The sequence below is a fragment of the Salarias fasciatus genome, chromosome 15 (genome assembly GCF_902148845.1).
Source record: "Salarias fasciatus chromosome 15, fSalaFa1.1, whole genome shotgun sequence".
Classification (NCBI taxonomy): domain Eukaryota; kingdom Metazoa; phylum Chordata; class Actinopteri; order Blenniiformes; family Blenniidae; genus Salarias; species Salarias fasciatus.
Window position 1 is genome coordinate 15698807 of NC_043759.1, and position 64960 is coordinate 15763766.

The window sequence follows — 64960 nt, forward strand, 5'->3', positions numbered from 1 at the left end:
ACAAAAAACATAACACAACAGAAGTGAATTGTTTCCTAAGTGCAGACAAAATGTATTCATACTATTCAGTATTCAGAAAAAGAAATAGTAAAACACACAGCAGCTGTTGTTTCTCACTGAAAGGTCTGGGAGACTGAGTCAAGCCTAAATGGAGCTTCACTTGATAATAAAGAAAAAAATTGCACATTAAATGCAATCAAGGTTCTTCACAAGTGATTACAAGTGATTGACAAAATGGAAGGGTTGGTGAGCTTTTCACTGGGGAACAAAAGCGGAGCATGATTGAGACCAGACTGCAAAAATAAAACAAGGTGTTGTGAAATGAAATCCCATATAGATCAGCAACACATTTAATTTATCCTTACTTCTTCAAACTCTTTCATAACAGAACATATCATTTTGACATAGTATTGCAAAAACAAAGAAGTAAAATCACATATTTCTAATAAGGAGTGGTAAAAATGGTGCAAGGCAATATAAGATATAACCAAGTGAGGTTATTAAAACTTACTAAGGTCGAAGAATTTAAAAAATGTGAATTCACCAGACCAGACAGTAGAAAATGCTTATTGAAATGATGTTGTCATTCCAAGGAACTTTATCAAAGCACATTTGAACATAATTACATAAAATTACAGTAAATTAATGCGTTATCATATCTAAATCATCATAAAATAAATTAATAAATGATAATGAAAAATTTCTTAGCGATGTAACGATAATAATAATTCACTATGACGTCACAGATCGTTCTTGGCTGCTATTGGTCAAATCATCAGCATGCCAAATTCTGATTGGCTGCGAGTGAAAGTTCAGAGGTCAGCGTGTTTGGTAACTCGAATGCTGTTGTGCTACAAGTTAAAAACAGCTACATCTTCTGTTGTTTTTGTCGCAGCGGCTCCCTTTTCAGTCCACAGTACAGCGGATTTAGTGTACAAACGAGTTCTTTCTTTAAGCGCTTTTGCACGTGCATGTTTCGAAGCGGTTTCCGCCTGGACGTGCTAATGTTAGCCGTGTAGCTTGTGCAGCTGCTGGTTAGCTCGGTGCTGTAAATGTCAAATTGTAAAGAAAACTGACCCCGTCCAGTGGATTCCGCCAACTGACAGACACCTCGGATGTCTTCTGGAGGAATTATGGCGTCGACCAGGCTTCTGCGGTTATTTTACGTGAAAGTGGCTGCAGGCTCGAGCAGGACATTATTAGCCAGAGCAGGCTGCAGGAGGAACTTCAGCTCTTCACCTTCAAGACAGCAGAGCTGCATGTCAGCCTGGGTCATTGATCAGTATGGCACTAATGGAGTTTTGAGATACACAGAGGAAATCAGCATGCCCACTATTAATTCCCCCAGTGACATCTTGATTAAAGTTAATGCTGCCAGCCTGAACCCTCTTGATGTATCTATGAGGGGTAAGTTCCAACTCGTGTCATCCAAAAAAAGTTCCCAAACGGATTTTGTGCTTTATTTTTTTGCTAACACACCCTCTGACTCTGTTTCAGGTGGCTATGGAGCGAAGCTGATGAGGTTACGGAGAAACCCCTTCACCGTGACAGACAGTGAGAGTGAATTTCCTCTCATCCTGGGCCGGGATGTGTCTGGGGTGGTGGTTGACTGTGGGTCAGAGGTCACTTACTTTAATCCAGGGGATGAGGTAGGTGCTTCACTGAAAACACATTTTAAGAGACATACAGACTGCCAGAGGTTGGTGTTGGTAATATGGATGTACAATATGTATTCTCTGTGTAACATGTCAGCTTTTAGGTTTCAACAGAAGCAACAGCATTTACTTTGTGGTATCAGGTCTGATCTGTAAGGGTAACCCTAAGACAAGGCAAAGTAGTTTCAAAAAAACACCAAAGCTCTCTATCTCATCTGTTGACATGACTGTGTCAGGGCTCAGCTGTCATCTGAAAACATCTCAGCATTAACATGAAGAGCTTGAGTGCCAGCACGTTTCAGTCCTTCATACAGCTGTATTCACTCATCACATGTGGGGAAAAAAAGGAATAGAAAAGCCTTCATTAGAATTATACAATGCATAATGATATTAGAGTCATAAAAACAACACAAGGCAGAAAACATTGCCTAAGTAGTATACCATAGTCAGCTCTCCTTAACATTTTAGCATGGTGTTTATTCTGTGATGTAATGTCATTAGATTTTACCTTAACTTTTGGTTTAGGAGTATTTGCACTCTAATTCAGCTTCTGTCAAATCCCAGTTGAACTGCAGGAGGGTGTGAAAATGGAGAAATTTCAGTTCTTTTGTAAACAGTCTTGCTTTGCTTTTCTGATCATAGTTCATCACCAGCTCAGGAAATATCCAACAGTTGAGAGGTCTTTGGCTGTTCCTCATTGGCCCATCAGTGTTTGATGAGGATGCATATATTTACATAATTCATGCTAATGTGTGTGAAATTATCCATCTTATCTTTGTTGAACAATAATTTGGATCACCATTATCAAGCATTACACAAAAAGAAATACAATACAAATTGAGTATTTATCATATATCTATCATTTGTTTAATATTTTGCAAAGATTTCTTGTTATTTGTGAATATTTGGTGAAAAAATTGTTCTGATCTAAAATCCCTGAACTCAATATAGAATATACAAGATGTGTAAAAGCAAATTTTTAAGGATCACAAATATCCATTTAAGAAGTTACTGTTTTGATGGAGCCCAAAATGTTCCAGTATTATAAAAGTCAAGATTGCTGATACAAGCAGGCACATTTTCTTGCTGCGCATTTTTTTTTTAAATGTATTTTGTATAAAACATCAGCCCTTTCACAGTTGAAGATTGTTTTGGATGAAATACACATACACTTTTTGTGGTGAGTCATTATAATCTGTGCACTGTGTCGTCTCCCACGTATCCACATCAGCAGCTCCCTGCAGGAAAAAATGTCATTATACAAAAAATGAAAGCAAACATAATTACATAATGGAACAATACATAAGTGAAAATGTCCACATATTCTATGCTCCTCACTGCATTCCACCAGTTTAAAAATGTCTGTGGAAATGACTAATGAGAGAAAACGACAGGAGCAGCTCTCTGAGAGCTTGATGGCTGATTAGCCAGTCGGAGTCAGCGACGACACGTAGGTGGTTAATTTTAATGCCGTTCAGAATGTTAAATGTCTTGTTTGTCTTCCAGGTGTGGGCTGCAGTTCCCCCATGGAAACAAGGCAGTCTGGCAGAATTTGTGACTTTAACAGAGTACGAGGTGAGCAGCCGTGTCTGCAGTGATTTATGATCGCCGTCCGTTCAATTCGTATTGATTCATACTGTATCATTTAATTGGAATTTCCTTAATCAAACCTTTAGCCATGTTTTTAAACAAATACGAAAGAATTAATTGGGAAGTCTTGTTTGATTTGGAAAGAAAATACACAAACTGAACAAAAACTTGGATGAAGTTCACCCACTTATGTAATCCTGCAGTGTAAGAAGTAATTAGGATTGGGGTTGTCGGGAGCAGTAGCCACTGTGGCAGCAATTATAGTGACCCACAAATTGCTCTGTGTTTTCCTGCAGCATTGCTCTTCATTTATTCAGCAGCTCAAGTTAGCTGCCCTCACAGCGGCTCTGGTGATTAGGCAGCCGCTGCTGCTTTATACAATGGAAGCACTGCCGGCATGCAAATACGTTTCACACCGTTGATGTTATCTTTTCCAATGTCTTCACAGGTCTCCCTCAAACCAAAGTCACTGAGCCACATAGAAGCAGCATCCATCCCTTATGTAGCCAGCACTGCTCTGTCGGCACTTGGTAATGCAGGTGGTCTCTGCAGAGACAGCTCTTCAAATAAAAGGCAAGCATCAGCATGATCCTGGACAGCCTTTCACCCCCTCTGCCGTTTGTACGCTGAACACGAGAGGTGTGAGTCTCTGAGTGCTCCTGTTAACCGCAATCCCCAAATTACCTTTTTCGTGTGTTTGACAGGTGTAAAGTCCTTTTTTTTTTTTTTCCCCAGCCATGCAGACTTGCACTTCCCTTCTGTAGTTGAGCTGCTTGTGGATATCATTCTAATTGGTATCGAACAGAGTTTCAAAGTTGTGTCTCTTTATACCAGAGTAAATTGGAGCTTCCACTCTTTCAGTGGGATAACTTCTACTCCTGGATATACCCTCTTTTTTTTTTTTTTTCTTCCCACCCTCGAGGCGTTTACTTCCCTTTATAGCTTCACTTAAATGAGCCCCGCACTCACTAATTGACCCACCGGTTGCTGGGATTTCTCCTCTTAGAGTTTTGATCACTGGCGGATCTGGAGGCGTTGGAACATTCGCTATTCAGGTAAGGCAAAGCGTTTCCCTGCGTGTGGATTTGAGTCTTTTAAACCCTTCAAAGGCCGCTCACTTTGTGTGTCTGTTCTCGCTTCCTCAGCTGCTAAAGGCTTGGGGCGCCCACGTAACTGTGACCTGCTCTCAGAACGCCGAGGGCCTCGTCAGAGGGCTGGGGGCCGACGAAGTGGTGGACTACACGGCGGAGGACGCCGCCGAGCAGCTGGAGACGATGGAGAAGTACGAGCCGTGGGGCTTTCGCTCGCAATACCTTGTACTTTTGTCACGGAGACAAGGACAGAGCTCACTGATTATCAGGCTTGCATTTTAGAAGCGTCGTCGTGTTTTTTTAAAGGCATCATTGGAGTCAGTGCCGGTCCAGTGAAGGTGTTAATGAAAAACAGCCATCAAGGACGACGAACACTTTGTTCGCTTCACTCCTTTATACACCCCAAACATGGTAAACATCTTCCTGTCAGCGTGGCACACCTGCTCACTGGCTTACTTTCCAGTTTCCATGGAAACCGGGGCTTAAGGTCTGAGTGGATGCCGGTTCACTTATTTCCCTGCTTCCAAAGAGAAATTAGTAAACCTCCTCTTTAGCCTGTGGATCCATGGGGCCTCTGACAATACGTACACGACCGGAGAGTTTAATGAAGCGCGGTGGATTATTCACGTTGGTTTAGTGGGATTTCAGCCTCTCTGTTGAGACTGTTTTTCTCTGCGCCTCCAGGTTTGATGTTGTGCTGGACAACGTGGGCGGCGAGTCTGAGGAGAGTGTGATGGGCCTGCTGAAAACCTGGTCGGGGGCGAAGTACGTCACACTGGTCTCACCGTTGCTGCTCAGCACCGACTCCATGGGCCTTTTAGACGGGGCCGTCCACGCCGGCTTCACCCTCCACAGCAAGGCCGTCCAGGTACGCATGGTTTAGATAAACCTAATCAGGCAAAGCGAATGTGACAGATTCCGCTCCTGTTCGTGTTCTAACGTGGACAGACTCCTTTCTCACGAGCAGAACCCATCCTGCCCTGTTGTTTATTTCACACGAGGCACTGCGCCCTGTGTTTCTCATGAAGTCATTATCCTGGGTGTGGAAGTTACTCCCAACACGACATGCCTCACTCGATCCCTGATGACGGGGAAGGACGGCAATGAGTAATGTGTGTATACGTTCTCCTATAACTGTAAATCCCTGCATAATGTCATTCAGCTATCCAGATGAATGTTTTTAAAAATCGTGCTCTTATTTGACGTTCTGTAATATCTGCCATAGGGTGTAATAAATCTGACTGGGCGTCGGGGGTGGGGGTGGGGGGGGGGGTTAGCAGTATGAGTTTGAGTCTGAGTGCTGAAGTCTCGTGTTTTAGCCTTCAGGCATAGTGTACTTGTTCCACTCCTTCAGTTTCTCTGCTAGATAGATAGATAAATAGATGAAGAAGGCCTGGAGCTGCTGTGCAGACGGAGTCCAGTTGTTCTGCGTAGTGCAAGCGTTGGTGACAGCACAGCTGGCAGCACTGGAATATGCTGCCTCTGTGCGTGTGTGTGTGTGTGTGTGCGTCCACGTGTGAATGTGTTCGCTGCTGAACCAGCAGTATTTGGTGTTTGTTCAGATTGTGGCTGACTATCTCCCCCCGGCAAATACCAGTGTTTGTGTGTTTCTTGCCAAGCCTCCGAGCCCCTTTTGTCCCTGGGAGCAGCCAGCTGGTCAGTTTGGCGGGGCTCAGCTGCAGCAGTCACACCCTCAGCGCCCAGCTCTGGACAGCGTGTCTTTTTTTTTTTTTTTTTTTTTTTTTTTTCCATCCCGAGAGATGACAGCGCAGCTGAGCCCTCTAGCGTTCAGCCTCTTGTCAGCACTCAGCGATTGGGAACATGTTTGTCTTCAAGCCGACCAGGGTCGGTTCTACCAGAGCTGAGGGTTTGGCTCAGCGTCATGACGGAATAGTATTTCACCATCAAGCACCAAGCAGGGTCGCATTTCTCAAATAGTATAATTCTTTTTACAAATATGGCTCAGATCTGTGGTTCTGAAACTATTTCTAAATGGAAATTAAATAAAATGGACAAAATTAATCTAACGATGATGGTAATATAACAGTTTTAGTCTGCGTACTTGCCCTTTTTTAAGCTGTGTGTGTTCTACATTAACACTGTGAATATCTCTGTCCTCACCTCTCCTGAACCTGCGTGATTCTGCTGGATTACAGAATCATGATCTTGAATGTTAAATGACAGAGGTTTTAAAATCCCACATTAAATTAGGACTCATTCATTTTGTGTTGCGTAACACTCCTTGTAGTTGCACTTAAATGAAGCAAACCCAGTCATTTAATTCATATTGTTCCATATTTAATGATCACATTGAGGAGATGAATACGGAGCTAAAAATACAAAGTGTCTCTTTATTATGTCACCTGTTAGTAGGTGGAATATATCAGGCAGCAAGGAAGAGTTTTAGCTGAAGTTGATGCTGTTTTTTTATGGAAATGTGTCAGAATACACAGTGCATCAGGTTATTTGTTGAATTCACAGGGTCTTGAGTTTATGCAGTGGTGCAGAGTGAAATCTTCTCAGAGAAAAATGAATATCACTCTGTTGTGATTCATAGATTACTGTTTCTTTTTTTTCTTTTTCCACTTGATTTGCTGAATATTTCATTAAATTCTCATGAAGCCCAGCTAAACATTTTAAGTGGACTAATGGTATTAGAGTAGTGCGTACAAGAGAATGCCTGTGCAAGTCTTTTCATTTTCTCTTCATATTATTCATGAGAAGTTGTCTCTCTTGTGTTTGCTAGATTGTGTTGTCATACTTGCCTTTTGAATTCAGACTCAAGTGTAGTTTTTCATATCTTAAGTCATTTTCTGACTTGTAAAAGAGATAAATTTTAAACCGTGAGCCATCTGTATGCTGTGATCTGCAGACCCTGTTGCAGCTTTCTCTCTGCTCTCCTCCCAGAACATCCTGTCCGGCGGGATCTTCTACAGGTGGGGGTTTTACGCTCCGGACGGTCCTGCCCTGGACGAGGTCAGCAGGCTGGTGGACGCGGGGAAGGTACTGGTTTCTCTTCTCTTTCGTATGATTCAACCTTCAATTCGATTCAGTTCCACGTTGATGGTATGACAGGTTGAATGTTCTCATTTGCACATCAGTCACAGGCCTCCGGGTGGAACTCAGGCCGGGTTTAGATCATGAATATTAGCATACCAGGGATTCCACACGGGCCCCCGCACTCAAGGCTCCCCTGCAGCTTTGTTAAGGAGCGAGCGCCGCGTTCCCGCAGCGCCGGCCGGTGGGTTGTCGGTGTGTGCGGCACGCCGCTGGCCGATAGAGTCCGGCGCCAGGAGGCGGTGAATGGATTTTTTTAAACAGTGCTGAGCAGCCATTAGCAAAAGCGTGTGGGACCTTTGTCCCTTTGTGCGGGGGGCTTACGGCAAGCGGCCGCATCCAGACCAGTGGCGGGAAGCTACGGACACACACGAGACCCCCCCCCACCCCACCCCCGCCCCACAAAACATCCACGCACGCTCACTCTCTCTCTCTCTCTCTCCACATCCCATTCGTAATCAGAAGCGCGGATGGTTTCCAGTGACGCCACCGCGCTCGCCATTCATTGTCCGCGACAAGAGATGCTGACCAGAATAACAAGCGTGGCTGCTTGTGTTGAGGGACTATCAGAGGATTGTTCAGCCTCATCACATTCTGAACCCCTCCCTCACGTCCTCACATTCACTCCTGTTCAGCACAGACGATGGAGCAGTCCAAGATTGTCCCGTCTGAATATATTAACCCTTTAAAGACTGACTGGTTTTCTCCATTCTTTGACTGTTTTATGTATTAAAAAGAAATGTGCTTATCATAGTCATCGTGCCAAATCCTGCCAGTGGCGACAATATTGGAATAAAAGAGCTTAATCTTGTCGTCTTTTCGCTTTCGGTGGAGAAAATTGTACTTTAAACTTTGTATTGGGGTCTTGGGTTATTAGAAAAAGGACATTGCTCTCACTCATTGTGTATTCTGTTTATTAACTTGTTCTCCAAATATTCTTAATTCCGGTGGAAGCGCCTGGTATCGGATGTGTTTTTACACTCTCCAATGCACTGGGCCCATTAGTGTTACCAGCGTGAGCTTTTACAGGAAACTATTCCCAACTGTGTTCACAGTATCACTCAGCATCAGCGCTCATTAAAGTAAATTGAACCCATTCACTTTTCAAGGCTGATAAAACAAAAGCTAAAATGTATTATTAAAGAGCTCCCCTCTTATGAGGTAAAAGACTCGAATCAGACCTCCTGACATTTCACACATGCTGCACTTTTAATCACACTTTCCTGGCTTTTTTTAAAAAAAATAATTTTTCCCGTTGTCTCGTCACAGATCCTGCCGGTTGTGGAGGCACAGTTTCCGTTCACCCAGGTGCCGCAGGCCTTTCAGAAGCTGGAGCAGGGCCACGCCCGAGGGAAGACGGTAGTCCAGGTGTCCGAGGAGGAGGAGGACGACGACGGCCAGACCGAGGCTGCAGACTCGGAGCAGGAGGCGCAAGAAACAACCAAAGAAAACTGAAGAGGGGCCAAAGCAGGTGTCAAGAGCGTCACTCCTGATCCCCCTCACCTCCTCGAGGCGACATCTAGCTGTGGCGGACTCTGTAATCCACAGAGAGAAGGTTCTGCTGGTGCAGCACGACCTGTGCTTGTAAAGGGAGCTAAAGGTTTCTGGGTCCGGAGTTTTTATATGTCTGATTTATGCTGCTTTCAAATCAAGCTGAAGTTACTGTAAATACCAACGTCTGGATAATAAATACCTTTCGGGTCAGCTTCCAGCTGGTAATGAGATCCAGGTTTGTGGATAACCTTGAGGTTGGAACAGACATTGGTGCCTGCATGCTTTGTTTCTTTTGCGTACTTAAGCCATTGGTCGACTCCCATCACCTTGTATCTTATTTTATGCGGGTGCCAGTTGTGAGTACAAATTAGCCATCTGTACAGTGTGTTTCAGAAGTTTATTGACAAAAATAGTGTTACGGTTCTGAAAGCAAAACACTTTGTGTTGTATACTTTGGAATAAGAAAAATAAAAGCCACAAGAGATGGTGTGTGTTTCTTTCTCCTCATGCATTCAGCGGAAAATAAAGCAATATATAATCAATAACATGACATTGCATAGAGAGATTCAAAGTGTTAACACTGTTTATAATAATTAAGATCAGGTAGAGACAGATTGTTCCATGAAAAGGCAAAATGTAAACTGAAGAAATCTGATAACAATTTCAAGTTAAAGAAGCCTCTGCTTGTTTGTTCAGTGAGTTCGCAGCACGTTCTCATGATCCGAGTCATTTCCCTCCAAATTGACCTCTTCATTGGACGCTTATTACTTCCTCCGCAGCAGCAGCAGCAGCAGCAGCAAAACATTGAGCTGCTCCAGCGACATCCCCGGTTTGCCATCGGATCTCCAAAAAGTCGTACCTCTTGATATCCAGGATCCAGTTCAGCAGCTCGTGTTCACAAAATCTCCACAGCCCACCTTTGTTGAAGTTTATTTGGATCAAGTGTGTTCAGAATCACTTGGTTTTTGTCGTAGTGGTGGCCCCCTGAAACACAAAGTTTTTATAATTACTGGTAGAATAGACTGCAAATCTGTTTCAGTCCATCTATCCATGTTGTATACTGCTTCAGCCAGTTCAGGATCATTGGAGGTTAAAGTTGATATGCAGTTTTCATCACAGGCCAGATGCATATTTCCTTCATCTGAAGTCATAAATTATTGAGATCAAGCTTTATTTTATTATTTTAAGAGAGTACACAGTGCAGAGCTCCAGCGATCCTTTGCGTTTGTTCACTTGCACCACTCAGTCCACAAGGTGTCACTAATTGACAGTGATGAAGCTGAAGTCTGAGCACATGCTGGGCTTTTTTATTTTGCCAGTTCTCTGCTTGTTGTTGGGTGTTTGATACAAAGTGGCATTTTTTGCAGCCTCCTGATAGAAATGTTTCACTTCGGAAAAAAAATAAATAAAAAGAAGCAAATACTGACTGCTGAATTCTCAATTGAGCATATTTACTCCTTCCCACATGGGTGGAAAAACAGTAATGTCTGTTGAAGTAGTGATCTCTGTCCAACCAGTCTGGCCGGCCTTAATAAATGTAATATTTCAGTATATAAACCTGAACCTGGACGTCAGAATCCAAGCTGAAGTGTTGTGTAACTGACATTTGAAGCCTCTGTGGCAAATTCATCCCACATGTTGTGTGTACACAAAGCGCCTGCCTGCACTCACCTTGCCTCGTTCAGCAAGTATTGAGCAAGAGAGGATTATTTTCAGGGGTTCCTGATGTTTGGTGGCCAAAATATTACACACATGCTGTTTTAATAAAATGTAGTTCGACACAAGTAAGTAATCTATTAAAAACTAGAATATAGAGCAGCTCCTGCGATGGCCTGGCGACCCGCCCGGGTTCTACCTTGCCCTTTCCCACAGTAAGCTGGGATTGGCTCCAGCGCCTTGCTGCGCTGCAAAAGGATTAAGTGGTATAGAAGATGAATGTATATTCTGCTCATACACGTTAGATTCACCCAAGCTTATAAGGTCTTTTGGCTCGGAACACTGAGGAGAGATTCTGATGAAAAACCCGCCAGATATCAGCTCTTACCTTTGATTTCCAGGACCAGATCGGAGGTGTGGGTGTAGCGGACGAAGCCCTCGGGGGTGATGCTCCAGCGCTGGGTCTGGTCGGCCGTCTCCGGGCTGAGACCCAGGCGGCTTCCCGCCATCGTGACACTGCCAATCGGACTCAGGCAGCACTCCTCCATCATCTGAAGAACAGAGCGCGAGAGATGGAAAACAAAAAAAAAAAAAACAAAAAAAAAAAAAAACTCAATTTACTTTTTCAATTTCCCTCCAGATGAGGTGGCGATCGGCTCTCGTGCATCAGAGAAAGACACACCGGTTCCAGAAAGGACGCATTCCGAGCCCATTCTCCAGCGTCCTCTCACAATCCGAAGACATCCTTGTTAGATTAATGTGGATGTTATATTTGTAGACGATTGTGTAACTCTGATTAAAACCTAATAAGGACTTGGTGTAACCGGTCTTTTTTTCCAGTACAAGCTTGGATGGGCTTCAGGCCTCATCACTCTAAATTGGATGAAGTGTATTGAAGACGGAGGGCAAAATGGATTTTCCATGTTAAAATCTGTGACCGGATAGATGTTTCACTACTTGAAAACATGTCCTCAATTTACTGCTATGTCAGTGTTAAAAGTTCTAACTTCAGCTTCCGGTCTTAAGACTTAACTCTGATCCACCCTTCCTGATTAGCCTAATTTTAGCTCTAAGGACTGGTTTGCTTGTGTTCGAATTGTGAGAAGAAACAGAAATTCATAAATCCACTGCGAGAACAAGCAAACTCGTCACAAAACATCAGATGACTCAGAATAGAACTGGAGTTTTTCTAACAGTGAGGCTGCAGCGCTGTCCACTACACGTGGCTACATGGACCCTAAGTGATCAAATTAGGTAAAAAAATCAGGTAACCGCGTTGGAACTTTCAGTCAGGTAAAGAGAGAAAGCGCTTTATAGGTATCCCGGCACCTTGCAGTGAAGATGTCCGTTGTGGTAGAACCAGATCTGTTCAAACCCGCCCGTCTCCTCCTCCTCTTGTATCCGCATCAGCTTGACGTCGCCCAGCTCACCGTTCACCGACAGCATCAAGCCCGTCTGCTTGTTTCGCAGGCGGAAGTGAACTTGTTTCTGCGTGGAAAACATATAAAAAAAGGCCACGCTGAAGTTCAAAGCTTAAACGGCAATAGTTTTTCAGTGCAGCACATAAAGGAATATATTCGATGAGTTCTCGTGTTTTTCGCAGCATCGCGTTAGCCTTTACCTGTGTCAGAGGGCGAAGAGATCCAATCTTGTTCCAGCGGCTGAACTCGTGCCAGTTGAGCACCTCACCAGGTTTCAGCAAAATCTGAGCGCCGCGATAGTTGATTCCCTCGTATAAAACCCATCTGAGGCAAAACACACGACGAAAACAGAGTCAGCAACACTTTCTCATCGGATTTAGATAGATACTCTTCCAGACTGTTTCTGTATACATGCATCGTTTCCTGATTTAACAGTCAACAAGTATTAAGTAAGATGTTTGAAACAAAACATCCTTCATTTATAATCTCTCTTTTGTGAGTTTTTCTGTTTCTTTCTCTGAGAGCGGGTCTTTAAAGCAACACCTGGAATCCTCTGAAGCACGCTGAACTTCACCGCCGTCCAATTTAGCTTTTAACTCCGGGCTAAATGCTGCGGCAGGAATGTGTCGCTCCAGAGACAGCTCGAACCCCTCTGCGAGCCTCGTATTTCCTCGGCGTGGAACTCACACCCACAGTCTGAATTTTGCACATCAGCAGCAGATTTCCATCATTCATCCATCTTGTCGGAGCTGCCACGCTGCAGCACCAGATGTGCTGAACCTGCATTCTCTCCCTAAACTTTCAGCAGCGATAAAACATCGTGCCAGAGCTTAGAGGCCCAAAACTGCTTTGCTTAAGGGAACTCCAGGAATCCATCTTTCTGTGTTTAAACAGTTCCGGCAGATCGCTACCGTCAGTTTGGGAAACAAAGACGGCCACTTTCAACCTTGAAGATTTCTTCTACTTCTAATTCAGCAGCCTGTTTTGTCTGCGTGAAATGAAGTGGTAACACTTCGCGGATGAGCAGTCAGAATCGGTGGAAGCTTTACGTCGGCTGAGCGGCGGTTTGTACTCACATGCCGCCCTCCACCAGCACGGACTGAACCCGGGCGCAGCCGCCCGTAAACGGGAGGTTGACTGATCCGTCAGTGAGGACCACCCTCTTCCCCCGCAGGCCGCATCGCTCGAAGAGAGTGATGGACGGCAGCGAGAACTCCTGAGAAGAGAGAGAGAGGATGGATGAGCGCCGACGGGTTGAAGACGGAGGTTATTTTGAAGTTGCCCTGGAAACGGAGCACACTTATACCTTTGTGCTTCCTGCCATTTTGGCATTTGGGTAACTGTCCTAGATGGGTTATTTGTAAAATTGAAACCCATTTCAGGTGACGCGGTGGTAGTTTCTCTGTAAAAACCATGAGAGCCTGCTGATCCTGATACAACGTGAACCCGATCCAGTCATTTTCAGTTCAAATAACGTTAACATACAGTGTCAGTGATATGGAAATAATTGTTTTAGGCTAAATAACAACAATCTTTCACACTAAACTCTTGAAACGCTTATTATTGAGAGAATACTCGAAGCATCAAGCAGAAACCGGATGGGCTGAAAATAGATTATTCTGGCCTGCTGTGTGTGTCATTATAAAAATTAAAAGCATTTAATCACAGAAATGAACATTTTAATTGTGTGGAAATGATTTCTGAGGACTGGGGGAGACATTTGTAATCAGCAGAGACGGTTATGTGCTTCACAGCTGATAGGGAGAATATTTCTAAAGCAACTTCATACAGCTGGCTCATTTCTTGACTTTATTTCCCACTACTCTTCTCCGTTTTTCCTGAACTTTTAGTGTCGCGTGTGTATGAAAGATTAAAAAAAGACTGAAACTGAGGTTGTTAGAATAAATACACTGTTGCATTTCAAAATAACATCCCCACGTTTTTGACAAGCTTGCATTAAATTGCATGCAGATGAGAAACGGAGCACAAAACTCAGCCCACAGGATGTCCTTGCATGGAAAAAAAAGAAAATGAATCCTGGGGGTTTCACTGCTTTAGTCACAGTCAACAAATCACAGCAGTAAAATGCGAAAACCGAACGGTAAACGTCGGGAACGGCCGTATTTATCCAGCGGTGAGAGCTGGGTATCTCCTCACCAGTGAAAATGAATTAGAATGAAAGCCACACTCGGTGGGTGTCGGTGAAAATATACTGAAGGCAGCAGAAATTGAGCATCAAAGGAAGCAACGGGCTGTTTCCCAGGTTTATATTCAGCTTTTTAAACAAAATTAATTCATTTCATTCATTTATGGGTACTTCTATAATTTTGTAATAATTCTCTGGACTGAAACTCACAGAGAAACTACTCAGTTGTCGTTATTTATGGGTTATTGTGGCATTTCTGTGACGCTGAGGCCCTGTGTGGCTGAAACAGGAGCACAGAACGAGTTTGGCACCCCATCTGTTTTCAAAGAACTGAAATGACAATCACCCACCCCCCCTGAAAAAAAAACAACAAGAAAAAACAACAACAGACTTACAAATCCAACAGGCTGCAGCGACAGGATGGAGGCGTTGGCGTTGACGCAGCCCATGGCTCTCAGATCTGGGTAGCTCCCCTCTTCCAACACGTACACTTTACCAGTGAAGTCGCTGCCCTCAAACGCCAGCCAGCTGAAAGACGATCACATTGCATATGAGTAAGGAGGGTAGACAAAACCTGACACATTCTTCTGTGCTGAGAATAATCTGCAATGTGTGCGACATGTGAGATTATTCCTGCATAAAGGGAAGAATTAAACCAATTTGGACGCCGAAGCGATGCACCATCAGCCATATGGAGGCTGGAGCAGCAGCAGACTGAGTCAGAGCCTTGTTTTTTTAAAAAATGAGCAGCAGCAGCCACCTCGGGAAAACTAATCCTGAAGGTTTCTCTGGGAAGGCTGGCACGACGGTGACTCATATGATATCAAACCTTACGAAAACACGCAGTGTGTGTGCCGTATTACTCACCTGCCAGCCAGCACTTTGCAGGAAGCCACGGAGAAACCGTCCTGCGGGGAGGCAATGCTGTCCTCCAGGGTGAGGACGGAGCCTTGAAAGCCTGGATTAGAGAAAAGCTGCACCTGCAGCACACAGCAGGACAATACAGTGAGTCATCCACCGTGAACTTCCCGTGCAGTTTATTAAATAACAAGGACGTCACAGCAGGACCATCACCATTATCGCTTTCGTCCTTTTCAATTCCCTACCTTGAACTTGGCCGTGTTCTCGAAATCATCCTGGAATGAAGCAAACAAATCATTAGTTCATTGATAATTATTATTGATTTATTTATAAATGTACAAATTTGCACATTTTGTCAAATCCCAGTACAAAACATGCTTTTTTTTTTTTTTTCAAATGAATTTGAAAATCTAAGCACAGCAGAAAGAAAATCGCACAAAAACCCAGAAGATGAGACGCGCCGTGTCGTTAGCCTCCTGCTGAGCAAAGCTTTTGTCCGTAAACAAGAAAGGGTATTCTAGTAGGAGTTTGAGGCTTTTCCTTGGGAAATGGAAAACGGGTGGCCAGGTGATTTTAAATATGCTTCAACAGTTCAACACTGTTTCACTTTATCATATTATGACAATTAAATTTACATCACATTCGGTGCAGCTTCTGGTCTATTTTTGATCATTCATAAATTCTCTCACCGCAGTGAGAGAAACAGTCATGTCATTTCTAAATAGTGTTTTACAGTTTAAAACAAACAAGCTGTGTCGTTTGAGCTCAGCTCTTAGAGAGCTGTATTTAAGTTTACATTTGGATTTGCAGCTTTAGTGGGGAAAGCTGGACTCCGACTTCAGAGCCAAGCTGGCGGACTTTCAGTGCAATCCTCAAAAAAGAAACAACTCCGCGATGAGTCACGTTTGTGATTTGAAATGTTTTCCCTCTCAGTCTCATGACAAGCGTTTTCCTCTCCTGACACGGGAAGAGTTTATTCTTGATTTGGCGGCGTCTCACGCTCCCAGAGACAATCTGCTCCCCGCCGCCCCTGAGATTCCTCAGCTCCGTCTTACAGTTAGATTTTGTCACAAGCGTGAGGGGTTGTGACTGGTCACATGAAATGAAATCATTTAAACGGGACTGCCAGAGGAAGCAAAACAGCACACACACACACACACACACGCAAAAAATGACATTAAAATAAATGTGCAGCCCATACAAACACGCCGACTGCTGCAGTGTTTAAATGTCACACAGCATAACCGCACATTTCTTTCCACCCAAACAAAACAGCAAGATTTTTTATGATTTTCTGAGTCGCTGGCTCTTACCAGCAGGACGGGCATCGTGGAGCCCAGTCTGTGCTGCTGCGCCCCCCAGTCCTCCGGGCTTCCATACAGGCCTTTCTCCAGGACGTAAAGCTCGCCGCAGAAGCCCGGCTCTTCAAACACAACCCAGCTGGATGGCGAGCAGGAGCAGAGGAGGAGGACAATCACCATTTCATGTCGCAATTCTCTGTAGTTATTTCATTTTAATTGGTCCGGAAAAAAAGAGTTTCTCATCTCCCAACAAGGAAGCCACAAGAATCTGCTCAAAGAGGCACTGAATTATCACGTTCGTGTGCCCACGAAAAACCAAAGCTCATAATAAGTCTGCATGTGACTGCATCTCAGCACGCTAACAAACATCTCTCGAGTTTTCCAAGTGACAAATAACTGCTAAACTAGAATAAATGATCAATTAATTTTTAGTTTTGTTTGATAAGTTGAAACTGCACTTTCCCCAGTGGAATTTTTTACATGAGTACTTGTACTTCTATTTAAGAAAAGAATGGGGAAATTTTTCACAGTTCTGTTTTTTTTTTCTTTTTCTTTTGACTTTCCCTTGTTGCTAAGAATGTGCCATGACTGTAAAGATACAAACGAACATTTCCCAGCAATGTGAGCATGAAGAAGACTGACAGGGGAAGCAGCGCCACATGGCTGAGCCTCTACTGTCTAATAACAGGCCGGCAGCTCCTCGTTTCAGAGCTGTGTTCCTCAGAGAGAAGAACGAAATGTTCCCCTCGACGCTGTTAACGCTTTATTAGCGTCTCTCTTGGGGGGGGGGGGAGTGATCAGCAATACATGTTCCATCTGTGATTATTCTTATTTGCTTCAGATTTCCTTCTGCGTCCTTTCAGAGAAGCATCAAGAAATTCGAATGTGCGGAGGAAGAACAGCGATCCTCGTTAACAATGTTTGGCATTTGGTCCGCCTCGTTGTGTGAATTTCACTTTCAGGTCAGCGTGCAACGACAGGAAACAACAGACTGAACACGGGAGGGCTGGGCGATCTGTCTTGACTTGTCGATGTGGGTGCAGCAGCCTGAGCACCAAACACCTGCACAGCTAACGACACCGGCAAACCACAGAGGACTTCGCAGAAGCCGGAGCCTCCAAACGATCAGGCCGGAGGCCATAAAGCATCTGAAAGCATGCATGTGGTCGGCGGGGGGCTGGCCAGAGGACGATCAGCTTACTTCACTCAATTTCATTATGTTTATACTAGATTTTACTCAGTTCTGGAGAAAATTAAGTCTTTAGATACTATACACACTGGTTTTCTTTAATTTAGTGCATTTAGTTTTTCAAAATAACAGCTCTTATATATTTTAATATCTATAGGAATATGCAATATGCCTGTCAAAATATTGCTCCAGCAGTTTATATCACTAAGAACTTTACTATTATTGCTATTTATATGTCCTATAATGATGCAAACTTTAAAAAACTGCAACTCGCTGACTGCAATAATCCCCTCCACCAGTGAGAGTGATAAAATTCATGAGCAGTGGCCAGTGTAAGCTTCCCCGCTGTCTTGCAGGCGGTTAGCGACAGGTGTCACTTACACTCCGCTGACGACGTCGATGGACTGTGTCTTCGTGCCGTAGCCCGTGTCGTCCATGTTAATAACAGGCACCGACAGGTCGATGTCCACTCCCAGCTTTCCAAAGTCTCTGTCGCTGAACATCTTCACATGTGGAGTCATAAAATCCTGCAGGAGGAATTAAATCACATTAGGACGATTGCATAAATATTCAAATCTTGTCATTCGAGTATTATGAATTAGTAATACAAATGTAAATCTTTTCACATTCACGGTTGCTGAGGTTGTAAATCAGAGGTGATCTAATCCGTGCTGCTTTTGAAGATGTGAGCTGTGTTTGAGCGGAGTTCGATACTCACAGACAGAATTGGACGCAGCGACAGCAGCTCTGAGCCTCCCCAGTCATTACAGTCCAGATATTCCCCTTCTTCCAGGATGAACTGCTGGCCCTCAAACCCAGGCTGGCTGTAGCCTACCCAGCTAGAGAGTAAAAAACAAAACAAAACTTTTGTTAGTTAAAGTTGTATTTGTAGATTTTTGAAGAGATCGAATAACTTTAAAGTTCTGTTAACTGTGGCAGGACTGTGACCGAACTCGACCCTATGCAAGGTGAAGCAAACAAAAAGGAGGCTCACAATCCTCCGATGATCTTCAGAGATCCCACAGACTTCGGCTTGTTTGTGACAGAGTTAGCTGCGTCTGTGGCCGTGTCTCCTTCGCCCTCGCAGAAACTGAAAACGTCGCTGTCGATTTCCGAGGAGCAGCCTTCAAAGCCTGGCTTCTCATACGCCACAGCCTGGAAACAGAGAGAAAAGAAGGCTTGCATTAATCTGAAAGCATGATTGACTCTGTGTGAGAAACGCTGAAATCCGCTACACCTTCTTCTCTTGAGGTCTTTAATCTTCCCTAGCGATCACTCATCAAAGCCTTTTCACGTATATAAACATGAAGAAGTGAAATTGTGAACAGAGGAAATATGAAGAAATATGAGCACTTCAGTGAGTCTCATCCTGAATGACCAATCTAAAGACTGAAAAAAGCTTTTATTTTTAACTTTGAAAAGGACAGCTCCCAAAGCGAGCCGCTGTCAGACTGGTATTTCCTTGACATCACATCTAATTCTGGCCGAAAACAGAATAAACACACAGCTGACGAAAATAAGTGGGTCATTGAAGGCAACGCACAGCTCTGACAGGCCGGCCGTCACACAGTTCTGCTGATAAACAAAGCTTGGTGGTCACAGTTTATCATTCGGTTACTTATAAACTGACAGACGTGACGTTTTATTGCCTGCGAAAGGTGAACTCAGAATAAAGGAGGCTGTATATACCTTGACTTCGTCGGGATTCTCCACTTTCAAACCACCCTGGAACAGAGAGATTGCCGTCATTAGCAACGTTTTTCTTGTCCACTTACATGCAAAAGGCAAGACTTCCAGTTCTCAGGAGTAAATGAGGAAATTAAAGGTACAGCAATCAGTCTTCCAGACCCAATGATTTTGATTTTGGACCGAAGTGAGGAATCAACTGACTGGCAGCCTGAGAGCGTTGCTCAGAATACTGTAGCAAACAAACTCCTTGTCTGAAGCTGTGGGCATCTGATGCACAGATTTACCATTTTCAGCGGTCTGAGAGATCCCACGAATGGCGACGGAAAGCCCCAGGACTCAGGGACAGGGTACACTCCTCTTTCCAGCACCGCCACCATGCCCTGAAAGCCCGGGTCGCTGCACACAAGCCACCTGCAGGAAGACAGAACGCCCAAAAAGCGCATTAATTACTGCGGCAAACAGTCTTTTCACATTATGCAAACCCCTATAAGTGCTTTTAAAATTGCTATGTGTCAAGACCTTCAAATGCGGTGAAGCGTCAGCGACAAATAAAAAAGAGAATAAACTCACTTTAGGCTTGTTTTCAGCAAATAGAAATCAACAGCAACTGTTTTTTTTTTCACTGAGCAGACAGCGATGATTAATAACGTTCGCTCTATGCATTCAATATTAGGTCAAGACAGCCTTTTATTTGACTTTAATGATATAAGTCTGCCTCAAGCACAAGTCATGCAGCGAGAGCCGAGGACAAAAAACATATTTGTTTTAGCATGAAATATCTTGGGAATGCAACGCTTCGCTTCAAAGCATTTTTCAGCACAGTTCAAACGTGGCGTGGGCAGCCTTTGTTGGAGCGATGCCCCCAGCTCTGGCATTCTGAGCCATTGTGAAGCAGCAACACAATGCCTTTTGCTAATTATTACATTTGAGCCCCTGGCAGGAAAAATAAACCCAGCGTGTCTGAGGAGGTCCTGAAAAGGTAAACGCCATCCTCATCATGTTAAAAGTCAAAGACTCCAAACCACATCTGATCACAGCCGCTTTGGAGGAGCTGCTGCAGCAAAATTCATTCTAATTTTCTGTTCAGCAAAGACGAGCTGGCACCTGAGAGACACCGCTTTTCTTGAAATGCTCCTACAGTACTGACTATGGGAAACGAGAAAAGTTGAACGTCACTCGTTCCGTTAAGGGGCAGGGCACAAAATGTCCTGAATGCCTGCAGCTCTGTGTCACCAGGGGAAACATTCTCCTGTAAGCCAGATTCCCTCCACACCTTTGTCTGTTTCTGAGTCTCCACCTCTCGACACCGCTCACCATTTGCCCCCACACCCTGTCTCTCTCCCTCTCTCTCTACCTCTCTCTCTCTCTCGTCTAACATGCAACAGCAGGACCGACATTCCTGAGCAGGCAGACGAGTGAGACACAAACCGACGACAAAGATAAACACAGAAGAGCCCAGTAATGATTATTATCTCTCAGCTATTTGTCAAAGCCAAACACCGGAGAATGTCCGATTTAAAAAAGAAAAAAAAATCTCGCTCTGCATGGAGCCCGGTGGGTTTCAGCTCGTTTCAGTTCTTCACTTCACCCGTGACTCCTCGTGATGAAACCTTCTCCAGACGCGAGCGTACTTACACCCCAGAGTGCACTTGGATGGAGGCGGTGTTCAACGGGATGCCGAAGGAGCCCGTCTCTATCGTATCATCGTGGTACGGCGTCACTCTGCCGCGGCCCTCCGGCTCGGTAAACAGATCAATATGAGGGATGCTGTAATCCTACAGAGAGGGTGAAACAAACACGGCAATTAGCGGAGATTCACAACAGTCTTTCGGTAATTCCCTCCAGTGAAAACAAGTGAGAGCTTCCTTTCCTGAGACTCATTGTTTTCTAAGGCATGGACTGAATATCAACAAGTGAAGGTGATTTAAACTCCAAAACAAAGGGGAGTAATGAGTGCACTCACCCTGACAGCAAGTCGAATCGAGCCAATCAGCATTGGCGGGCTGCTCGCTGGATCCTTCTCCGGTCCAGGCTCTTCCCACATATTCGCCAGCTCGATGCCCCCCTCCTCCAGCGCGACGGTGCGCCCCTGGAAGCCCGGCTTCTCATAAAGCAGCCAACTGTGGGGCAAACAAGGCTGGGTATAATCAGACTGCAGAAGCAGCAGACGAAACGGTCGGAAGTAACTAATGAGAAGTATTCATGAAATTTGTGGTTTTCTATACATTTTGAGACATGAGTTTTGCGCATTAATATTTCGCACAGGTAAATTGACTCAAATGTCTATAAACGTTCATTAGAGAAAGCAATCAGCCAGACTCATAGATAAGCAGGAGGCTTTTTTTCTTCAATTTAGATTCAAAGGTGATTGAAGTTGGAGGCACCTTTAAGATAAGATAAGTCCTGACTGTGTGGCAATAGCAGCTTAATTTAACGGAGCCTCGCCAGACTCATGCAGACTGGCTTCAGGTAGTCTTAGTTAATTACTTATATTCAGATTTAAGATGCCCACAGTCTTCAAAAGGACCCTGAATTTACTTTCTGCCAAGATAATTAAGTGATTTCTGGTCCCACCTGCTTGGATTTAAAAGTTAATATTTCGGTAAGGAGAGGCTGGAGTGGAGTTTAGAAGTAAGATTTTAATGTCTGTTGTATGAATGAGAAAACAAGATCGAGCCGTGTATTATATTTCGATTTCTTAGATGGCAAAAGTGGAAAACAGACTGTTATAATAGTCCAACCTGCTAGAATTGAGAGTGTGAATGAGCTCCTGTTGGTCATAATTGGACATGAGACCTTTAGCTTTTAGAGTATTTGTTCCAGATAATGAAACGCTGGTTTAATGTGACTGCTGAAGGTCAGATCGGAATAAATTAAGACGCCAACATTTCTTTACAGCTCTGCAATCGAGTGGAGAAATACCACTGACTTATTTTCTTCTTGTTAGTAAGCGTACTGATTTCTGTCTTTTTCAAGACAAATTAATTTACGAAACTCTCCAAGTTTCCTTTTATCAATGAATCATTTACACTAATTCAGCTTGAATGTGATTTTTTTTTTTTTTTTTTTTGAGGGACTGTGGGTGGTAATTTTCTAAGAATTGGAGCACCGGTTTACTTTGTGCTTGTGCACAAGAAGGAAGAAAAACAAACCCGGTCATAAACACACAGGCGGCATGAAGCACACCGGTGCCAGTTTCACACTATTCTCATGATTCGCAGGTGACGGTGCCATGACAAGTCAGACTAGAGGCGAGGAAAGGTGTAGTAGTTCTGGATGAGGACTGCATATCAACAATAGCAGATTTCTACAGAGATGAGGTTTGTTTTTATGCACGCAGATACAATCTTTCTTTCTCATAAATGCAAATTGCTATGTGCATTCATAACGTATGAGCCTCTCGGCTCTGACTTTATTTAATTAAAGCTCCGAAGAGCCTTAAACGGCAACACGGGCATCCTAAAACCACTTGGCACTAATTAGAACAACACTCCGCTTCGCAATTTTCTTCCCGCCGTCTGAAAGTTGAACGCAGATGCTTACCACCCTCGAACAACCTTCACGGATATGAGAGGTGAGAGCTGCAGAGACGTAGCATCTGCCAGATCCCCGTGAATCTCGTACGCCTGGCCGCCGAACTGAGCTTTCTCGAACACCACCATCTGCGTGGAGACAAGAGGGGCAGGGTCACGAAAATCAAGCCATTAGCTGTGAAGCGGCAAAATGGCAGAACGCATCACTCATTAAGCCTGTTACATTAAACCAGGACACGCCGCGAGCCGAGAGCAGCCTAATAGCACGACACTTCTCTCTGCCTCCCTTTCATGCTACAGTAAAAGCACACCGGTGTTTATTTCCACCTGTGACTCAATATCTTGAACTTCTTGCGTGTACACTTAATATACTGCGCCACTTAATAACAAAACTTACATCTCCAGCTTTCAGTGCAACAGGAAATTGAAATGTGAGTCACAAAGTAACGAAGAATTAATAATCTACCTTTAACTTTGTGCTAAAACCTTTGCACAAACACTTTAAAAAGGTGCTCAAATGCTCAAATCTTTTCATGCTGTTCATTCGTTTTTGTTTTATTTATGCCAGTCGTGACAGCACTGCGAAAGCAGGAGGCAGACCCACTTCATAAAAACCGATGTGTGGGCAAGAGACTGAAAACAATGAGCACCAGGGGGAATTTCTGGCTTTCTTACAACAACTAATAATGAAGTTTTACAATAATGAGGAACCACAAATTTCGCTCTGTGTTGGCAGCGCTGAATTGCGTGATTGTAATAGCACCCAGCTGAAGATTTGCATGAGACTGCTTCTTTTCACTACTTTGTTTACCCCCAAGAAGACCATATGAAAAGCAGATGTTTCCAGAGAACAGAGAGCTGTCTGTCCACATTCCCTCACTCCATCTTGTTTCTATTCTGTGTGGGCAAAGAGACTGTGTCTACTGTACCTTTCCAGGACGCTTGTGACATCCTCGTTTGACTGCTGGTGCCTGGAATGCACAAAGACCCGATTAAGATTGAGAGAAAAAAAACAGAAGAACATCTGAAAAATGCCGAACAACCTGAGCTGCGTTCATGCCACAAATATCTGATGAATATCCCGTTTCATATTTCCTACCTGCTCCCACACAGAGAGGTCAATGCTCTGATTTCAAATCAAACACAACTCTGAATGTCAGCATTGTTAAAAGTACGATATGCATATTTTGGAAGCTTTGAATCGAAGTAAATAAAAACCTGTGAATAACAGACATCAAGTCAAAATTGATAAGTCAGTTAAGTTCATTCAAGCGAGAAAGCTGAAACTCTGGAATCACTAATGTTCTTTATTCTTAGTTTTCTATGATGCAAACAGAAACACTTCAGTATTTGAGCTGGAATCAGCCAGTAAAACGTCCCTGAACCTGATCCTTTGGCGAGCGGGCTGTTCCTGGTTAACTATTTTCCAAAATGATCATGTGCACAAGCTGAATGTACATTAAAAATGCTGCGTTATGCAACAGAGAATTCAGCAATCTGCACAAACAATTATACTTCTGTGGTTTTCACCGCTCAAAAAAACATTATATAAGCTCCAGTGGTGCTATTGATTCAAGGAAATTCACTCCAGCTAAATTATAAAGTTACTTTTCAGAAGATGTCCTCATGAATAAACTGAGAATTACTAAAAGACTGCATACATGTAACATGAGACATTAACATAACATAGCAAAGAGTATTAAGTTGCAGCTGGGTCAAAAATATAGTTTCTGAGACATTTCTATACCAGGAGGAGGGAAGTAAATCGTACTTTCCATAAAAAACCATATGTGGTGGAGCTCTTAGGGAAAATAAGGACAAAAATAGCCTTGGCTTGATTTGCCAGAGCACAGGCAGGCAGGCGTGGCTTTCCAGAAAGAGTAAGCTCAACTCAAGTGCTTTTAAGCAGCACACAGCCGATGTGATGCAAAACTTCAATATATCTTTTCATAATATTGTTATACTTTATGTGGCAAACTCACATTATTCCTATGTTTCCTTGTTGGCTGAGCCGGAGGCTGCTGGAGCTCAGGGACTGCAGAGGGCTTGGTTGGAGGAATCCCAGGGAAACGTGGAGCTACTTTGTCAGGAAGTGCAGGACCTGGTTTCACAGCCACGTCTGCTCCAGCTCCAGACGCTGGAGTTGTCATTTTTCCAGTCGGCTGGTAAAAAAAAAAAAACAGAAACGAATAAAGCCAGCATTAAAACAGCTTCTCCATGGAGCTACACTGGTGAATGTGACTCAGTAAAAATACAGTAAATAAAGCTGATTTTCTCCTGTTGAAACAGTTTAGAATTTTCCTGCACTGTTTTCCAACTTTGCTTTGCATTAGCTTCATTGTGGTTGCAAGATGTAGTATACTGGTTACTGAGTTGCTCCATTATGACAAAAAAACCACGACATTCACATCATTTTTTATGTGACGATATCAAAACTAACCTCCGGTTTGACTTGATCCTGTCCTCGTGCGCTCTGCACTGGTTTCGCTGGATCTTGTGGGAGGTACTTCTGTAAATAGTCAGGCAGCTTCAAATCGTTAAAGGAAGGAAGTGGAGGGCCTGAGTCAGTGACCACAACCTCTGCAGACTGGGCTTCCTCTCCACTCTGTTTGGCCGGCATGGGTTTGAATGGAGCTGTGCTGGTCGGGCTGGAGGGGGGCGCTTTTGAGAAGGGTGGGGGGCTGACCTGAGGGGATTCACTGGGAGACGCGTTCCCGGAGCCGATGCCCTCTGACAGTGCTTGAACACCATTCCTCTTCCCTCTGAAGCTGGAGGAGGTGAGACTGCTGAGGACACAGCTTCCCTCCAGGCGAGACTTCACTTTGATTTGATCATCTGCCTCGTCCTTGAAAACCTCTTCACCGCTGGCGGTTGTCTTATCCCTGAGACGAGACTGAGTGTCCATACTGCCGAGCAGCAAGCACCGGTCTGCTATACTGGCCCTTGCAGGCTTAATGGAGGATTTTGTCTCCGTGGTTTGGAGCTTAGATAGAAGAGTCTGGCTCGTGTCTATGCCGAACTGAGCCTTCTTCCTTAAGCCGATTGTAAACTCCTCGGGATCAAACAGCTTCTCGAAACGGTCCTCTCTGATGGCCGGCATCGCAAATGGGGGCTGAGCCGGTCCGAGGGGGTTGTGTTTGCGCGGCGGAAGGGAAAACGGGGCACAGAGATTCTTGATTCGCGCAATGAAATCGTCATCGTCCAGATCGGGGGTGTCCAAAAGATTGCTCTCGCTTCCTGAAGAGGTTAGTTTTTGCTCTTGGACTTTAAGTTTCTGTTTGGGGAAGTCGACGTCCAGCCAGCTCGAGGGGGCGTCTTGCCATTTTGAAGAATCGTCCATGGCCAGTCCCCGTGGCAGATGGAGTTTCTTCATGGATGAACGCTGGGTGGAGTCTGGGCTCGGCTTCTTATCCTCCGGGGATGTGGGAGCTTTTGGAGTCTGACTCGGCTTGTTAATGATTGGTTCCTCTTTGACCGTCCAGACTTGTGAATTTGTAGAAACAGCCCCATTAGCAATAGGTGTAAGTTTATTTCCTGTGTCCTCAGCTGACTTGTTTCCCTCCTGTAACGTGGGGCTGGAAGCCGGGGCATCAGGTGGCTTTCGTGTGTCTTTGACTGTAGAGGCACTACTTAAACTCTCTTTATTTTTTGATTCCCCAGGCTGTGGCTGGATAGGAGTTAGTTTTGCTACATCTCCAGGGACTTTGACTCCTGAGGGCGTTGACTTTACGGCTGCACTTTTCCCGTCATCGTTTCCTCTTCCCTCTGTGCTTACAGATTCAGAGACAGAAAGGGGAGAACCTTCCTTGACAGAATATTCAGATTTTTCCTTATTAGACGCATTACTCTGTCCAGGTTTTAGTTCCGGAGTGCTATTCCCGACTTTTACAGTCACTTTCTCAACTGCTGTAGCTGCTTTGGTAATGGGCTTCATGCTGGAGAACTCAGCGTCATTAGATCCATGTGCACATGAGTCATCAAGTGAATTCTGTGTTTTTTCCACAGATACAGATTCCGGCTGTGGTTTTGGTCCAATCACTGGCCGCTCTGTTTGTGTTCCAGGCCCCTCTGCAGACTGTTTCTTCAGCTCGGGGGGCACATTTGTAGTTGTTTTTATCTTCCAAGGCTCTTTATCATTCTTGCTGCCACTCATGGCCTCGTTACTCTTCACGACACCAGAGACCGAAGCTTTCTCTGTGTGTGTATTGAACACGCCATCCATGTGTTGTGTTTTAACAAGCGGCTTTGATGATTCCTGAGGCTTTTCGGATGTGCGAGAGGCCAGCTCTGGTTGGTTGGCCTCAGGTTTTGTTATGTCTTCACCTGGCTGCATTTCCTTGTTTTTTTCAGCGTTTCTCCTTTCATCATCCCTCACAAAGCTCCCCACTTTCCCTGAGATACCAAGTCCACTCTCCAAAACCTTGCCTTTCCAGGTATTTTCAGCTGACGGCAGGAACTTGTGTGTTATTTCTTTGTCTGTGCCGGCGGTCTGATTTGTTTTTACACTTCCCAACTTCTCTGATTCCTCCACACGTTCAGCCTCGGCCTGAATTTCTGTGCCTTTGTTTTGAGGCTGCTGTGCTTGCTGGGTTTCTTTTTTACCTGGCTTCCTTCCTTTTCCTTCGCTATTTGATTCCAGTTGCATTGACAATTCTTTATCCAATTTGGGACTTTCGATGCGAGAGTCCTGCTTCACTGCAGGGGACTTGTCAATAGCCGGTACGGCGGGCGGGGAGGAGGCTGAAGTTTCTCTGTTATTCTCACCGCCGTTTTTTTCCTCCTGTGTGAATGCAAGGCTGTGTCTCCCTGCTTTTTCCTCCTTTTGGGGTAAAATAACGGTACCCTCGTCAATAGGCTTCTTTGTCTCGCTGCTACAAGCAGCAGTATCGGGTTCGTCTCTATTGACAGACAGTTCAGGTAATCCCTCCTGTCTGTCTGCCGGCTTGTCAATATTCTTCTGTTCGAATGAAGCATCCGCATTTTTCTTCTGTTTGTCTGGCACCTCAGATTCCTTGTTAAATGTTTTCTGTTTAGTATCGCTCGGTGGCTGTTTGCTCGATGCATTTTCCTGGGCTTCTTGAGATGGTAATAAGTCTGTCTCTGTGGGATGTTTGGAGGCAGAGACAGCCTCCTCTGTGATATCCACCTGTTCCTGTTTCGCGGCCGTGACCTCCGGCTTATTTGTCAAGAACTCTGGTTTGTTTTGATTAGTCGGGCTGATAGGACTGGTTGGTTCTTTGCTTTTCCTTCTTTTAGAGCGGGAGCCTGTTCTGCTGGGACCTTTAAGGTGTGGGCTAAGCTGTGCTGAATCACTCTGCTCCTCAGCTGCAGCATTTGTTTTATCACTTTCTGATGCCATTGTTTCCTTTCCTTTGAATTCTGTCACTTGGGCCTTAGAAGTGCAAACATCTACCCCTCCAGTGGTGCCATCTTGTCCCGCTTTTAAATTTGTCTCTGAGACTTCTTTTGTCTGTGCCTGCTGGTTAGTATCCAGTTCACCCTGAATGTCCAGTTTTTTTGTCGTCGACGTAGCATCTTTCACAGATGGAGTGGGTTGCTGAGAGATTCCTGTCAGGCCTGGAACCTGAGGCAGCGTTACTTTGGCCCCTGACACAGATTGCTCACCAAATTTCTTTGCTCGCTCCTTGATTGTCAATGGTTTCTCCCTTGCAGGCGATGCAGAACCGGATCTGGCCATGCCGTAACGTTCGGCCGAGCTTGACCTCTGATCTGACGCGGCAAATTCTGCTTTCAGCCTTTCAGTTGCTGTTGGGTTTGGAGAGACATCGGCGCTCCTCAGGGCTCGGAAGGTCGGCCTCTGGTCGCCCGCCAGTCGATGCTGCTCAAAGACGTTGATTCTATCTGCAAGCCGCCCAACAACAGGCTTTGGATCATCAGCGGCTTTCTTTGGGGCCTGTACACTGTGCACAACAAAAGGTAAACATTTGAAATTCATTGTGATGCAGTTGTGTGAAGCAATACAGCCTGAAAAACGACATTATCACTCATTCATTTGACATGTACGCTAATCAGTAACAACACTCCTCTCCTCTTCACTGGGATTGAAACTGAAAGACAATTTCTGAAGCAGAGCAGTGAACTTTGTGTTGTGACTCAACACCATTGTTAAATGGTGGTTACACCTGTTTTTTCCACCCAGTTGCGGTCAACATATGTTCTGCTTTGACAACAATGTCACCCTAAACAAAAGCAACAGGTTGGGGGGTAAAATTAGACACATTCATTTAATTGAACATTCAACACTAATCCTTGTACAAATATTAGTTAGGGAGCTAATTCTGCCTGTCACCCTGCACTTGAGCTGAATGTCGTGTGAAATGTGAATCATTGTTTAAGCAAACATTTCAAAGTTAACTTACCTTCCATCAGCCTCTGCTTTGCCTGTATCCTGGAGGTTCCCACCGGAAGCTGGTTTTGGCTTGAAAGGTACATGTTTTGGGAAAATCTTCACTTCACTCCGAGAAACTTTCATACTCCTGCGTTTGGACTCCGGCGTCTCGGTCTTCCTCTCCACTTTGTAAAAACTGTCCTCGTCCATTTCTGCCAAACTGTCCACCGCACATGCCTGAGAGGCAGCAGGTTCTGAGTTTGATTCCTGGAAGTTGTCCAACTCTTTGACCGCGTCGGGGCAGGAAGTCTGACTTTTCCCTCCCCCAGGTGAGGCCTGAGAGGTGGAGCTGAGCTTGGGGGAGGAGTCTGCCGACTCCACGCACACGTGAGCATCTGAACCTTTGCCCTCGGACCCGGTCAGTGGAGTGGTGCTCTCTGCTGCCGGTTGAGTACTTGGAAGTGATTTCTCCTGGGGGCCGTTTCCTCCATCCCCCTGAGAGTTCTTCCTGGCTCTCCTTCTGCTTGCATTTTTACGTCCCATGCTGGTGGTGTCTGTTTGATCTTTGTCAGAGCCGCTCTCTGACTGCGAGTCTTTGTTTGCCTTCAGTGACGCCCCCTCCGGAGCACTGTGATGACACTGTGGCTCAACGGCAGGCCTCACATTTGTCCTTGCCTCCTCTGAATCAACACCTGATGATGATTTTAACTTGGGGAGGACGTGTAGGCTTTTAGTGAATGTGGTGCGGAAAACTTCCTGCTCGGCGTTCTGGTCTTGCCCACAGTGAATCACGCTGGTCTCCTCCAGGTACACATGGAGCCTCTTTCCTGTCTGGGCCTGCGCTCGTCTCCGGGCCTGAGACTGGGTGCGGGCCTGGTCAAAGTTCCGTACCACTCCCTGTTTGCCAGGCGCAGAGAGATGTGTCAGATGAGTGGCATTCTCCTCAGGAATCCCGGTCGTTGAAGCACCGCTCCGTTTCTCCTCCCTCCTCTCGCCCTGCCCTTTTCTCTGCTCCCTGCAAACCGCAAGCTCCTCCTTTTCTGGACCTCCTGGCTCTGTCTCAGCGCTGCTCACAACAGAGCCGTCTCTGTGGGCAGACTGCGTGGCGTCCTCCTCTTCGCGGGGGAAAATGTCCCTGAAGAGAGGCTTTGGTCTGGGATTCTCGTCCTCCCACTGTTGTTCTCCTGTCTGGGCGTTCACATACTCCTCGCCGTCCTCTTCCCCCTCTGACTCAGAAGTTGAGAAAGCATTTTCAGAAGAGGTCTTTGGGCCCGTTCCCCTCCATGGGGAGAACCAACTGCCAATTCGACCCAAGACTCCGGTGCTTGGCTGTTCTTTCGGGCTCTCAGACTAGATCGGAGCAGAGAAAAAAAACATTTAAAAAATCAGTTTCCACATGTGTTAAAAAGCATGCATGTTTTGTGAAAATGCACAAAATTTACATAAATTCACAATGTCGCACTTAGTAATGCCAATATAACAGTCTATGAACAAAGGGAGGGAGTGCAGGCTTGGCATCCAGTATAAGTAAGGATGATTTGTTCATAGACTTTTTTTCCTGTTTTTTTTAGTAAGGCCATGCATCTCTCAGCATAGCAAGCACATGCAGAGGTGCTTATAACCTGTAAGCTTACCGTGGAAAATACCATATCATTCAGACTCTTTATGTAGGAGGTGAACATGATTTTGGTTTAGAGCAAAAACTCCTACAGAGCATAAAACAAACACAAAATCATTCCACCAGGGACACAATATAAGCAAAGGGCAGAAAATTGTCTTAATTATGAGAAAGATCCACATATAACTCTAACTTACTGCAGCGGCTGGAATAAGATCCACTCACCCTTAAATTCACCCAGAAGACAACTTTTCTTCCCTCTTCACATGTAAACAGTCCTTAATTTGTGCAGTTAGAAATCCTCCTCTAAGATAAAGTTTTAAGTGATGAGCATGCTGAGTTGAGTTCTCCTCGCCTCCAGTAAAGCATCCACCACTGTGTGAGCGCGTCAGTCGATTTGAGACAGGAGTTTTTTGAGAAGTTCAGCCCCTGCAGCGGAGCGCGCAAAACCGGAGCTGGAATGATGCCTTCAAGGACCGCTCGTAAACTCCCCACCTTTAAATCACCACGAGGCTGCTGCTCGCTTTGCCAAACTTAGAAGCGTTTTTTGTGGTCGATAACCAACTTTTCATTTCAGATTTTGTTATCATTGTATCAGAAGTTTAACATTTAACATCAAAACCTGGAAATCAATTAATGCTTTGTTATAGTAGAATAAACTATAATACAAAAGATGACATATTATTGTTAGTTTTTTTCACATGTTTGTTTTAAAATGAGTGTGTTTCTTCTTTAAATCTGACAGCTGAAAATGTACAATAAAGTTACAATATGTTCCCGTTTAATAACTTGATTAAATTCAGTATTTGAAGTTGATCTTACTCATTAAGCCGCAGGGAGGATAGCTTCTTTTGTTCAGCTGGGATTACGCTGTTTTCTTTTGACTGTTCATACTCAGATGGAGAAAGGCGGTTTTTCTTTTCTTTTTCTTTTGGAACAAGTTGTAACTTGCATTATTCATTTGCAAAGTATGACTGACACTGTCCAAAAGAACATACTGTTGTACAATGAATTTGTCACACATCACAACGTTTTTTTTTCTTTTCTTTTAATCCAAAAAGGTCTGGTAAATCACTGGATTAGTTACAGTTGATTTGAGTTAAAGTCAAATAGGCTAAGTGGTACGTGTGAATTTCTCCAGACCACAATGAAGTAAAAGCTACACTTTAATTTCTTCTTCACACTCTGCTCTTCGGGTGTGTTTTTTAATATTATGAGGTGCTGTGAGTCACATTTAAAACTGTTTTAGCACTTCAGAGCTGCTATTATGTAACAATAAACTGAATGTGGCAACAGAAAAAAAAAAACAACCCAAATACTGATGGCCTCTCTTTTATTGGCTGATGTTTTTACTTGCCTAAGACTGAAGTTAATACTGAAGGCCAGCATCCAGAACATTGCTGCACTGACCACAGAGAAGAAGATGTGCATACACTGTTAAAGTTAAGAAGAAAAAAACCCCACTTCCTTGCAATTACTTTCCTTTGTGAGTCATGTTAGTTTTACCCTATGATGTGTTGTTGCAACAAAAACCTACAAACAACACAGAAATAATATGCAAACAGCTCAGAACATTAGCTGAGATTAAAAATGCCTTCGGCAAATGTTGACACAGAACAATGATGAACAAAGTGCAACCCAACTGTGAAAATATGTAAATGTGGGGAGAGGTTTGAGCAGATTTTCAATGTCACCTGTTTCATAACAGGTGAAAGATCTGAAAGTGCTACTTAAATTGAGAAAAGGTGCTCAGAGAGGCAGATAATCCAGCTCAGCATTTCACCCAAACACTTTCAATTAGCCCAGTTACTGTTGCTTCTCTTTGTGCAAAGTCATACCCTGACGCGAGGAACAGCTCGAAGGGGAAAGTTCCCACTTTTTTATGCAGCATGTGAAGGCAGCAGGGGGCAGTGCCCAAACTAAGTTTTCCAGGGGAAATGACGCACCGGCTCTCTCACGCTTCAATTCAGTTTTTGCTCTAAATCTGCTCCTCTTGTGTCATGTAGCTGTTCCACTCAGTTTTTCCATGTTGTGTAGAAAGACAATTTAACCCTCGAACTGCAATGAAAATGCCATAACTGGACTAAAACAAACCAAACAGCTGCAGCGTGTCGCACCGCGTTTTCCAATGAAGACGCACGTTTGTCACCGAGCAATTACCTGAACTACCCACCCTGCCTGCGGGCCATGGGAGTGGTAATCACGGTTTAACTCAATAATGCGCAGCAAGTTTGCTTTGAGGAGCTTTAATGCTCTATTTAGGCTTTTTTTTTCTTCCCATAATGATATGCGCCATGCTGTCACTGAACCCCAGCCATCATGTCAAAGGTGAAGCGACGCACCATGTCTGGTATTTGTGTCAATGACTCTCTGACTGTAGCTTTTTGTTTTTGTTTTGTTTTTTGATAAAAACAATCTATACCTGAAAAAACAAATCAACAGACCCTATTTAATTTCTTCACAAACGCCTCAACATGTATAAAGAGCGACATCTTACCATGATTACAGTGTTTGTCTTTCTTGTTTTATAGTGCAGCGGTCAAAATGCAGAATACCATGAAGAGAGGACAGTCCGCGCGCGCAAAAAAAAAAAAGAAGAAGAAAAAAAAAAGATATTCACTGCTGTCGAAAATCAGAAGAATATCAAAGCTCCAGACTTGCGTTGCTCCATTTAGATGTCATTGTGAACCTTTGAAGTGGAGGTGCTATTTCTTTTTTTTTTTCTTCTCAGAGCCAGGAGGGAAGAGACAGGCTGCAGGTGGAATCTGCCCCGGCCAGGTGTGACACCCTGAGGCTCCCAGCTCCCTCTCATGGCTGTCAGCTCTGACTCCAATGCTCAGCAGCAAGGGCACTGCAGACTGTACTTTTATCTAGAAAACTCATGCACTGCCAACCACAGGTCATTTGCATAGAGAATTGTGTTTTTATTTGGGTGGAATCCATTGAAGTAATTAGAGGCGAACCCTCAAGTTTTTATGAAATAAATGAAAACACCATGGTAGCTTCATGGCAATCCTGCAGACCATCTTTTTTTATTTTATTTTAAATGCTTACAGGTTACACTTCAAGCGCTTTACAGTAAGAACACTGTGTGCTCAATGTACCTTATTCTCGATATCAGCGAACACATTCCTCCTTGGTGTTTGTCCCTTTCACATGATTTAATAATGAGGTACAGAAGCCGAAACCGCTCTCATTGTCTATCCTATCAAACATTTACACCTTTCCTTTGACAATTTCTTCTTTTACTACAGGTATAACACATACAGCACATCAGCATCTCTTCTCATGTATAGACTTCACTTTAAAATTGGGATATCATGCATATAATAATAAAAACAATAATAATAATATTAATAATAATAATAATAATAATAATGATGATGATGATGATGAAGCAAGAAGTTGAGCTATAACTGTGGCAATGTGTGTTTGGAAGCACTTAGAAAAGGGTGTGCTCTAGAGTGAAAACCAAAGGGAGTGGAGGGCGAGTTTTACTGGTTTGGTGCTGATTGAATAAATAGCAAATAAAAAAAAAATTACAAGCATTTCAGTTGCTCTGGGAAAAAAACAAGTACAATTCAAGGACTCCTCTTTTTCTGTGGGTTTGATGAAACTGACATGGATTCCACAGCTTAGCTCGGGAGCTTTTAATTATCAACGTAAAGGCACAAAAAAGGCCTGCCATGGCGTGCAGCTCCATGAGTAAACAGGTGCTTTGTTGCCCGTGAGTGGGATGGGAGAAAGAAACGCTCGCTCCCTCAGTGCATCCATCCAGACTGGCCTTGTCTGAAGAGAGAGGATTCGTCAGACCGCTGGGCCCACTTTGAACATTACAATCAGAATACAGAGAAGGAGAAGGCTATTGAGTCCATCTCTGAGCGGTTATTATTAGTCTCAGGAACATGTTTCTTCTTTCAAGCCTCATGATCCCTCCGTCCGTGGATTTTCTATTTGAGTTCATAAATGTCATGATTGAGGATGAGAAATCCAAGTCTGTTGGTCAGAGGCATCTCCAGTCTGGAAGGTGAGAGCTTTCAGCTTGTAAATACATTATGTCTCTTTAACGTCCACCAAGACCCAAAACCTTGTAAGTGTCAGTGTTGCTGCAGCTCCTCTTCCTCCTGCCCTCCCCTTCCAGTCATTCCTCCAACTGTGGCTCTTTAGTTCAACAGTCATGGCAACCCAACAAATGGCAACAGCAGCACCAAGGGAGACTGAAAAAAAATACAGCTTTGCATAATTGAGATGACTCTGTTGCCCCCTCCTCTGGCTGTGGAGGCTCAATGCACCTCTGGACGTCAAGTTCTGTTCAGGCGAAGATCTAACACGTTTAGACAGGGGCCACAAATTGCTGTGGAATCTAATCCTACTATTTTGAAGAACTTTAGCAGAGATATTTCGCATCCATTTGAGTAAAGTGGCAATAGTCAGTAACATGCTCAGGTATTGACAAAAGCCATTAAGAGAGGCAGAGTTATTCAGACATACAGATAGGTAGAAATGAAAAACTGCAAATCATTCATTTAGAATTCTGCAAAAGTATTGGAAAATTGTTATCATTGTATATTTATGAATGCTATTAGGATTCCACCACGAACTGTGCATAATTTTAATTAAAAAAGTGGGAGTGTCAGAGAAGATTAGGATTCTTTATATAATTAGTCTGTTATTTCTATTCTTAGTCTCCTGCGCTCATGTGTGACTCTTGAACGCAAGCTGATGTCTGTTTAGCAGTGGCGGGGTCACCGTCTGTCTCCACCAGCGACTCCCAGACATACCAATTGCAAATAACATAAGGCTGTTGTCTCGCATTTTCTGTGAAAGACTAATGATTGCACTTGCTGAAGTAAACAACGTGTACAAAAACAGGCACATATACCAAAGCTCAGTCTTGGCAAATTTTGATAAATAGATCATGAGCAAGCTGTCTGATTGTCTAGTTTCTTTTTAATTAAACATGTGTGCATCTGATCTCAAATATACTGGTGTGAAAGCAGGCATGACTGTAAAAACCGCAGCACACGCTCTGATGCGCGGCTGGAAAGCATCGTCTGTGGACACAGTTTGTTGAGAAACTGATGAATGCCAATTTGGGCTGTAAAACAGTGCAGACAGTCCCAAAACTCCGGTTGTTTTCTTTGGACCAAAGCTCTCTCACAATTGACTCAAACGAGGAGACCTAAATGAAAAAATGGAAAAAAGATCAGTGATCAATAATAAGACTTTATTTCTTGCAGGGAGCTGAGGAGCGAGGTCAAAGACATCTGGTTTGTTATCACTGCACACAATAAAAACACATTTCTGATGGTATGGGGAATGATTCACAACCTGTGATATACGCAGCTTTATCAATTCTGAAAAATATATGAAGAACAGACATTTCTCTTTGAGAAAGAGTTGTATATTCCTCAAAGTAACGCTGAACTACATACTGCATACGTCACAACGGCCTGCTTTCATAATCCTGGCACAATCCTGGCAGAGAAGCAAAACCACTCCAAGAGCGTGTCCGACGGTCCGATGGATGCTCATCTGTGGAGGACGGGGTGGAGAGCTGTGTCAGAAGCTGCACCCAGATCAACAAGCAGAAGGAAGGATGGAAATCCAGAGTCAGCTTCAATCTGGAGGTCGCTGGAGACTTTGATGAGAGCTGCTGTTCTGTGACGAGGACTGAGAAGCTACAGGGCTTTTTTTTTGTTTTTTTGTTTTTCCTCCAGAACCGTTGAAAGAGATGGCAGATTGGAAATGAACTGAAGGTTATCATTGGAGCCAGAGATGGGTTTCTCAAGAATTAAACCAGAGGTGAGAGTAACAGATGGTGTCTGCTATCAGAGGTGAGAGGGATGAAACGCTTGATTTAACTTCAGCTGCTGGTTGTGGGTCTAGTTGGCAAGCTGTCGATTTTTCAACTTGAATGGTGTGCCGGCAACATTTCCAAGTGGTGGAGTGAGAGGGCTCAGCTGTCGGTGAATCCAGTCTGCTTTTTTTGAGTTAAAAAAAATGTTATCAATGAGACAGAGTTGTCTGTGGAGTGAAACATGAGGAGTGTTGGGGTCACATGGTGTCGGTGACAAGCCAGAGCAAGCTGGAGTGTTTCCATGGCCAGCACTGACTTTTTCTCAGTAGCTTTGAGCTTTGACTGTGAAAAGAGTGTCCTTGGATCGCAGAACGAGGTTATGATACATCTCTTCATGAGACCAGTTTTCTGGTGTCACTATTCAGAGAATCTCTCCAGTTGGAGTCCTTTGGCCTTGAGCAGTCGTAGAGGTGTCAAAACCCAACAGGCAGAGTGGGTGAAAGACACAATCCTGGTTTGTAGTGGATCATGTGAGTCCAGCACAGTGCGAAGAATTATTATTATTATTATTATAATGGAAGGCCACTTCAAAGGAGGAGTTTATAATATGGAGATTGTCAGAATCTGATAGAGCCAAATGTTCTCTGTATTTTATTATGAATGGAAAAAGGCTTTGTGAGAAATGCAAATGCTGTCCGACCCAATGTTGTGCATGCTCTACGACTTGGAAGGAGGAATATGTAAACGAGGTTCTCTCCACCATTTGTCTTTAGTGTGCAAAAGCTCTGCAGCCTTATTTTCTCCGGTGGACGCAGTTTGACTGAACACCCCCTCAGACAGGAGGTAAATAAGAATGTGATTCACTGCTGGCCGGCCGTTGACTGCCAAACTGTTTAATCTTTCGTCACCACGGCAACATCAGCACTGACCAATGATTTTCGTGGGACGTTTTGACCATTCAGGAATAAGGACTGTCGCATAAAAGAAAAACAGCTTCGTCAGGTTCCCCTTCAGATCACAGTCGGCTTTGAGTTTGCGATAAAAGTTTACTGAACCTTGTTCAACCCTTGTTCTCGTTTACATTGCATAAGCTCATATTTTAACCTGCTTGGTGCAGATGCGGCTGTTGACGCTTTGAAATGTAATGTTCCAGAGGAACGGATGAAACTGAGAAAGATCCAAATTATTCAAAGCAGTTTATCCCGACTTGCCTCAACAACAAACACTTCTGGGTAATACCCGACCCTTTCAGGGAAGCTCAATGATTAACCACTCTGATATCCACCTTCCGTGGCACAATCACAGAGAATTACACAATGACGGTTGTGCTGTACTCAAATCTGCATTCGCCAGAAAATCAAGAGGGAATGTTTAAAATGCCTCTTTTTGTCTAATTCCAATTGTTTTCTTGCTCAATCCTCCATGAAATCTACCGCCACATTTCATCATCAAGTCAGAAAAACTCCAGCTTATATAAGGAAATAATCAAATAAAAACATGTTCCTTCTGAAGAGTGCAACGCGGAAAAAAAAAAGAACATTGAATCAGCTGCACAAGCTTAATCACATTTGTGGACCCAGTGGCAAGTCTTTCTGTACACAAACTATGTTAAAGGAGGTCAGAGGTCCCGGTGCGTGATTATTTAATCTCCCCGGCATGTTTCAGAGATAATTAATGGATTGTCCAATAAAATTTAAAGACTCATTTAGTGAAGACGGTGTCACAGTAGTGCTGATAGACTGGCTGGCATTCGCAGCACATCCCTCCATCTGACTGATGTTACGTAACCCGCTCATTTCCTGGTAAGTGACTGTGATAACTAGTAGTGTCGGTTTGCATATTCATCACCTCATATTGTTCAAAACAATTCTAATTTGTTTTGACTGGGGAGGATATTTCTGCAGGAATAAAACAGTGGAGTTTCTATGACTGAAATCTTCAATTGATTCTGTTGTACACTGGAAATATTACAAACGAAATACAAAAATGACATGAGAAAGAAGACATGAGGAAGTTAAGGGCAACCATTGCTACATGCAGCACGTGAGGACTGTTACTGTTTCGTTGCAAATGTTCAGTGTGTTCCTGCACCCAGTCTGCTCCAAGTGTCTGCTCACTTCCAGATCATTGTTGATCAAGCAATCTGCACTATACTTTGATTTGGAGCTAGTTTTATGGCAGATGCCCTTCAATGCAGCTCGAGCAGTAAGGGGTGGAGAGTTCTTCCCATAGTGCCACAGTGGTGACCTGTCAGCTGAGGGATTAGAGGCAGTAAACTTGGTTTTATGACTCAACAGTGTTACAGTTCACTTCAGTCCAGCTACCTGTTAGCTACCTCTCGTTTAACTGAATCATCTGAGTCTACTGTGCTAAAAGTAGATGGCGAACTTCAGTCAGTGAAGCGATACAAACGATTCATCCGAGGCTGTGACCATTACTACCCCTGAAACACCTTGGAAAATGCTTGATTAGTCACTGAAATCTTATTTGAGGAGACGTTGAGAACAACAGCATGCCAAAAACTGCTACAGCACACCAAAAAACATTCAGGCTTTATTTGTAAAGTCAACATTTAGGTTACTAGAACTGACTACAAAAGTCACACACGCATTGATGTTGGCAGGTTTCACGTTATGTATTCTGTCAAAGAAGAAAGATATGCTGGATTTTGTGCTACTAAATTACACAGTAAACACACACTTTACCTTTTCGGACAGCATGTCATTTGACGTGAGGCTTTCATTCTTGCTGGTGCAGACCAACCACCCATTGCATCATTGTGCAGACGTCCTTTAGAAAACAATGCAATGATAACAGGGGTACATATAATAAAGCATTTTTCTACAGTTACCTCATTCCTCCTTCATTTCTGTTCCCGTGCAGTAAGTCACCAGTCCAGGTCCAGCACCGTGGCTCCCAGGTCGCCAAACTAGCACTCAAAACAACAAGGGAGGTTCTTTGAGATGCACTTAACATGAAAGCTTTGTGATTTCTCTCACTGGTTGATCCCACTGTGCATATTTTTTTAGACGGTAAAAAAAACAAAACAAGTCCAAGCACTTTGGAGCTTTTTTTTTTTTTTTTTTTTTTTTAGGGGCAAAGGCATGTAGCAGTTGGGCATAGTTTTCTGTAAAGTCGTGAGTGATGATGGTACAACAGCCCGCTCCATTCATGCCCTTCGTCTAGCGGATGTCACAGTGGGCGTTGTGAGACTGAGACTGGCGCTCCAGTATGGCGGACGGCTCATACAGCAAGTCATCCTCTCCAAGTGTGGAGCTGTGATCCAAATTCACAAAGTTGGGGATGTTGAAGTGAGAGAGAAAGGCACACTCTCTGTCCATCTTGCTGTCGTCCATAAGTCCACCGAGCGGCTGTTGCACTTCAGCTTCCTCCAGGTCCTCCTCCATCGGTCCACTCATCCCATTGATCCCCCCGGTCCCGTCGTAGATCCCCTGCTGGCGTCGTGTCCCCGTGCTCCTTTCAGTCCTGTCGTCCTCGGTATTTTTCTTCGCCTGAGCTTGATCTTCCTCATTGATGTAGAAATTAAAATATGAACGGGGGCCTGCGAGCAATGGGCGAGAAAAGGCTTTGTCGTTCTCGTCTTGATGACCGTCAATGTCGACCAGGCAGCTTCCCGGTCGATGGCGCTTTTCAGCCGAGTCTGGATTTCTGTTCAGAGACAAAGAAAGAAAGGTTCAAAGTGAAATTGCTGCAGGAAAGGGATTTGAAATGGGGGGCTTTTAGTGTCATTTTTTTCTGGAATATAGCTGCTGCTCGACACCGAGGAAATGTTGAGGGTTTTTTTTTTTTTTTTTTTTTTGCACTTATTCAATATTTTATTTCACTGTCAAAAAAATCAAGTTTAAAATTGTACCTGCAGCTATTTCATAGAAAAAAAAACCCGGATGAAATGGTTGAGGAGGAGTGAAATACGGCTGAAGCTTCTCAATAAAATCCCCGTTGCATACTGGGCTAACCTCAGGACTTTACTTTACCAGAGCTAAAAACATTTAACAGTTCTGTCATTCGTCAGCTTGAGTTGTGCAAGCTTGAACATCATCTTCCCACTTGCAATTAATTAAGTCATTCACATGCATTCAAGCATTAATTATTTTGAGACAAAGCAACGCCTTACAGGTTCCTCTACAGCCAGAGTGGCTGAAGAATTCATCACTGTCTCAGTAATTGTTGCCAACAAGATAAGAGTTCACCTCCGGACAGCTCTGACATGAGAAGCGTTTTGGTTGATTTGTTTGAGCTCTCTTTAAAACCGAAACGGCCCCCGGGGGCCGGATGTGAAAGTGAAATGAATCAGGGTCTGTAGCCGGCTTAATACACTTACTCTTGATGCGGCGCGCCCGTCTTTGTGAGCAGCGTGAGGACAAAGAACATGAAAATGACGAACACAGCAAGTCCGACCCAGAAGCCGATGACGATGGAGTCTGAAATTTGCAGAGAAGGAACCGTCTCAGTGAACCTTTCCCCTCCTTGCTCATGGGTTTAAATCAGTGCTATTCTGAGTGTGGGTTGGGCCTCTGCAGGCAGGTGCCAAGAAGCTTTTTGGGAGGATGCCATGGCAGTTGCAGGGCTCAGCGGGATGACTTTAGAGAAAATAGATAAATTCTAATTACTCTATATGGACAGAAGTATCTAGACACCTGACCATGATGCCAACGCCCTGTACTCCTTGGAAGGTTTCTCCCAGTTGCAGCACATCTGATTGCAATAAGGACTCGTTACTAGGCTTTTTTTTGCAAGCTTGAGGATTATTATCAGATTGATTCGTGCTTGAAGCAGGGCAAGAGCTACAGCATGCAGGTCCAGGGAGGAGCAGCCCTGCAGCAGAGCATGAGTCAGGTACTGCTGTTGGACAAAGACAGCCCGGCTCACAGTCCTCATATAATTCATCCCGAAGGTGCTCAGTTGAGTTGAAGTCAGAGGTCTGCATGGGTCACTATTCCAGAGTGAACTCATCCCACCATGCCTCGCTTGTATTGCTGCTGCACAGTCATGCTGGGAAGGTAAAACATCCTTACCCGTCTGATCACTGTCCAAAATGGGCTTCATTTTAAAAAGTCAAGGGCTCTTATTAAAACAACCAATTCCAGTAATCAACAGGTGGAACTGGGGATACTTTTCTCAATATATCTTGTGTGAAAACAGGAAATCTGGCATTTATATGTCACTGTTATGTGGCACAGCAATGCAACATGGGAGAAGGAGGGCTGGGGGTCGTTGTAGTTAAAGCTCTGGGAATAAAGGGGAATCCTCCTCCCAAAATCTGAGAGCCCCTCTGAACTGTCTAAATTTTCCCAGATGTTCAAGCTCCGAGCACAAAACCCCACTTCAATCACAGCAATTAAAATAAGCGTTGATTGTTCCATAATGTTAAGTGGGCCGCTTGTTTTGCAGGGAATGTCTCATTACCGGATCATTACCGTTTAGACGGCGACAAACCGTGACGGCGTGATTGAAGACCGGCTGCTTCATAAGAGGCAGCCGGTGCGCAGATAACACAAAGAGCGACGGGGTAATTACTGATTCTTCAATTAAAAGTGCGCCGTAGGCATGCGTGCGCGCGCTCACATACACGCGCTGCACAAAGTATAGAAATGCATTTAAAAATTCAAATAAAGAAAATGATCCGGGCAGTGTTTCCGGCTTACATTTGTGCGCTTTCAGCCCCTCAAAGGACACAGGCTCGTCGTCGTCGTAATATTCATACTGCCACACGTAGTCGCTGCGTCGCGCGCTGGTTCGGCTCTGGTTGTGGAAGTCGGACATTTCCCCCCCAGTAGTGTTACGCACCTTGATAACAGGAGACACGTTCAATACATCCACAGAGAAAAAAATGCAAGGTGTTTCTATATCCACAAAGTTTGAAAACCCTCCTCCAAACCTTTCTCGAATCTACTGCGCGCAAATCTTTGAATCCCTCCAACTACTGACTGGTTTATTCCTTGGATGTTTAGTTACAGTCGCGAGAAAACACTCAAACTGCAATACGGTGCGAATAAATCCACGGTTCTACCGTTATGCGAAACTCTGTTCATCCTCTTGGAAGTCCGGGGAGAGACGCAGCAGCCGTGTGGCCAGAGTGTCGGTGCGCATCGCCCTCATCCAGCAGCAGCAGCAGCAGCAGCCTCAGGACTGGCGGCTCACTCCGGGGACTGTCAGATTACACTGCAAGAAAAAAAAAAAAAATAACACGCACGTCAAACTACATGCAGGGTCCACATCCAATCTCTGACGAGGTATTTTCCAACGCAGTCTGCAGCCCACTCTAATATCCAATGCTCTTTGCTGGAGTGAGAAGAGAATCATATTTTCAAACATCTATATAGAACAAATATAATGTACGGTTTGGTCAAAGCACAACATAACCAGTATACAAACGAAATTAAATGTGAAATCGTGGTGCAGGGACTTAAAAGACTTGAAACACTCTCAAAAAAATGTCAATTGTTGACTCACTTTGAAAGCAAAATTCTTATTTCCGAACTACAGGAAACCGGGAATTCAACCAAAATTTGCTGCATGCTGTGAAACAGAAGTGTGGCAACAACTCAGCTTTATTTTCATCTCGTTGGATGTGTTTTGTCTGGTCTGAAAGTGAAGCTGCACGTCACTACAGAGACTCATTTTACTAAATGGAATGACAGTTGTAAACGTTCCCTCTGGCACTGGAGTTTGGAACATGCTGTTTAAAGTCTATTTAATCAAGAACTGAAGTACTTTTCCTTTCAGATGGTATTGTGAGTAAACACCAATTAATATGACATGTTGTCTCCTAGTTCTCTATTGTGAATTGTTGGGAAGTCTAGCATTGGCATTTTCGTTACTTTTGGGACATTGAATTGAAGAACTGTTAGTCTGACAGATCCTGGCCTCTCACAATAAGCACCATTTTACTCCTCTGAACATGTGGCATGATTTACATTTATCAGCGTTTGGGTACATCTATTGTGCAAGTCAGGGCAGTGAATCAGTCTGTTGTGCCTACATGCATTTTAAAGTAGCTTGAGTTGCAAAGGTTTGTTTTTTGTATCACAGCACCAGGTGTCTAAAATCAATATCCTGCTGGAAAGATGGATGATTACCCTCTCTACACCTGTAATCTGTTCAGACCAAGCTCATCTTATCTTATTTCATCCAGTCCTAGAGCAGAATGACAACGTGTGGCTGCAGCTGCACCACATCTGTGGAACAATATTGCACAAATACAATGACAGTACTGTTAAGTAAAACAACTAACTGTCTTGCATCCATCTGCCAGTAAGCAGAGACGAAGAAACGCTCTCTGTTATGCACTGTCACATATAAAATCTACTGAAGCACAACAATAAAGTTTTAGTCTATTAGTTTATTTTTAGAAGGAAGAATGAATTGATGTAATCTGCCCCTTTATATCCCACAATCAGTTAGCAATAGGAGTAAAAACATACAAGAAACAACATGACTATGAAGTCTGAAAGGCCTACACAGCCACTCTCACTTGTGTGTGTCAGGATAGAAGTGTTCTGCATGGTAACGCTGTAATATTCCTATTTCATTTCTTTGTATTTGAATAATATGCTGGGTTTAAATGCGTTTTAAATCTTGTGTGTGAACTATGTTCTGTGTCTATATTGTTCTGGAACTCTTTCTTACAGAAATGCACTGTTCTATTAGCGTCAAACCAAATCTTTGTTTCCTGAAGATCTCTGTTCTTTTTATATCATGCCACAACGACCACATCCGTATCCTGTGTTAAATTTCCCCCTGAAAGATATAAAGTGCTGTCATCTGCAAAGAGAATCAATTTCAACAGTTTTGATACAGCCATAAAGTCGTCAATCAGTATGGCTGTGGAGATTTTTTTTTTAATCAAAGTATTTGTGCTTATTGTAAAATTTACAGCATCTTTGCAGTGTGTAGATTATTATCCATTCATGAAAGCTGAGAAATATCTCTGAAATGTGGCAGGTGCTCTGGTAAATGTATAATTTTCCCCTCAATATAGTCTTGTAAATAAATTTAAAATGGTTCATTAGGTGTGTTTGTAAATTCCTTTTAGAGTTTCATGATGACTCCGTGTGCTTTGTAGGGTTTTTATAGTGGTGTTAGCATTCCCACACAACAGCTGTAATATCCCTGGTTTCTCTCCGGTTTTGAAGGGAGTTTGCATGTTCTCCCTGTGGGAGTTTGGCTTCAGCATCTGAAGATTTTGAGTTGGATGAAGGGGTGTGCAGGACGGATGGATGGATAGGTGGCCTTTGACAAATTGATTCAGCATCAGCATAGCCTCGCATTTAAAAAAATAAATCAAAAACTCTGCCAAACAGATAACAACTGTGATGATTTATTTCGTACCATCACTGATTCATTCAATCATCCCGATCGTCTAAGCTCTAAACCCCCTTTATCTAAGTTAGATCTCAAATATCTCAGCTCACTTTTGTCACAGCTCTGCTTGGAAAGAACAGGCCACCAACCACCCAGTAGCAGAACAATTAAATATATGTGTTTAATCTTTATTTGCATGTTAATGGAACACTATAGTGCTCCATCTTTGCTTAAGAGACTGAATGGCCGTGAGTGCAGACCGGAGCCTCTCCTCTCTCACACAGCTTCTAATTAAGTCAGTTTGCTGTGTGTTTTGTGAAGTGCCTCTACTTCTCTACGTCCAGACGTCCAGACGTTTTCTTGCTCCTGCCCAGTTAATTCAGTTTAATCACATCAGCTGGGGAGATGTGTTTTGATTTTTAAGCTACAGGCTGCATAATTTATTAAGCTTCTACATAGATTTCATCGCCTGCTTTGAAAGCGCTGGTCACAGTTGACCCAAATCTTTTTTTTTTTTTTTTTTTTTAATCCTCTGATGAAAACATTTTACTGACATGTTCGAGGTGAGCGAGAAGTTCTGTTGAAATCTCAGGGAAATTATTGTAATGAGTTACCTCTGAACATGTCTCTACAGAAAGGCTACTTTTGTTAAAAAAAAAAAAAAAAACCTTTTTCCATTTTAGTGAAGTCAGAGCTCACTAAAATAGCATTAAGAGCAACCACGAGTAATGGATTTATAATTACCTTCACTGAGGGATAATTAAAGAATGTGTAGCTGTGCCTGCCTGAGACTGGAAACGCTCATTAAAACTGGAAAACACCAGTTTATTAAACACCGTCTTTTCATCCGCAGGCGAATCTTTATCCCTGCAAAAGGCTTCATCAGAGGACAGACATTATTTTAATTTGTGAAGGGCCTCTTAAGCAGGAGTACTTGAGCTGCTTCACAAAATCATGAAATAATAAATAAATCACCAGAATATCCACAAATACAAGTAACAGGCACTTTATTTTTGGCATATTTTGTTTGCTTGTTTCCATCACAGGATTTTCATTAAGTTGCAGCTGGGCTTATCCACAGAGTTTCCAGCAGTGATGGTACTTTTTTTTTTTCTATGTAATTGATCCAACTATAAGTAAAATTGGACGGCTCTCAATTTGGCACCATCTGGTGGTATTATCAGTAATGACTTGGGGGAAATCAAACCCTATAATTGACTTATACTGCAAAATGAGAATGTGCTTTCAGTGTAATTAGCTTTTTGATCAGAGGCTTCACAGTACTTTCTCTCCAAAGGCTGTAAGAGCGAAAGTTAGACTCGAGCAAAACAGCATTTTCAAATGTTTCCCTTTGTTCATAAAAATAAACCCACGATCATAAAACATCGTACAACTTGTGCAACTTTCAAATTAAAAAAAAAATAGTGCAATTATAAGATTATGTCCTATTATGCAAAGGATCCTGGGAAAGTCCCAGTGAAAGAATGTCTATTCAAAGCTCACATTTTTCTACTCAAGTCAATTTGTGATTTGACCCTGAGCTCCACACCCTCAAGGTGAAAGCACAGCTCAATCCAGCAAACATCACGTCCTTCATCATGTCTTCAGTTTAATTTTAGTTTCAGGCCAAAAAATGCAGCAAAGGACTTAAATTAGCTCAACATCTGCAGTGTGTCTTTGAAAGATTATGATGGGAGAAGCCTGTTGAATACATTTTTTCCCAGACTGTCTTTGACACTCTGTGCTAATAATAACGCATGTTTGTGACAATTCTCTGACAAACCAGGTCAGTTGCTGCTCATGTGGTGTGTGCTGTCTGACACCCGTGTTTCAGATAATTCCTCAAATGATGTCCCTGGGCATGGGAACTCAGTCTGGGTAATAAAAAATGTTAACAAAATACTAAATCCTCAGGGTTTGAAATTGAGTTGATTTATAAGACTAGAGGAAAAATGCTTTGAGCTACATGGAGCAAGACGAACACGGTGTGTGTTTACTGCCGCCGAGAAACCACGGTCATGGCGCTAGACTTTGGCAGTAGATGCCCGCCATGGCTTCCTGATCTATTACTAAAGCATGTCGAACTGGACAGATGGCTTTTTGGCAGTTTTAACCCAAGAACGTGAAAGATCCACAGCGAAAAATGCCGTACAGGAAATAGATCTGAAAGATTATATTCACTTCATCCACTTGGCATTTGGATTGACATTATTTGTATGCTCAGAGAAGAACTGAAGTGTCAGAGTGGTTCGTGTTGGTGAATTACTCGCAAATACGAATCCAGAGGTGGGCCCAGACTGCAGCAAATTCTCCATAAACGACTTTATTGAAGGCATAAATTGTGTCTCCAGGTGGCTGCATCAACTTTCCCTCATTCATTCCCCCGCTGTGCTAAATGCCTGACCTCAACAAGCAAATGATATAATAATTATCAGCCAGATGCTTCTCAAGCTGTTGCATTGACTTCTACTCCATATTTTAGGTGGAGTGAAGATGATCAGATGCATCGCAGATGATGAATCTCTTGCTGTGTGTTTATTGAATGGATTTACATGAATGCATCAACGATATTAATAGCTGCACTGGGTGGAAAACATTTTCTCTCTCCGTCATTTAGTCTCACGTTAGAGTGACGATCAATAATGTATATTTCAGTGAAACAGCGTGTCTCTAAAATCTACCCCACAGGATTTTGCTTCGGGCTTGCTGCTTTGTTCTTTTCCAGCTGCAGTGGTCATGTAAGATGCTCCGCTGTGCTGTGTTCACAGTGGATGTTAAAAGAGCTTTGATCAAAAGAAGCATGTGCGAGGCTGCTGGCAGCAAAATGCCCTGAGCCCTTACTTACCAGGGAAAACACATCGTAACGCCAACACAGCCAATAAATGCCAAATGCCATGGCGAATGTGTTTGTGAGCTTAATTTCTTTGTGCCCTAAAGAATCCATGTTAGCATGTGATGTTTTTCTCGAAAGGCATGATCAGTAAATCACATTTTATGGTGGTTTTACATCAATGTGCATTTTTTTTCTCAGGTGTCCTGGTTATCTGTGTGACAGTGTGCCACATGAGTAAATATTTAGCTTCGAAAGCCAGCAGCCGAGTCTTCCTTGAAGGGAAGAAATGGGCGTTGAAGTGTGGTCAGAGAGAGAGAGAGCCAGAAAGTGGAGAGATCTCACAAGACAAGTGTGACAGGTGAACAGAAAAAGTAAAAGAGGGAGAAAAACTGTTATTGGGTTTATTCACAGTCTACAAGACACAATGTATATAACAGAAAGGCGCAGTTTCAGAAAAAGAGAAGAATCTGAAGTGAATAACAGGCTGGATGGTGTTAGAACATGTTGTTGAATCCTTTATCTGAGGAAGTGGGTTTGGTTTTTCCTGGGAATGCCGGCGTGCATGTGATGTGTCTCAGACTGCATTTTTTGTGGTCTGATATCTGGGCCAACTGGTGTCCAAAAAAGATTTTTTTCCCCCACCCATAGTGTTTTAACAAGAACCAACATCAATTTTAAAAGTAAATTTTATATTTTTAAAAGAAAATGTGTCCTTTTGGTCAATTTTTGTATGTGTTTGTGCCATTTCATCAGTCAGTAGTAGTTAAAAGCTTTTGAGTTTACAGCAAGGTTACAAGGTTATGTGTTGAAGAAAGATGTTTTATAAAGTATTTTTCAGTCCTGTAAACCTGTATACTTTTTCCTCATTAGTGTTTTTTTTAAATGAACTCGATCATTTCGATGCTTGTTATGTTGAGATCGTCTCTTTTTTTTATTGATTGCAAACTAAAATTAATATTAAAGTCTGAATGTAAACAGAGCTCTGCCTTCATTATTACGGCCTGAGGCAGGTTTATAACTCTGACTTCTGTGTTTAAATGGATTTCTGCAGCCCTTAGAGAGGCTTTATAGATTGTACAGTCTTCATTGCTTTGGTACAGATTGCTTCAACGGGGTTTTTCCTTCTGCGATAATTAAAACTCATGACAGAAGCTTGCCTGTCTTCACCGTAACCTATGTGTGAGCAGTCTTGATGTACAGAACACAAGTTACTGTGAGGTGAGAAGGAAAGGTCGACTGTGGCGTCAGCCCTGCAGAGTCAGGATGCATCTAAATGACCGACCCACTGCATCCCGCCGCTCTGACTCACCGCTGCAGGTGCTGTGAAGAGGCATGTTTTGATTAAGATCCATTCGCTGAACAAAGTCACTAATGGAAAGTGTTTCATGATTACTTGTGGAAAAAAAAGAAAGCAGAAGAGGGCGGGGGTGTATTTCTGACCTTGTTTCGAGAACATGTAGGTAAGTTCATAGATTAAATGAGTTTATTCTTCCAACGCTGCTGCTGCTGCTGGTGCAGACCGGGTCGTTGCAGCATCATTTCTTATTTCCTTCCATTGCTGTCACTTTCCTAATAAAATTCTGATCACAAGTCTCCTCTAGTTTAAAGTGACTAGTACCACCCACGCTGACTGCTCTAACAGCTCAGAAGCTGTCCATTTATGATTCGAGGATAGAAACACTGAAGATTCCTAAATAGATATTGTAAAATATTCATAGAGTCTGCATCAGTGCTGCTGCTACACGGAATGCATAATTCCTCTGATGCTGCACAGATAACTTCAGACCTTTCATTCACCGGAAGAGGAGTCAGAACCTGACAGTTCAAGATCGATTTTGGCAGCTGAACAGTCTTTTAGGGCTCTATAACAGTTTTCCTTGTCTTTCATTTTGGCGTTTCCTTTGAAGAGAAGCATCCTTTATTGTTTTGTTGCATCAAAATATATTTCAATTACATGTCTGGTGGTGGACTATTTCTCTGTTTCACTCCTTGCCGAGCAGCCACACTCTCTAATCTCGGATTGACCATGCCTCACATATTTCAAGCTCAATATACTTACACTTCAACGCTTTCACATTTTCAAACTCAATTTTTTTCTTTTTTACTCTGAAATCAGCTGTTGCCATCTACATTCACTCACGCAAGCGATATTTTTCTGTGCACAGCATCTGATTGCCAAGTCTTCAGAGTATGTTTCAGAATCCAAAATCCTGCTGCATATTGAGCAGCTGCAGAAGGTTATTCCGGTGCAGAGCAGAGGGAAACACGTCTTATCACGATCAACCAGAACACTGTCACCACCGAGATGACTGACACTGCTTATCTCCTCTCGAGGTAGAACAAAGTCACCAATCATATTTTTTCTATAAAGCGAATATGTTAGAAACAAGATAAACTGAATCATTATCAAACTAGAATCATTAGAAATGTATTTGTAAGCCATGAATAATAGTGTTAAGATCAGTGCTCTCATTAGAAACCTTGATTTGGCCTCAGATGGTCTTTGTGGAGATTGCATGCCCTCTGTGTGTGTCTGGGTCAAAGACTGTCATATCCCTGGCTTTGTGTTTTCTCCTGCTCTTCTCTTGTTTCTTGTGTTTTGTGATTCTGCCCTGATGCGTTCCCTCTCCTCCCTTCAATACCCGTAATGACACGCCTTGAGTGTTTGTGCTTCTTCCGCTTCCTCTTCTCCATCTCGCCTGGTGCGACTCCGCCCTGGTGCGCTCCGTCTCCGGTAACCTCTCCAGGGTTTCCACCTCCCTCTCGTCGGCCGTGTCTCGCCGTGTGTGAAAGCTTCCAGCTCCCAGCCTGTCAGAGCAGGTAATCGGTGGGCAGCAACTTTCAGTAAATCATCAGATCCTGTAATCAGTGAATGTACAATACACAATTATAGTGCTAGTCATGATGTTCTTTTGGATCTGTTTTTTTTATTTTTAAAGCTACATATGGATTCTAAATGTTCTTTCTGAGGATTCGAATAATGTTCTATTATAGTTGTGAAGTTTATATTTTGTGGTAAGATTCTTGGTATTTCTTCTGTTTTTCCCTGAACCTCGTCTGGTTCTGCTTATAGTGCATTTTACTCAGCCGGATGGTTTCCAAGGGAACACTCCGGACCTCAATTGGATCATTCTGACCTTCAGCATAGCCATTCTGAGAATACAACCCGGGGTTTAGAAGCATCCTGACAAAACATGTAAGCAAGATTCACCATGAGTCCGTCCTGACATCCCATGACATCCAGAGTGTAAATCTCCATGTCCGTCTTCACTGGGTGACAACCATGTGATTGAATTTCATCTTCGGGAGGTTTGATGTCTGAATACCAAAAAGGTTTGATCAGACTGTCACATGACTTCACACGATGAAGGCTAAATGATTCATTATTTTCCCCTCGCCTCCAAACCCTGTCCATATTGATTATTTAACCACTGAGGATGATGCAGACAGGAAGTCTTTTCTACTGAGTCTAAACGAAAATAGAACTTAAGCAGCACGTTATAATCACTGCGGGACAAGGACATCTGAAGTTATACAGATGCCATACTGTGTTTATTTACAAGGGAACTGGCTGCTTTAGTGGAGGCTGAGGATCTATAAATGGGTTCTTGTGTAATCTACATACAATTACTGCAGCTCAAGAGCATGTGATGAGTGCGCGAAGTTGTTTAGGGGAGTGCCATTGCAGCGTGAGTCACAGCATGAATCACATTAAATGGATTTTCCAATGAAAAGCATATGGTCTCTCATTTTATTCCATCCCTTCTTTATTCGATTGAATGATAATGTAGCGTTAAAACACCGAAAAGACCATCAAATATTATTTCCACTGTGCCTTAAAATACATCTTGTTCATCCGAAACATACGAACATAACATTATATGCGGGGCACACAAGTTCGGGTTTCGAGTTGACCCCAAGTTTCGAGTCTTTCTCATCAATCTTTTAAATTCAGCTTTGAAGATTATACATATTCTATACAGGAAGTAGTATGAATCATGAACTAACAATAGGCCAAACAGGATTTATTCTCCGAGCTCATTTGCAATGCACACACTGGACTCTGAGGAGCTGAAAGCAGCGACTCGTGTTAATGAAGTGTAATTATTTCCAGCTTAACTTCAAGGCTTTACTTGGAAATCAAACCGAAAAACCCACAATTATTAATTTGTAATTGTTTTGACTCCTCTTGTTCGTATTCCCTCAACACAATTTCTCATACATTCTAATAAAAGATGACAGTCTTGTCAGCACACTCATTAAAAAGCTATTAAGCGATTAAATAAATAAAACACTTGCATATAATCGATTCTTGGGTAACTGTTAGCTTCTAAATGCTCACAGGAATACAAGCACAAAATACAAAATTAATATGTGATGAATTTATTGATGCAAAAGCAGTAAATGTTGTTTGCTGCAGTGCTAAATGACTGACTACATGTGTGAAAGAAGCTTTTCCACATAGGCAGTAATGGTTTCTTTCATGAAATCCTTTTACCAGAAACCTTTGACAGGTGAGGCTACTGGCAGGTTTAAGTTCATACATGGTGTGTATTGTGCTGATTTTTCCTGCAGTGTGTGTGCAGTAATGGTACTTTTCCATGTCAATGTTAAATTCTGTTAGTGAAAAGTGAAAGAAGTGAAGCACTTCAAGCGAAATCATATAAGGGGGGGATTACCACCATGTGTTTTCAGAATTTTGTGATTTAGCCAACCAGTTGTACTTCTTTTAAATAAGTAGCCTATACATACAAGCTGTTTCAATGGAGGAAAGCTTCTTTGTAAATGCGGTCTGTGAGAAAGCAGTGCTGTCTCTGAACAGTGGAGCATGTTTTACATTCAGCGTCCCGCAGCCCGACACCGTGGGACACTGAATGCAACGATAAAATGCACCCTGAAATTTATACTGAATAGGAAAACTTCTCCAGGAAATTACAAAAATAGATGTTTCAACGACCCACATAGGGGTACACAAGGTCTGAGGAGCCAGACTGTGGAACGAGCATTTACAGCACAGATGAGTCGATCGCAGGCTTTATACACAGCTGCTTCTGGTAAGAAGTGACCTCTGTACTTCAGCACAAAGAACACCACTTTTCAAGCCTATGATAGCAGCTTCAAGGACATCTTTTGAGAAGCGTTACATTACCAACCGATGGTGGGGAACACAATGTAATCATGACCTCAGTGGCCTCCTCTGATTCATTCTCTCATAAAACACACCGTTTAGTTCTACGTTGTTAATAGCTATCTATAGATATCTATCACTGATCCATAAACCTCACCTGATGTATTCCTTTGGCGCTGACATGATGCCTAAACAGGGCAGTGAAACAATTTGTCATCTCACAAAACTGAAGTTAAACACCTGAATGAATCTGAACTTGTACCCCCTCCATCCCGTGACTCCAACAGAGGAAGCAGAACTCTGAAAAGCATCAAGACATAACATCAATCGAATTAAAAAAAAAAAAAAAAAAACTCAATTAAACTAAGAAGCAATTTATTGTGATTATGACAAATAACATTTACTGAACAGGCTTTCAAAAAATGGTTTATGTGGTTGGTTTTCGTGGTTGGCTGTTGCTGTGGAGGAGGGTTTTTTTTTTTATGAGAGTTTGGGGATTTTTTTCAGTCTTTGTTGAGAGAAGCATCAATGACTTTGGAGAAAAATAAGCCAGAGGACCAATGTAAGTGTCAGTAAAAAGAAAAAAACACCCAAAGTGGAACAATGTCTGGGGTATCTGATGCAAATCTCCTAAAAAAAAAAAAAAAAAGATTGTTTATCAGACGGTGACCATGCTGAAGGCTTTGTGATAGATTCAGGATAAAAATAGAGTGATGGTCTCAAGCATTTGGAAGATGGAGCAGCAGCTTTTTTCTCTTTGCAATGTTCATGTTAACAAGGAGCTCATCAGCTCCTGTTTACTTCTACTCCATCCTCTGTGAATGACTGACAAGTAATGGGTTGATCCAATAAGGAAGGACAGCTTATCTTGGATTATCATGACTTACTGAGATGAGCTGCTTTACGTTAGAGTGTGTTGTTCGGACGTCTTTTTATGTGGTCTTGGCTGAACATTTCACTCTGGTTACATTCACAGTTGATAGAGACCTCACGTTTAACGTTCCCGTCTCTTTTGTGTTGCTTCTATTTGCTCGCCTGGCATATTTTGCAGAATGCATTGGGTTTTTTTAGCAGAATATTCATGGACGGGAAGCATCATCATGAAAAGAGCAAATCTATAAAGCGCATCTAATATTAACAACTGGGTCTTTGCGTTGCATTAATCTCGTGACTTCAAATTTCAAATGACATCTAAGGCCATGCTTCACGAGTGCGGCTTTACAATGAGAGAGCGCCTGATGTGTCTCTTACACCCAGACCCCACAAAAGAGTGAATAACACCAAAACACAAAAAGAGCCAGCATGAGAGAGCAGAGTGCGTCCAATTAACTCCAGAGCTGGAAAAGACTGTAAGAGAGAGAGAGAGAGAGTCAGTCTGGGGTCTGCTGGACCTTATTAGTGCTGGGCTCTGCCTGCCTCCTCCCTGGAGAGTGGGATTTGTGATGTCCATCTCCACAGAGGCAGTGTGTGCACAGACATTCACTGCTGATGCATGGATTACCTTCAGGCAATTACCAATATGTGTCAGGGCCGATAGCCACTGCGGAGCTCTTTACAGAGCCAAAATCATCCGCATTTGGCAGAGTGTTCTCACCTAGCAGTTGCAATTTTATGTGGCTACAGTAAGAGTGCTTCTATTCTGGTTGCAGCACAGCACCACACTCCCCCCTGCTGGTGCGCCCTGATGCCGAACATCAGTGCAAAGACGTGTGTGACACTCATGGAAATCATTAAAAAAATAAAATGTTCCTGCATGGACATGGTATGGATCTGTCGAGGTGAAGTTATTGCCACCCCCTCCCGCTGTGAAGCTGAGGTTAACACAAATGCCTGACACGTGTTCACCTCCCACCTCCTCCTCCCCTGTCCTCCATACGGTGACAGTAGGGCACGTGTTTCTTCACACCTCACACCCAAAAGGGTTCACGTTTGGAGATAAGGTGAGTCAAGGGTTCACATTCTGACCCCCAGGAAGAGTTTAGCAGGTTTTAATCTCTTTTGGATCTTAAATCACATAGTTTGTTCATAAATTATGTTTCACCTAAATCTGAAATGGGCACAAATTGGATGAAGACTGCAGGTGACAGTTTTATATCTTATCAAACATACAGATGGGGACTTTTTGGCACCTCGCTGTAAAGTGATTCCGTGTTGTTGTAACTCCATCCAAACAGTCGGGAGAAACTTAATCTGTTCTGCAAAATCAAGATACAAGGCAGCCATATGGTGTGATGGTTCACTCCAGTGTGACTTCGCACCTCAGCGCCGTGGCGCATGGAGACACTTGGGGACGCGTCAAAGCGCAATTTGGCACGGGCCTCCACGGCCACGATAAATAGGAGCTTCCTGCCGTCGATCTCACTTCCTCGGCGGACTTTGAGCAGGACTGATCAGCACCAGGAAACATGGATACTCGACTGAATTCTGTCTTTAGAGGCAACTCCGCGCAGCAGATCTGCAACATGTGGAGGCCCTGGACTGGGAACGAAGGCTCGACTGCCCCACCTAAGGTGAGCGTTGGTAACTTTGCTTTTCAAAAAGCTTTTAACTCATTGAGTGCGCATGATTCAACGTGAAAAGCCAGAAAAAAAATCTCCCATTTCATCATTTCAGACTCAAATCGCGTATGGACAACTATCTCACTCAAAATACTCCAAAACTCCTCCAGTGATCCACCCTGTGAAGTAAGTGGATCGTTCCTCAGTAAATCCGAATTACGCATCCGTTTTGTGTTTTGTTTCTCCTGCAAATTGCCTCTTTTATGTGTCCGTATGAAGGCTGTATTGGCCCAGATCGAGGTGCTTCGACTATCTGTACCAGGACGCAGAGATGCTGCTGCGCAGCTACCCGGTGCAGGCCACCATCTGCCCCTACCGGGACTCCAGCAGCGAGGAGGACAGCGACGATGAGGAGGAGGAGGAGGAGGAGGAGGAGGCGGAGAAGCAGCAGAACTGAACATCACTCCTCGAAGCCCCCCCCCCCAAAAATGCAAACGGCTCCATAATGTGATAATATATTCCCCCCTCTAATTTATTCATGTAAATATCTGTACATAACTTTCCTCCTTTTCTGCACCGGCAACAATGACTTAAATTATTCCTTTCTGACATTTCTACCTCTTTTTGCATTGTGTCCAGTTTCACAATAAAATGCATGAAAATGAATGTCTTTGTATGGTTCTTACTTTCTTACAGTCCTTTTGAAGTTAGTGTGAGGCTTGGAAAAAAGAAGATAATTCATTAAATTGATCTTTTTGCTGACTGGCTGTGGAAATCAATGTGGAGGAGGAAAATTTCTCAAGGATTACTTAAAAAATTACATTTTAGAGAAGTATATGAAAGAGCTATGCCAGTGCATGGTGCGTCTGCAGGGCTCACTTCCACTCTTATTGACAACATGTTTTTGATTAAAACTTTAACACAATCTGTGTGTAACATTACTCTTTATTTCTCAAGGTTAACTGAAGCAAGCTTAATATCGGCATGGAATAAAAAAAAAAAAAAAAGATTTTGTCCCCCTCAGTCTTTTATTCAGCCTTTCATTTGGCACCAGTGTGTGGCTGAACAACTCTTTTCCCATGGACAAGTGTCAGGTGGTAAACACTCTGTTTCCTGCTTGGTGCTGTGTGAGGTGCAGGGTGTGTATCTGACAGATCGGGGTGTGAAACTGTCAGGGGAAGCCAAGGTGCACACACAGCAAACTGCCTGGACAGAACTCTGTGACACTTGTTCAGAAAACCACCAATTGGTGTGTGGCAAACCAAATCAGATTCACATTTTTCATATAAATCTCACAAATTCTATCAAAGCAGGGTTTCCCTCACTCATAAAATCTTCTGAACTAAAGACTGAATGAACTATTCAGCAGTAACATATGAATCACTGATTGAATTTGGGCAATTTTCAACTTTGCAATCTCACAAATAAATAGAAAATCAAAAGTTACAACTATGAAAACAGAATAATGTGATTTATGTGATTAATTCACTTCGCAACCCTCCCAGTTGTTTATTCCGCTGGTTGCTGGCAGTAATGTCTTCACTTACAATCATGGCTTTTTTTTTAAATATTATTAAAAAATACATAGGAAAAAAGACATTGCACTTTGAATATGAGCCACAAATCTATTTCATGTGTCCGACAGGCAGAATTACTCTACGTAAGGTTTGACTTCACCCTATGTTTGAAAAAAAAAGGATGATTTTTTCCACTTCCTGTTGCAATTTTGAAGTAAAATATAGATTTTAACATCAGTTAATCTTTTATAGCAGTATTTTTGTTGGTAATGATACAAATAAACAAAATCCACTTTGTGGAATATCATGCATAGTGCTATATCACTTCATACTATATGTACAAAAATATCACTCTATAAAACAATATATTCTTGTATTATGATTTAATAATAAAGATCAAAAGCACTTGGAAAATGCAAACAAAACAATACTTTTGCAAAGCTTGGAAACCAGACCAAGTCTCCAGCAGCCTGCACACTGATTTATTGATGGACCTTTTAAAAATAAATCCTTTGCTCTGTTGTCTCCCTCATGGTAGCATGAGGTTCCTGATATAAGCTCACAAAAGTGCACGGACTGCTTTAGTTGAACAAAGTTTTATCTTTTCAGTCTAGATAGTTGACCTTTTACAATTATTTTTTATTTCAGAAGGGTTGAAATCCAGAGTCCTGTTGGTTGGGGTAGTAATTATCAATATTTCCTAATTCGAAAATATGAAATAGTCAGCACTTCAGCTCCGTGAACTTTTCCCCTCCTGGAGACGGCCCTCTCGTTCTTCTGTGTGGGAACTGTTTGGATCGTCTGAGGTGTTTTTCAGAGTGAGAAGTTTAAACACTCTGAGAATGTTTGAGGTCCTGCACAGTCAAGACCTCTGCTAATCCATTCTGCTTTAATGAACTTATAAAACACATTTTTTAATCAACGTTTGTTCTTATACAGACCTGAACATGAAAAAACTTCAGAGAAGTAAATTATTTAGTCAGCTAATGAAAGTGTGGCAGGATCAAACAAACTGATCCAGAGCATGTGAGCCTGGGATCACAGTCTGACTGAGCATCAAAATGAAATTCTGACTGAGGACCATGAATTGTAATGAAGTGTTGAATTCTCATATCCCTGCACGTCTGACCTGTTTTGGATTTTCCCGTGTTTGAGTGTCAGAGTGGCAGGAGCGTCACTTCCTGGTGTTGAAAGTGTTTTTCCTCCACAATTCAATATAAAACCAGGGGCTCATCCTCTCTTTCATGAACTTAGAATCTTTTTCTACATTAGTGTTCCACGGTACCAACAGCAGTTATGTTTTTTTCTGATTTTATTGGTTTTCTCATAATATAAAATGTCTGGATTTTTACTTGGTAACTTTAACTTACTGATTACTGCTTGCATTTTTTGTGTACAACACCCTGGAGCCCTGTGGCCGTTTGAGAGCTTTATAAATAAAGATGGATTGAAGATTTAAAGGTGTGTGTGTGTGTGTGTGTGTGTGTGTGTGTGTGTGTGTGTGTGTGTGTGTGTGTGTGTGTGTGTGTGTGTGTGTGTGTGTGTGTGTGTGAGAGAGAGAGAGAGAGAGAGAGAGACAGCTTATATCCAGACAGACAACTTTAAGTGTGATCAACTGATATGAATTAATGTGGATTTATTTCATGGCGACTGGAGGGTGACTCGCTGCCCCTGCATGACTGAGCGAACTCTGGTGAACTCTGAGGAGTCTGAAGAGGGCAGCTTTTTCCCGGGAGCTGGTGTGAACTTGGGTGTGAGGTTTGTGCACCAAAAGGAGAGAGCAGGATTCAGTCCCAAGTCCAGCAGCTTTGATCACATGTGTCTAAGATCTTATCTGCCATCTTTAAGCACACACACACACACACACACACTGGCTCATTAAAACATGCATCAGTCAGTTTCTGATGTACTTATACAGATGGATGTGTATGATAGTTGTTCTCGCCTCCACAGTTATTTAGGAATTCTCAATTGAACCTTCTTGTTTATTTTAATGCAGCAAAGGTCAGCTGCTTCTTCTTCTTTCTTGATTATTTAATTTTGTCTTATTGTTTGTGTTGGTTTAACTGCAGCCAGTGAGCACCGGCATGCAAATGTGAACTTTACACGAGCTGCGTGGCCACACACACCAAATGAAGTGGCAAAGTGTGACCCGAGCAAGCTGAGAGTGGCCCTTCCCACAGTGACACCTTGGCCTGGTGAGAACACTGTGCACCGCGTCACAGTTGAGGATAGTTTAAACTTTTTCAATGAAAGCGCAGCTTGGAAGCTGAAAGAAACACGTCTTCACATGTTCTGAGCTAAATCTGAAGAGTTGTAGCAACAGTAATTGTTGCCACTTTATCATTTCATGATACTGAATTGTAAAATAACATTTCACTCAAAATATTGATATCACTCAACAGGGCATCAGTATTGGTGGATGTTATGAAGGAAAAAGTAATATTTCTGGAAATTTTCCATTCTAAATGTCCTCCTGCTCTGAGCTGTAACTGACAACACTTCAGTGACTTCACTTACTGTTTGGAATAATAAAACTATTCTATCAGTGCCTCAACAGTTTCTGGATTTGTCGTTGGAGGTACAATAAATGTGATATAAAAATGAATTTTAGAGCTTCAATTTTTTGCCTTTTGGTTGATTTATGTGACAATCAGCTTGGTGGTCGTCTCATGTAAACAATATAAACTGAGAGATGGGATTCCTCAGATGCTTTTTAAAAAGTGAACAAAACCGGTGTCCATTAGATAGCGCTGATATAGCTTTCACTGGCTTTTTAAAATGAAATAAATAAATAAATAAATAAATAAATACATAAATACATAAAAATATGCAATAGTCTCGCAGAAAATACAACTGATAAAGCAAAGCAAACACACAACATTTTGTGCATATTAACATAAAACATGGCAAAGAAGTACATAAGAAACAAGGACAGAAATAAAAGAAAACAACAACAATCATCATCAAATAAGAATGAGAACAAGTAAAATTGAGCTCAGAACAAAACATTGTAAATGTAATCATGAAATAATATGTTTAAGGAGGCATTTTATAGTTTAGCTGAACACAATAAGTTCATCTTCAGTATTAATTTCATAAACTTCATCTAATGGATGGAGCATTTTGCAGTAATACAGAATAAATGAAATACATTTTCAATACATTTTACATCAGAATTATACTTTTTGAAACTAATTCATACTGTTTCCTGTTAGGACTCATTTATTAAATCAAGAAAAGGTAGATGAGACAAATAAGTGGTCAGTTTTAGTCTCGCTAAACTGATCCTATATCTTAATCTTTTTTTTTTTTTTCCAGAAAGCTCAGAGCAGTTTCATAGTGGACAGCTTTTTGTTTTTCTAATCCAGTTCATCTGAGACCCAGCAGGGGGCGCTGTGTTTCTCTGCTTTGGAGTTGAAAGAGTTGTGCAGACCGGAAACACCACTGTATGTCCAGCAGAAGAAGAAAACTGACAAGCAGCACTTGTTGGACGTTCCTGTTGACATCTGCTGTTCGTGGACTTTTTTTTTTGTCTCTCTCAAAATAACTGAAAGACTGAAAGAGTAAGTGCCTTTTTCCTCCCTGTGTTATCTTTAACTGTGGATGTAATATGTTTTCCTTGATGCCACCTCCATGAATTTATCTGTTGGAAACAATTTTGACACATTTGATTGAGAAGCATTCAAAACAAAGCTTTGCCTCTTGACATGGGGACGGTTTTCACTGTTCCTGTTGATGAATTGATAAGGTAATTGAAACTGTTAATTTAAGATATATAAGCTGAGCAATTTAGTTTTGGCACGTTTCCAGTTACATTGATTAACGCGAAATTCTTCACGCTCCAGGTAAATATTCACATAGTTACATTTAGTCCACCAGCAAGGTTTTTTTTTTTTTTTTTTTTTTTTTTTTTTTTTTTTTTTTTTAACCAGAAACAACGCAGAATTCTTCCAAAAATGACAAGACGATGTACAGGAAGCATCGTTGTGGAAATAATCTTTTATTTACATTTGAACAAAAAATAGTATCTCCAAAATTATCAATACTGTTCTCGATAATCAACAGAAAAGCCTTTAATTGGCTATTAAAGCAAACAAATGATTGCTATGATTGCTGACCAGCTTTTTGCGTGTTTCCACTGGTGTTTGCTCTCATTCATTCTCGGCATTGAGCCCGACTCTTCCAGGTTTTAGGGTCTTTCCATCTCCTCAGATCCTCAGCTGGATTCCTGTCAGGACCATCAGGACTCTGGCTGCAAAACCTTCATGTTTTTGTGTGCTAACAATTTCTTCACTACTTTTGCTGAGAGTTTTTTTCGTTGTCGCGTTGGACTGTCCACTGGTGCCACTTTCTCTGCAGACTGCCTGATGTTGTTCAGCATCCTGATGTGTTTCTCTTTGCTCATACTGTGATCAAGTTTCCTGGTCTATTGGCTGAAAGCAAAACAAACAAACAAAAAAAAACAAAAAAAAAACAGAGACAATGAGGATGAGTTGTTTGATTTGAAGGCTTCTCCCTCTTCACACCAAATAAAGGATGAATCATTGTGGCCAAACAAAATCATTTTTGTTTCACCTGACCATAACAGAGAAGACCAGAAGTCCTCTTTGTCAAGATGAGCTTTTCCAAAGAAATGTGGCCTTATCTAGAGAAGTGGCGTCCTCTTTGGCTTCTGTGGAACCCAGCAGTGTGTCATGTCCACTGGACTGACCGCTTTGAGACGCTGCCACCCAGATTCACCAGGACGGCCTTGGTGCTGATCCTTGGATTATTTTTCACCTCTCTCTCCTCCTGTCCAGCACTGGTGTCACTTTAGCTTCTGACCACATCCTCTGAGATTTCCCACAGTGCTGCCTATCTTTATTTTTTTTTTTATAATAATCTACTTTGCACTGCAGTCTCTGGGACCTAACCTGTAAATAGTAAATGGTCTACACTTATATAGCACTTTTCCTCTGCATTAACAGACCCCAAAGCGCTTTGCATTGCATTAACACATCCACCCATTCACACTCACACACCAGCTGCAGGCCTTCAGTGAGCTGCTGTGTTTTAGCAATGACAGTTTTCATGTGTGTTGTGTTCATTAAACTGTTTCTAATATTTCAGGGGAATTCAGATTCTTTTGAGTGGCTTGGCTTGTTTGGAATGTTTTAGAAGTTTGTGTTTTCCCACAGATTGTAACAGTCTTCAAATGGTATAAATAATTTTGGGCATGGTACTTTTTGTTCAATGTAAATGAAAGCTGAATTTTTCCCCCTCCAAAATTATGCTTCCTCTTAATTGCTACTCTTGATTATTAATTTCTGTCAGATGCCTGTGTCATTTTTGGGTCAAAGAAAACCTTTCAGAATGAATTTAACTTTTAAGTTAAATTCAAAATGTCAAAATGTAACCAGGTTATCAATAATTTTGTGTTTTCACACATTAATCAGTTTGTTGTACTTGCCTACAGGTGGCGTGTTCGTACTCATTTTAACTTTAGTTTGCTGAACAGTCGTTCTTTACATCTTTAAGGAATTAAAAAAATGAATTCAATGTGCATTGGAGCGTTTCGATTAGTAGTTGTGTGATTACGCACTGCGTCCACTTGGGGGCGGTGTTGTACTTATAACAATCGGTAGTTGCTCATGTTAATGAAACGTCAACCCTGGAGTGTGCGCGCGTGCGTTCCTTCCACATGAAAAGCCTGGATCACTCAAAACATTCAGCATATTAAGTGTAATTTAGGATAAATATGCTGATTTGTTTCGATAATTCAGGGACCTTACTAAACTGATTTCAGATTTCAGCTTTCAAATAAAACATTTGAAACAATAAACAACAAAATGAAGCATGTGGTAAAATTAAGTGAAGATTATATCTTAGTCTTGCAAAACTAATAACCCAATTTTAAAATTCTTTTCTGCAATGTGTAACCGTTTAAAATATTTTGCTATATTTACTATTCGTATTTAGTGAATCGCCTAAATTAATAAGACGTTTTTTTGGTAGTATTATCTTGGAGAAAAAAAAAAACTGAAAATATTTCAGCAAATCAATTGAATGCCAGATATCCACTATTATATTTCTAAGTTATGCATTTACCGCTCTGCTTTGCATTCACATCTTTCAAGAATCTGACACATAAAACGCCACTCAGCCGCGATTAAGCCATAGAAGCAAAAAGACTGAGCAACAGTCTTGCAATAAATGAGAGCGAGGACGTGAAGCTTGAATCCATCAGTGGTTCGAAGCCCTCCGTCTCTCTGCTGAGCTGCTCTGGATCCTCTCGGCACACTGTGGCTGACACTGCTGTTTAAGAGATATAGCTGTTGTGCTTTTCTCCACCCTGTTATCTCACTCTCCACTTAAATAGTTAGTTTGGTCTTCTCTCTCTGAGATGTGTGCAGTGGAGATAATTACAATTTCAGCAACGTTTGTCAGGTGATTACCTCATAATCCCCTATTTCATTTGATAAGTCACGCATTGATTTAACTCAGAGTTGGACCTAATGGAGTATCTTTTCCACCGCCACAGTGATTTGTATGCCGGGGCGAAAGGACAACGGTGGATTGAAGGCAGAAAAACAGCCACTCGCCATCCCTGTTCGCTCGGTAGCTGGTGAAAGATGAGCAACCACGAGGCAGGTTTAATCACAGCAACCTGAACGCAAACAGTAAATCACAGCGGTGGCTGATACAGTAACGTGCGGCGGTGGGGATGGCGCATGTCACGTAGAAAAGCTCTCTGTTTCTGTTAAAAACAAAACCAAAAAAAAAAAAAGCAATCTTTCTCCTTGCAGGCAGAGGGGGATGGAGAGATGAAACGCCCTGGATGAGAGATAAGATGAGTGAAGAGAAAAGAGACCTGCTTGGTATTCACCTGTCTCTCTGGATCAATAAAGGTAATTTGGGCTGATTCCTCCCCGTAGGCCTCTTAGCAGACAGAAGGGGAGAGGGGTCAGCCACTGCTGAGCTGCAGGGAGCTGGAATAACTTAGAAACACACTCTGCAAATTACTGCCCCTGTTTGAGAATCCCTCATTCAGCTATTCTGCTGCCTCCACAAGAGTTACAGTGTAATGCAGAGTCCTCCACATAAATCCGAGTGTGTAATGCCTTGATGGAATAATTGGTTGGCTCGATGTTTATCTGCTGCTACTGTAACTTTTGTTTAAGCTGCAACTTTTTGAGGAAAACCTGAGGAATCTACCGCCGAGCCTTCGCCTTCATCATGACTGTTGATTTTGACACTTTGGGTTGTGATTGCAAACGAATCAGTTGAATGAGGGACGATGAAACCCTTAAAGAAGACAGTTTTGGAGGAAGTACCTCGGTGTTCAGATTCACGGGTCAGGCCTCATAAATTACCATGGAAAGACGGGTTTCGGGTTGAATGAGAAACAATTCAAGGTTCACACAAACACACACAGAGACACACAATTTGCAGTCCCAAATGGAGGAAGCATGCCTTTAAACACCAGGATGACGTCCCTCTTTGCTCATTTCTCAACTGTTGCACTTATGACACACAAAACATGTTTAGCTTTAGTAATTTTTAAATTTTTTTTTTGCATTGCCGATCACAGTTTCCGTCCGTCAGTCTCTCGGGGGCTTTGGAGGGTCCCGTCAGTTCCTTATGAGCATGGAGGTTCCCGTCCGTCATGTCGGGGTCACAAGTCTGAGAGAGGAATGCTCCATGTCAGGGAAAGTCAGGGGGGGAACCGGTGTCCCAAGAGACCCCCCTAAAAAAAAAAAAAATCAGAGTCAACATGGGGCCAGTACATATACTTATGTTCCTGTGTCCATCTCTCTCTGAGGTACTTCCTACTGAAGAATTCACTTTGTTGTACTTGAGTCGATTTTTCAGGCATCAGGATGTTTTCCTTTTATTCCCTACAGTTAAAGACAAATATTCACACTTTCCTCACCTCACATTCTTCAAACTGACTTGTTAAAATTTTTTATTTTTTCAGCGAGCGAGAGCAGCAAATTTAAACATTCATCTATGTTGAAGGTAGTGAATTTGAAAGTGTTCAAGTTCTATCAAAAATGTATGTTTATCAGTGAAGATGTCAATTACTTTCACATTAGTTTTGAGAAAACACGTCTGGACCTGTGCTTTTTTCTTTTACTCCGTTGAAGAAATTCTTTCAGCACTTTTATCCTCATCGAAGTCTTTTCTCTACAGGAATAACTGCATTCACAAGCATCCACCATTGTTT

General features: G+C 42.7%; 4 protein-coding genes across 5 annotated transcripts; 2 read left to right on the forward strand and 2 right to left on the reverse strand.

Annotated features, from left to right (window-relative positions):
- The first annotated feature begins 819 nt into the window (after positions 1-819).
- On the forward strand, positions 820-9372 carry LOC115401594 (reticulon-4-interacting protein 1 homolog, mitochondrial-like). The gene is made up of 9 exons (XM_030109868.1): positions 820-1407; positions 1498-1649; positions 3162-3230; positions 3694-3818; positions 4252-4300; positions 4391-4527; positions 5021-5204; positions 7244-7339; positions 8663-9372. The coding sequence occupies exons 1-9, from the start codon at positions 1116-1118 to the stop codon at positions 8846-8848; spliced, it is 1290 nt and encodes a 429-aa protein (XP_029965728.1). The 5' UTR covers positions 820-1115; the 3' UTR covers positions 8849-9372.
- LOC115401593 (uncharacterized) lies at positions 9271-30729 on the reverse strand. Its single transcript, XM_030109866.1, has 22 exons — positions 30667-30729; positions 29064-30382; positions 25124-28604; positions 24666-24845; positions 23613-23654; positions 22694-22812; positions 21114-21270; positions 20786-20925; positions 19435-19561; positions 19151-19186; positions 18456-18616; positions 18180-18300; positions 17843-17988; positions 16285-16411; positions 15217-15246; positions 14978-15090; positions 14506-14638; positions 13041-13180; positions 12165-12288; positions 11873-12031; positions 10932-11094; positions 9271-9871 (listed from the first exon to the last, which is right to left on the reverse strand). The coding sequence occupies exons 1-22, from the start codon at positions 30712-30714 to the stop codon at positions 9783-9785; spliced, it is 7155 nt and encodes a 2384-aa protein (XP_029965726.1). The 5' UTR covers positions 30715-30729; the 3' UTR covers positions 9271-9782.
- Positions 30730-39518: 8789 nt separating this feature from the next.
- LOC115401829 (melanocortin-2 receptor accessory protein 2A) lies at positions 39519-42587 on the reverse strand. 2 transcript variants are annotated; one of them, XM_030110177.1, is made up of 4 exons: positions 42482-42587; positions 42117-42258; positions 40793-40892; positions 39519-40119 (listed from the first exon to the last, which is right to left on the reverse strand). In XM_030110177.1, exons 2-4 carry the CDS (start codon positions 42232-42234, stop codon positions 39633-39635), a joined length of 705 nt encoding a protein of 234 aa, XP_029966037.1. In that variant the 5' UTR covers positions 42235-42258; positions 42482-42587; the 3' UTR covers positions 39519-39632. The 2 variants fall into 2 exon arrangements, with proteins under 2 accessions (XP_029966037.1, XP_029966038.1); XM_030110178.1 differs by lacking the exon at positions 42482-42587 and having other exon boundaries at positions 42117-42388.
- Positions 42588-55141: 12554 nt separating this feature from the next.
- On the forward strand, positions 55142-55691 carry LOC115402314 (protein ripply2-like). Its single transcript, XM_030110824.1, has 3 exons — positions 55142-55246; positions 55350-55420; positions 55514-55691. The coding sequence occupies exons 1-3, from the start codon at positions 55142-55144 to the stop codon at positions 55689-55691; spliced, it is 354 nt and encodes a 117-aa protein (XP_029966684.1).
- The last annotated feature ends 9269 nt before the right edge of the window (positions 55692-64960 follow it).

Bases quoted from the DNA above. Each gene is read 5' to 3' on its own strand.
- LOC115401594 (XM_030109868.1), top strand. From the start codon at position 1,116: ATGTCTTCTGGAGGAATTATGGCGTCGACCAGGCTTCTGCGGTTATTT. The intron at 4,528-5,020 runs GTACGAGCCGTG...CTGCGCCTCCAG, and splicing joins CAGCTGGAGACGATGGAGAA to GTTTGATGTTGTGCTGGACA. The intron at 5,205-7,243 runs GTACGCATGGTT...CTCTCCTCCCAG, and splicing joins TCCACAGCAAGGCCGTCCAG to AACATCCTGTCCGGCGGGAT.
- LOC115401593 (XM_030109866.1), bottom strand. From the start codon at position 30,714: ATGTTCACCTCCTACATAAAGAGTCTGAATGATATGGTATTTTCCACG. The intron at 28,605-29,063 runs GTAAGTTAACTT...TGTTGTGCACAG, and splicing joins AAAGCAGAGGCTGATGGAAG to TGTACAGGCCCCAAAGAAAG. The intron at 18,617-19,150 runs GTATATACAGCC...CTCTGTTTCCAG, and splicing joins AGAATCCCGACGAAGTCAAG to GCTGTGGCGTATGAGAAGCC.
- LOC115401829 (XM_030110177.1), bottom strand. From the start codon at position 42,234: ATGTCCGACTTCCACAACCAGAGCCGAACCAGCGCGCGACGCAGCGAC. The intron at 40,893-42,116 runs GTAAGCCGGAAA...TGCAAATTTCAG, and splicing joins GGGGCTGAAAGCGCACAAAT to ACTCCATCGTCATCGGCTTC. The intron at 40,120-40,792 runs GTAAGTGTATTA...GTCTCTGAACAG, and splicing joins ACGGGCGCGCCGCATCAAGA to AAATCCAGACTCGGCTGAAA.
- LOC115402314 (XM_030110824.1), top strand. From the start codon at position 55,142: ATGGATACTCGACTGAATTCTGTCTTTAGAGGCAACTCCGCGCAGCAG. The intron at 55,247-55,349 runs GTGAGCGTTGGT...TCATCATTTCAG, and splicing joins GCTCGACTGCCCCACCTAAG to ACTCAAATCGCGTATGGACA. The intron at 55,421-55,513 runs GTAAGTGGATCG...GTCCGTATGAAG, and splicing joins CCAGTGATCCACCCTGTGAA to GCTGTATTGGCCCAGATCGA.